This window comes from Rhinatrema bivittatum, chromosome 2, assembly GCF_901001135.1.
Source record: "Rhinatrema bivittatum chromosome 2, aRhiBiv1.1, whole genome shotgun sequence".
NCBI classification, from domain to species: Eukaryota; Metazoa; Chordata; class Amphibia; order Gymnophiona; family Rhinatrematidae; genus Rhinatrema; species Rhinatrema bivittatum.
Window position 1 is genome coordinate 12967264 of NC_042616.1, and position 72089 is coordinate 13039352.

The following is a 72089-nucleotide window of genomic DNA, read 5'->3' on the forward strand; positions in this document are numbered from 1 at the left end:
CCTCCGGATAACCATGGCACCTCAACTTGCGCCTCTCAAAAGCCAGGCTGCAAGACAAAAGCGAGACGCCTCGTCGAAAAATATTGGCCCTTGCCAAAGCAGTTGGGGGAGATGACCTAGGCATAAGGGACTCCCCTCCGCCATGTTGAGTAGATCCGCGAACCACGGCCGACGAGGCCACTCAGGTGCCACCAAAATTACCAGTCCCCGGTGGCCCTCTACCCTCCGGAACACTTTGCCCACCAGGGGCCACGGAGGGAACACATACAGGAGGATCTGCCGCGGCCACGGCAGCACGAGCGCATCGACCCCCTCTGCGCCGCGCTCTCTTCTGCGGCTGAAGAAGCAATGGGCTTTCGCGTTGCGGGCTGTGGCCATGAAGTCCATGTGGGGCATCCCCCAATGTTGAACTATCAGACACATTGTATCTTCCGAGAGCTCCCATTCTCTGGGGTCTAGATGTTGTCGACTCAGGAAGTCCGCCTGTACGTTGTCCACTCCTGCAATGTGTGATGCCGCTAAGCGAAGGAGATGGGTCTCCGCCCACTGCATCAGGCTGTCCGTCTCCAGAGAGACGCGACGACTCCGTGAGCCTCCCTGACGATTTATGTATGCCACAGTGGTTGCGTTGTCTGAAAGTATTCTGACCGCGCGCTGGCGAACCAAGGGAAGGAAGCCCTGGAGTGCTAGGCGAACAGCTCTGGTCTCCAGCCGGTTGATTGGCCATTGCGCTTGAGCTTTCGTCCACACCCCCTGTAGAGATCAGGACTGGCAAACCGCTCCCCAGCCTAATAGACTGGCACGCGTGGTGACTACTACCCAGTCCGGCAGTTCCAGAGAAATCCCCCGGGCCAAGTGGGTGGGGTTCAACCACCAGAGGAGACTTTCTGCGGCGAGGCGAGGTATGGGAAGGAGAACCCGAAAATCTCGCGATACTGGTTTCCAGCAGGAAAGAAGGACCCACTGAAGAGGGCGCATATGAGCAAAAGCCCAGGGAACCAGATTGATAGTAGATGCCATGGATCCCAGGACCTGCAGATAATCCCACTCTATGGGCCACGAGAGTGTAGAAAAACGCTGTTTTTGGTCTCACAAGGCATGGACGCTCTGGACGCAGAAAGACCATGCCCGTCTTCATGTCGAACCACGCTCCCAGGAAGTCCAAGGACTGAGATGGCACGAGGTGGCTCTTGGTAGAGTTGATGATCCATCTCAGGGATTGAAGCAGTTGTACCACCCTGTTGACCGCACGATAGCCCTGATCCAGGGATTTCGCCCGGATGAACCAATCGTCCAGGTAAGGATGGACTAGAATCCCCTCCCTGCGTAAGGCGGCCGCCGCCACCACCACCATAATCTTCGTAAAGATGCGAGGAGCCGTCGCCAATCCGAAGGGAAGGGCCTGGAACTGAAAATGTTGCCCCAAAATCTTGAAGCGGAGGAATCGTTGATGCGGCCTGCAGATTGGGATATGTAGATACGCCTCCGTGAGGTCCAGAGAGGCCAGAAATTCTCCCAGGTGTACCGCCGCCAGCACTGAGCAAAGGGTTTCCATCCTGAAACGTGGTACCTCGAGGTATTTGTTGACCAACTTGAGGTCCAGAATGGGACGGAAGGTGCCTTCCTTCTTGGGAACCACGAAGTAAATAGAGTAGTGACACCTGCCCAACTCGGAGGCGGGAACAGGTACGATGGCCCCCAGCGTGAGAAGATGGTCCAGGGTCTGTCGAACAGCCAGCTGCTTGTGAAGGGGCCGCATGGAGAGAAAATGAACCAGTCTCTGGGGGCGCGTACAAAATCCAATGCGTAACCGTGCTTTAGAATATCCAGGACCCACTGATCCGACTTGATTCGAACCCACTCCTCGTAGAAGAGCGAAAGCCGGCCCCCTATCCTGGGAGACGTCGTGTGGGTCGGCCTGGCATCATTGAGTTGGTTTGGAAGACGCTCCGTGGCCCGGCCCGTCCTTGCCGGGCCTGCAACCTCGAAAAGGCCAGTTCCATGATTGAGAACGGAAATATGGTGTCCGAGGGGTCTGTTGTTTCGTACTACGAAAGCGGCGTTGCGAACGAAAGTGATTCCTCGAGGCACTGAAGGACCTAGTAGAATGTGGATGGTCTTCAGGAAGTCTGTGTACTGCATTCTCACCCAGGGACTTAATGATCTGGTCCAGTTCTTCCCCGAAGAGGAACTTTCCCTTGAAAGGGAGGGATCCCAAACAAGTCTTCGAGGAGGAATCAGCTGACCAGTTGCACAGCCACAAGAGGCGGCGTGCCGAGACCACGGCCACCATAGAACGGGCCAGGACCCGCAAGAGATCATATAAAGCGTCCGTCCCATAGGCGATCACGGCCTCTAAACGGTCTGCCTGGAGTGCCTCCTATGTGGGAAGATCCTGGGAGGTGAGAAGTTGTTGGACCCAGCGGAGTCCTGCCCTTTGCGCCAGAGAACTACAGATGGCTGCTCACACCCCTAGCGCCGATACCTCAAAGACCCTCTTGAGGTAAACCTCTAACTTCCTATCTTGAAAATCCTGCAACGCCGTGCCCCCTGTGACCGGGATAGTGGTATGCTTAGTGACCGCAGAGACCGCGGAATCCACCGCAGGGACCTTAAGCAGCTCCAGAAACTCCTCTAGTAGGGGATACAGTTTTTCCATTGCCCTGCTGACCTTTAGGGTGACCTTGGGGGCATCCCATTCCTTCGAAAGCAACTGAAGCGAAGTAGGGTGAGTAGGGAAAGCCTTGGCCAGCGGACGGAGCCCGGCCAAAAGAGGGTCCCCCTTCTTTGCCTTGGGGTCGGGTCCCAGCGGCTCTGGGGGAGGGTCAATATCTAACTCCTGCAAGATGTATGGAATCAAATCATCCAACTCGTCCCATTGAAAAATATGGAGCACCCGAGGGTCGTCCCCCTCCAGCTGGGCCGCTAACAAAGGATCCTCTCCGGTCGGATCAGGGACCGGTCCCCTCCCTGTGGAGAGGGATAGGCTCTGGGCGAAATGGGGAGATCCCGGGGCGCACCTGTCGTCCCCGTGGGCTGTGTGTCACCTCCCCAGGTAGCCCCCCCCCCAAGGGGGGGTCCGTCCTTGCCAGCTTGGGAGGAGAAGGCCCCTGGCTGAAATCTGGCGGCTGAGCCAGCCGCTGAAGAAAAGCATTGTGCATCAAAAGCACAAACTCCGGTGAAAAAGCTGGAACCCCCAAAGGAGGTCCCCCAGATGGCTCCCCCGAAGGAACTCGAGACGCAGGGTCGAGAATAGGGGCTAAAACAGGAGGCAGCGTCAGGAACGGGGCCACTGACTCGTCCTCAGAGGCTCCTGCCTCAGACATGTCCTGCCGCAAAATGGCCGCCGTTCCCGCACTGAGCGGGAACAGGGCCTGTCGCTGTCCTCCCTCGCGGTCCTGCCCGCAATCTCCAGCGCTGCCCCCCCCCCCTGTCGCGAGCCACCTTCCCCACCGGGGAGGCAGCTCGTGCAAAGCCCCTCCCGCGATAGGCGACCCCCGAGCCGGCCGCACGCCTTGCAGACAGCCGCTCTCGGCATGACGGGTCCGGGGGGAGGGGCGCGAAATACTCGCTCTTCAGCGCCAAGGGAAAGCCGCAGCTAAAAGACCGCCCCAAGAGCCCCACCGACCTGGGAGGCTGAAGAACCGACGGCGAATGGGACCTTCTGGCAGCGGTAGCGGCCCCGGGGAATATTACGTCGTGGGGCGGACACGAATGGAGGGGGGAGGGAGGGGGAGAGGTTAGAACCTCTAACATGCATCCCCGGCGGTCTGGCGCGAAAAAGACAAGCCTGTGAAGAAATAAAAAACAAACACTTACCCGACTCTAGAGAGGGGAGACAGTAAGGAAAGAAACAGGCCTGTCAGCAAGTAGCATGGGGGGGGGGGGGGGGGGGAGTCAACGGAGTGAAGAGCTCCGAACTACAACCAGCCCCCTTTCAAAATTTTACTTTTCTGTTTTTTTTTTGTCAGCTTGATCCCTTAGAAAATAAGGTAAGAGAAAGCAAAAATAGTAGCCTAGGTGAGACAAGAAAACTCCACCAAGCTATTGAAAACAAGGGGAACTGGAATTCCCCTGCTCCTTCTGCTGGAGTCAGAACACTACTGGGCTACGAGACCTGGGATATTGGCGTATGTAGCTCCTCCCCTAGAAGTTTGGTCTGACTCCCTCTGCTGGACGGGGGACATAACCCACCGTCTGGACTGATCCTGGTACGTACAGGGAATGGCCCGTTCTAAAGTCTACTCCCCGCTTGTGTCCAGTTTCTAATTTACCAATTCTTTGTAGTATACTTAAACGTTTTTCATTTGTTTTTTTCTGCAAATATGATGCCCTTGCTATCAGTTTACCCTGAGCCACCGTTTTAAAGCATTCCCAAACTGTAGCTGCTGTTACATCTTCCCTAATGTTTTCCTGTAAACATTGTGTCATTTCCTGTTCCAAAACGTCACAATATTGATTGTTTAGAAGGCTTTCATTAAGTCTCCAATATCACTCCCCAGATTGAACCCCCAAGCCCTTTAGTGTGTTCCAGATGGCTGCATGGTCTGACCAGGTTATGGGCTCTATCCCCATATCCTGTACTTTATTCATCAGGGCTTTGTTAACTAAGAAACAGTCAATCCGGGAATAAGACTGGTGCACCTTAGAATAAAATACCATGCGTCAATTAAGTTCCATTCTTGCAGGAGGAATTTTAATCCCTTTCTGTGAGCTCTCGAATAATCACCAGGTCCCTTACTAGAATCTAGGAACGGATATCTAGTCAAATTAAAATCGCCTCCAATTAGGAGTTTGCCCTCACTCATTGCTTCATAGTATAGGATAGTTGTATCAAGAATGGCCCTTGCCCAGAATTTGGTGCATACACGTTAATCAATGTATATATGGCCGAGCCCAACATAAATTTAAGGATAAGGTATCTACCCTCGGTATCACGCACAACCGAGAGTACGTTCACAGTAACAGATTTAGCAAAAAGGATCGTTACCCCACCATATTTATTATCCTTAGTTGCCGCTGAGAAATATTGATTGGGAAAATGGGTGGAGATCATTAATATTTTATATTTTTTCCTCAAATGTGTTTCCTGGCATAACAGGATATCTACCCGATCCCAGATTGCATCTTCTAGTAGGCATTTTCTCTTACGTTGGGTATTTAGACCTTTAACATTCCAAGAACATATTTTGAGTTCTCCCATATTAGCGGCAAATTACATAGAACGCGATTCTGTCACCCACTGTACAAAGCACAAGTTACACCATACCCCATATATACATAATGACAATCTTTCCGTTATATAGACACTCGTAGCCTCCCCAATAACTGCCCTACGATCCTGCTGTGGTGAGTCCCCACAAGGCTCCTCCCTGTGGGTGGAGTCAACTCTTGCCACAGTCTAAGGGCCCACTTTCTAGTTCAACACACACAGAACGTAACACTCCTAACCCTGCCCACAAAGCTGAATGGGGAAAGGGACCCTGTTACTGCTGCACTCGTTCACTATGCTCTGTGTATGGAAGTTGCAGAGCAAAAAACACTCTGAACCACTTAATGAGTGATGACACTCACCCCACGCACTGAGCCTGATGTCACCTTTGCCACCAGAAAAAAAACAGGTCTATTGTGTAACGCCACTTGCCATCCCTAACATTCACTCAGGGTAACCCTGTGGTCACTTGGAAGATCCCGCCAAGCACTGCCCAGGCCAGCCTACCCCAGCATGGCAATTTCTTATGTTCTTATACTGGTACCTGCCACCTGAATTCCTGCTTGCCTCTTGGCAAATTGCCCACCCACAAGCTATCCCCTGGTGGTTTCTAGGGACACTGAGGCCCCTCACAACAAGGGTCACACAGTTCCTAGAAATACACCCCCAGACCATCATTACAGATTATTGGGATCATTAGTTCAAGACAGGGAGAGCTAACAAACCAATAAGTTTATTAAGAAAAAGTAGGAACAGTGACCAGATAAAAGATTTAAACTGTAAACAGAAATAGGCAAAAAAGGACGATACTGCAAAAGTTAACTGAACACTTTCAATACTTAGCTGGGGAGGTCAGGAAAAAGGCTGTCCACTCTCATTTGTTTGGAACGGGTCCACGGAAGCTGAACAGGGCCTCAGCACAGAGATCTTCCTCTTCACTGCTAGCTGAGTCTGGAGAGTTCCAGAACCCTCAGGGTAAGTTCTCTGTCTCCAGGGCCAATCAGGAAACACAGTATTAATAGTGAGCTTTCTGGCCAATGGCACTGCAGGGTGTGTTTTAGTGTTACATGTACTCAGGGCTGCTGGGATGTGAATGCTGATCAAGCCACCTTCAGTCAAGGCAGCATCCAAAGCCTCTGCCTGAACTACAGTGCAGCGGTCAAACACTACCTGCAAGCCAGCACACAGGGAATGAGCTCTCTGGGGAAAAGTGTCACATGGCAAAAAAATAAACTACAAATCATGCAAAACCCCCATGTTGCCAAAATCGCTACTTAGCTGAATAACATATTCAGCTAAGTAGCACTGCTCCGATCCACCCACTGCCCACCCATAACTTACTCAGCCATTGAACATAACTGGATATTCAGTAGCAGTAAGATAGATGGATAAGTCCTAATTATCCAGTTTTCTGACATCTGAATATCAACCTCCCCTGATTCTTATAGCTTATGTGATGGAAATGGAGAAGTTTTATTGTTCTTGCATCCAGCATTTTAATATCTTTATTAGGCCAGTCTTCTATTCCAAAACTATATGAAAGCATATTAACTGAATTTGACTCCTGTGCAACTTTTCTGGTGGCTTGCAAAGTCTTCCTTTCTACTGAAGTTTTACCAGACACAGTACATTAACTTGATTTTCCTCCAGTATGAATTTTCTGATGCTGCATGAGTGATGTCTTCTGACTAAAGCTTTTACCACATTCAGTACATTTATTTTTTTTTAAACTTTATTAGGTTTTTCAAAGATTTACAAAGCACAACTCTCAAAGAAATAAAAGTACTGTTACACAACAATGAATGATATTGAACAAGCAAAACCTAGAATTTTAACCTCCCCCTTCAAAAAACTCCAGCCCTCCCTATTTCCCCCCCTCCCCCCCTCTACCCACCCACTGTACACGGGATTAATAAGTATAAATGTCTTTATGCCAGTATTCCAAGATCCTTATGTCGTGTTCTCTGAGTAATAAACTTGTCCGCTGGTGAAGAAGGCTCATTGCATCATCTGGCAGTTGTATGTCGTCTTTTCCAAAGCCCATGGATCTCGATAATTTCCAATGCGTGGAGTTAAATATTTTGTAAACGCTGCCCACATGAGCTTAGTCTGCACAGATCTCTTTGGTGACTCTGGCTTAATAATAGCGTGCTCCATAGAGCAAAGGCGAATCATTTTCTGGAACCAATTGTCATAGTTAGGGGGGTAATTATCTGTCCAATTTGCAAGAATGACTTGTTTCCCCACCTTCAGTACATTTAAATGAATTTCCTCCAGTATGGATTCTCTGATGCTGCATGAGAGAGTGCTTTTGACTAAAGCTTTTACCACATTCAGTACATTTAAACGGTTTCTCTCCAGTATGCGTTCTCTGATGCAATGTAAGAGATGTTTTGTCACTGAAGTCTTTACCACATTCAGTACATTTAAATGGTTTCTCTCCAGTATGGATTCTCTGATGCCGCATGAAAGATGGCTTCCAATTAAAGCATTTACCACATTCAGTACATTTAAATGGTTTCTCTCCAGTATGGATTCTCTGATGCCGCATAAAAGATGGCTTCCGAGTAAAGCTTTTACCACATTCAGTACATTTAAACGGTTTCTCTCCAGTATGCATTCTCTGATGCTGTATGAGAGATTGCTTCTGACAAAAGCCTTTACCACATTCAGTACATTTAAATAGTTTTTCTCCAGTATGGATTCTCTGATGCAATATGAGCGATGTCTTCTGACTGAAGCTTTTACCACATTCAGTACATTTAAAGGGTTTTTCTCCAGTATGCATTCTCTGATGCAATGAAAGAGATGTTTGGTCACTGAAGCCTTTACCACATTCAGTACACTTAAATGGTTTTTCTCCAGTATGGATTCTCTGATGCAATTTGAGCGGTGTCTTCTGACTGAAGCTTTTACCACATTCAGTACATTTAAAGGGTTTTTCTCCAGTATGCATTCTCTGATGCAATGAAAGAGATGTTTGGTCACTGAAGCCTTTACCACATTCAGTACACTTAAATGGTTTTTCTCCAGTATGGATTCTCTGATGCTGTATGAGAGATTGCTTCTGACAAAAGCCTTTACCACATTCAGTACATTTAAATGGTTTTTCTCCAGTATGGATTCTCTGATGCTGCATGAGAGATGTCTTCTGACTGAAGCGTTTACCACATTCAGGACATTTAAATGGTTTTTCTCCAGTATGGATTCTCTGATGCCGTGTAAGACATGCCTTGGATCTGAAGCCTTTACCACATTCAGTACATTTAAATGGTTTCTCTCCAGTATGGATTCTCTGGTGCACTTTAAGAGCTGTTTGGTCGCGGAAGCCTTTACCACATTCAGTACATTTAAATGGTTTTTCTCCAGTATGGAATATCTGATGCTGCATGAGATGTGTCTTCCGACTAAAGCTTTTACCACATTCAGGACATTTAAATCGTTTTTCTCCTGTACGGATTCTCTGATGCTGCATGAGAGATTGCTTCTGACAAAAGCCTTTACCACATTCAGTACATTTAAAGGGTTTTTCTCCAGTATGGATTCTCTGATGCTGCATGAGAGATGTCTTGTGACTGAAGCTTTTACCACATTCAGGACATTTAAATGGTTTTTCTCCAGTATGGATTCTCTGATGCTGCATGAGAGATGTCTTCTGACTGAAGCTTTTACCACATTCAGTACATTTCAAGGGTTTTTCTCCAGTATGTGTTCTCTGATGCAAAATGAAAGGCGCCTCCCGAGTGAATCTTTTACCACATTCAGTACATGTAAATGGTTTTTTTCCAGTATGGATTCTCTGATGCAATGTAAGACCTGCCTTGGATCTGAAGCCTTTACCACATTCAGTACATTTAAATGGTTTTTCTCCAGTATGGAATATCTGATGCTGCATGAGATATGTCTTCCGACTAAAGCTTTTACCACATTCACTACATTCAAATGGTTTTTCTCCTGTATGGACTCTCTGATGCTCGATGAGATATGGCTTCAGATAAAAGCTTTTACCACATTCAGTACATTTAAATGGTTTCTCTCCAGTATGGATTCTCTGATGCCGCATGAAAGATGGCTTCCAATTAAAGCTTTTACCACATTCAGTACATTTAAATGGTTTCTCTCCAGTATGGATTCTCTGATGCCGCATGAAAGATGGCTTCCGACTAAAGCTTTTACCACATTCAGTACATTTAAATGGTTTTTCTCCAGTATGGACCATTTGATGCTGCATGAGAAATGTCTTCTGACTGAAGCTGTTACCACATTCACTACATTCAAAAGGTTTTTCTCCTGTATGAATTCTCTGATGCAATATGAGAGATTTCTTCCAACTGAAGCTTTTACCACATTCAATACATTTAAATGTTTTTTCTCCGGTGTGGATTCGCTGGTGGATAATGAGTTTGCACTTCTGGCTGAAGCTTTTACCACACTCAGTGCATATAAATTGACTTTCTACTTTGGGGATTTTCTTCTGTTCTGAGTCAACTGCCTTACCACGGAAGCTTTTTTCAAACTGAATGCAAGACAATGGTCTTTCACCATTAAGTTTTTTTCTGCCTCTTAAAATGACTTCCCCCTCACATAAACTTTTATTGCATTCATTACTTGAAAATGCTCTCTCTCCTGGTTGGAATTTTCGTTTTCTTGTGAAGTTTCCTTTCTGATTGAAGTTTCTGTCACCATCAGTACTAATGAATAATTCTTCTCTCTGTATTGCTTGGTTCATTATTAGGTCTTGCATTTGAATGTTTTCTCCACTTTCAGAACATGAAAATGTTCTCTCTTCAATCTCCATTTTCTGATGATGTAATGAAGAGAACTCAGAACTGTAAGATTCTCCATCTTGAGGGCAATGAGAGGGTCTCTTACCTGTGTGCGTTCTTTGGTGTATTAATAAGGATTCCCTGCAAGAAAAGGTTTTCTTGCATTCGATACAAGTGCAAGTGCTCCCTTCAGTGTGGATTCTCTGGTGTAATTTCAGAGATAACTTCTGTTTGCATGGAAAAGGTCTTGCTCCTGGGTGATTTCTCTGGTGCAACACAAAATGACACTTTCTATTAAAGTTTTTCCCACAGGTGTCCCAGTGAAAGGATTTCTTCCCTTCCTCCTCTTTCTGCTGGAAGTCAGAAGTTATTTGATCACTGTTATTACTTTGGAAGGGATTCTCTCTTCTCAGATGTCTCTGGTGCTCAGGGATGTCTGTGAACTCCCTGTCACTTCTCTCACAAGCAGTGACTCCATCAGGTGAGTCTCCTGCAGAGTCTTGCTCCTTCTTCTCTGATTCCTGCTGTCTTTGGCTAATGTCTCCCCCCTCAGTCCTCTGGGCAAGATTCTCACAGACATTTCCTGATTGTCTTGGTGTAAGTGCTAATACTATAGGGTGTTCTTCTCGATTCTCCTCCCTCTTCTCTTTCTGTATGACCTCATTGTCTGCTGGATATAAAAAGAAGGAATTAATCATGTGTAAGTGACAATGGCATGGAAAGCTACCAATAACCTGAGATGAGACATTCAGAAGGATCAAATAATCAACACATGGTATCTCTGATATTAAAGAATTCTATGACTTAGCAGAAAGCTTTATGTGATGCCTATGAAAACTTATCTAAGCTGTCTTTATAGAAATATTCAGAGAAGTTAAGAAAATCAATGAGTTCTCTCTACCATACTGCGTAGGATGCAGAAAGAAAGCTGATGCAATATAGGAACTTTGGAGATCACACAGGTCCCTCCTTTAGGATTCCTATAGGTCTGGTTCCTCTGGGCTTATCTTTTTATTTATTTAATAACATTTATAATCTGCTTATAGTGGATCTGCCAAACTAAACATTATAATAACAAGTTAAAATAATAATCATGGACCATTAACCTTCAGTGATCTAAAAACAAGGGTTAAAATTTTAAATTTAATCTACTGCTACAGCAGCAACTGAAGTAATTCACACAGCAGTAGAGTTGCATGATCCCAAGGAAAGCTTCTTATAACTAAACGGGCTGTGGATGTTTGGAGCGTCTGCAAGGCTCGCAGGCTAGAGTGAGGCAGACCAATCCCTAACTTGATGCAATCATCAACAGTAGAGGGCAAAATAGATTGTACATCCAGATTGCCTCTCCCAGCGGATTCAGAAACCCAGGAATAAATGGGTTACAGTGGGCTCTGGTAGAACAAGATCTGTAACTCAGATAGCCAATTTCCCCAACTTTGCAGCATCCTGTATATCCACCCCACTACACCCACACAGGAGTCAGACATCCAGAATTCAAAAACCCAGGAAGGTGAAATTACTACTCAGCTGATAATTTTCTCTCCTCTAGGACAAGCAAGCCTGTCCACATAAGTGGGTTATGCACACCTACCAGCAGATGGAGACAGAAACCAACTGACTCGCTGATGTCACCCTCATATAGCCCTGTACTGACGTCAGTGTTCCAGTATTCCGCAAAAGCAGACTGTGGCAACTAATTAACACTAGAACTGTAAGTCCGGAGTTAAAAACACTTCCTCCCCCACTCATTCACTTCTTTTTTTTCTTCCAGCGAGCAAAGCACTGGGCTCAGACGAGAAGGAAATGCAGAAGCCGTAACAGACAAAGAAGGCAAACACTTACAAGGCCCTTAGATGACCCGAAGATCTGCATAGGCCTACGAATTCTACCTCAAATAATGTCCCTGAGAAAGGACAAATAGAAAAATCAGTACAGTTCTGTACAGGCAGCTCAGGGCAGGATTGTGGATTGGCCTGCCTCTCAGAGAGGAAAGGAAATTATCAGGTAAGTAGTAATTTCACCTTCCTCTGAATCCAGGCAGGCCAGTCCCCACAAGAGGGATGTACCAAAACTACTTCCTCGTAAGGGAGGAGGCTGCTCACGTTCTCAACACCGCTCCGGCAAAAGACGCAACTTCTCGAACCCTCACCACCATACAATAATGATTGGAGAAGGGATATAACCAAGGCAACTTCACTGCTAGGCAAATCTCCAACAAAGAAAGAAACTATAACTGTCCAAGGTACCAGTTCCTAAATGTAATCCACTTTGAAGTGCTGAAAAAAGTGCAAAAAGTGGAATATAAATCTAAATAAATAAATACCGTTAGCACTGTCGAACGAGCCCTAATTAGCCTGGGTAATGGCTTATCCACATTCACCTAAGCCGCTGTGATCACATCTTTAATCCAAACTGCCACTGTGGGACGAGAAGCTGTTTCTCATGAAGTACGAAGAGACGATCTGTTCTCCGCAAGGTCTCAGTAACCCTAAGTTAATGCAATAGATGTCTCCGCACATCCAAGGGATGCCACATCCACCGCTCCAACCAACGAGGGCAACAATATGGACAGATTGAAAGAAAAAGTCAGGTACCACCTTGGACATGAAGGAAGGTACAGTCCTAACCTGTACTCTGTCCAGTGTAAGCACCAGAAGCAGGAAGCTACCAAAGAGGAAGAAATGTGGGGCCTGCCAAAAAGGTCAAGCATACAAATGTCCACAGTGGCAGTCAAACAGGCTTAACACCCTTAAAAAATCTAGACCCTTCTGGGTGCAATGAAAAAAGGTCTCCCTTGAACTTGACCCCTATACCAAGCCAAAGCTGCAACTTCTAACTTCAGCGTACTTAGCACCAGCCCGTTAGTCAAACCTTCCTGCTGAAATACCAAAATCAAAGAAATCACCGCTGTGGTGGGAACACACTGCCGGTCCAGAGAACCATTCCCAAAGAACCTCCAGAGACGCACATTCGCCAAGGACACTAAACCTACTCCTCTGGCCGAGGTACGGACCAATTCACAGCCCGCATCTGCTAAAAAGAGGGCAGAGAGATCCATAACCGTTCTGGAATTCACTCCAGAATCATCAACTTCCTGAGAGAGGAGCAGACAAGATCGTGCCACTAGGGCGCAACAGGAAGCAATCTGTAAAGTCAACACCACTGCTTCAAAGGCCTACTTAAGGATAGCCTCAAGCCCCCTATCATGCTCAACCTTCAAGGCCACTCCTCCCTCCACAGAGATAATCATCTGATTAGAGATGGCACAGACAAGCGCATCCATGTTGGGAAAATAAACGCTCTCTCGCCAATGGATCCAGGAGATACAGGGGTTCCAATGTACGACACCCTTTAAAATTTGCCTCTGCGGCGCCCCATTCAAGATCAATCATAGAAACATAGAAATGACGGCAGAAAAGGACCAAATGATCCATCCAGGCTGCCCATCAAGCTTATGGTAGCACCAGCCGCGCCATACAGGTTTCCCCCATAAAAGGGATCATCAGGAGGTGGCAACTGCCGTGGCATACAAGTTACCCCACACTTAGTTTCCCAAACTGCTAAACTCAGGGCCCTCGTTGTTCAATTCTCTGTTATCCCTTGCGTTGAAGCAGAGAGCAATGTTGGAGTTACATCACAAGTATAAGGCTTATCGGTTAAGGGTTATAACAGCCACATCAGCAAGTTACCCCCAGGCTTGGTTTCCCAGCCCGTAAAAGTCAGTCGTGTGCTTGTTGGTTGCTGTCCCCTTTTCCTCTTGCTGTTAAAGCAGAGAGCAATAATGAGTTGCATCAACGGTATGAAGGCTTGTTGGTTAAGGGTAGTAACCACCACACCAGCAAGTTACCCCTGAATGGCATCCATAACAGGGAAAAAACAAGAGGCTTTATGCAAGGAAGACAAAATAGGATTCTTCTTCGGTTCAGACATGGAATCCGCACCAAGAACACTCGGCATCTTTAATGTCTGGGAAATCAGGGCCGGCAGTTCATCTCTATGTAAAAAAGGCAACATGGTTCAATACGGTTCCAGGGTCTGCCTCATCATCAGTGCCATCCAGGTTCCTGTCAGGAACACCCGCAGCAAACTGAGGCGAGCTCCGGCACTTAAACATAGAACTGGAAGAGGGAGGGTGAGGGTCCGACCTGGCAGGATTGGGCGAAGCTGAGGACTGCGCCTGAAGAAAGGATTGCAAACCCTGAAAAAAAACTCTAATAGTACGAGCCACAAACACAAACTGTGCGTACCACCAAACGGAAAACCTTGTGCGTGCAAATGTCGCTTCCAGAACTGGGCGCACAGCACATGTGCAGAGCCAGACGCACTAGAAGCACCAACGTTGCACTAGAGGGCAGTAAAGCAGGCACAAAAGCGGGCAAAAATGCAGCCGCGGCCTTCCATGCGGCATGCAAGAAACAAGCCTTGCTGCGGGGCCTAGCCCACCGGTGCCACCCAACCTGCCAAGTTCTGCTAGCACCACCGGGAGCGGGAACAAACGCCAGAACGGCGCACCAAGCACGGAGACCGGAGGAAGTCCTGCAGCCCCCTCTGTCATCACTACATTTTTTATTATTTGTATTTTTTTTAAACTCACCTGAGCTCAGCCCTCACCGGTGAGTACAGACACCACCGCTTTCGGCCTCCTGCACCCACTGCCTTTAAGCTGTACAATTGTTTAGCCTCTGCCTTACTGTTCCTTCTTCCAAAGGGTTTCAGTTCCCTAATTATCTTTATTTTTAGATCAGACTGCTTGCTGTGGCTAAACCTTCGGGGGAGGCTTCTCTCCTGGATCCCTTTCTGTAATACAAGTCTCAGGAATCTCACAGGAAGATGTTTTCTTTTTAGAATTTTACAGATAATTCATCTTTTGTTAGTATTGAATCATAACAGTAAGCATAAGTTTCATTCTATGTAAATAGGTTATAAGTATTCCAGTATAACTGTAAGAATGGTCGTCTTCCTGGGGAGAAGGGTACAACGCAATGTACCTGCTGAGAGAGTGCAGGCCTTCTCCCAGTGTCCAGGGCTCCAACCACCCCTTATATACAGGTTTTTCTCTCTCTCTGACCTCAAGCCCTCTGCATGCAGTCAGCAGTCATCCTTCTGACTGCCAGGACACACATTTTCCTTCGTTCTACAAACAGCTTAACTTCTCCCATCTGTTTCTCCTTTGGTGCTCTCAGGCACGGTTCCCACAGATAAAACAAAACTTTGGGGTCACGGTGATTCACAGGCACATGCACCCGCTCTCTGCCAGATCCCAGGTTTCCCTGTGCTGCTACAAAGGAACAAGAACAGTACAAGTTTCCACAGTTTTGCAGCCCTTATGCCTCAAAAGGTCATAGGTCATTGCAAAACTGTTACAAGGGTCAGGTCTTGTCTCTACATTTCCCTCTTGAGGAATTCCAGAATTAGGGATTCCTCACTATTAGGGAAAAATGAAAGAGCAATGGGTGCACGGGTAGGCAGGGCTCTTCAGCAGTGATTATAGGTTATTCTTTTTCACTCAACACACAATAAAGCTCTGGAATTTGTTGCCAGAGGATGTGGTGAGTGCAGTTAGTGTAGCTGGGCTCAAAAAGGTTTGGATAAGTTCTTGGAGGAGAAGTCCATTAACGGCTATTAATCAAGTTTACTTAGGGAATAGCCACTGCTATTAATTGCATCAGTAGCATTGGATCTTCTTGGTGTTTGGGTAATTGCCAGGTTCTTGTGGCCTGGTTTGGCCTCTGTTGGAAACAGGATGCTGGGCTTGATGGATCCTTGGTCTGACCCAGCATGGCAGTGTCTTATGTTCTTATTCAGAGGGGATCTGGGAAATCCTCACCACCACTTTTCTTCTCCTGGTGCTTCAGGTTTATCTCCCTTGCTACCTGCTCCATTGATGGCGCCGAGGCTGCAGTGATTGCCCCCATGCTGTGAGTGTCCTTGCCCCTCCTTTGCTGCCTGTAGCCTCTCTTCCTGCTTTGGGTGATGTTCAGATGCGACGTAATGATTCCCGGAGCCCCTAGTAATCTTATAATATATTGAGACAATAAAATAGGTTTCCCAATCTTACTTGTGTCTGTAGAAATTCTCTCGCTTTTACTGGTTGAGGAAAAGGGACCTCAGGTATCAGCACAGGGAGGAGATCTCAGGGATGGGAGGGAGAGGGAAAGAGTATGAGAAGGCCAGGGATGGGGTGAGAATAAGGAGAGAGGATTAAGGACAGGAGATTAGAAAGTTTGAAAAAGAGGGGGAGTATTGGAAATCTAGGATGGGGGAAGAGGGGGAAGGAAGAAGAGGGGAGGATCGGGGAGCAGGGGAGAGGTAGGAAGGAGAGAAAAGGAGGTTCCACTACCTGCAGACAGAATCTGAGATCCCGGGAGGGAGATCCAAATTGCTATTGCTGTAGTGGGGAGTGGGAGAGCGGCCAGAAAAGAGAAGGAGATACTCCATGCCGCAGGAGACGGAGGGCTCTGGGGATACACCGAGCTGCTTCATTCTTACAGCATCAGTGATCAGCTGCCAATTCTTATCAGGGGGTTCACCCCAGCTCTGTCTGCCTCAATCCCGCCCTTCCTGTTCCCTACACAAGAGAGGAGGGAAATCCAGGGCTGTGTGCACATTTACTGTGAGGCGCTGACCCAATGATGTTTAGTAAAACATCCTCTGTGTAAACTAGAAATGCAGATAATGCAGTCCTTACCTAGACCCAGGGAGCTCAGGGTCTCATAATTCTCCTTCATCACCTCCCTGTAAAGCTCCTTCTGTCCTTCATCTAAATACTCCCACTCCTCCTGGGAGAAAGAGACAGCGATGTCCTCAAACGTCACCCGCACCTGAAACACAAACCAGAAACACTCAGGGACACGTGGAGGGGGCTCAGCGGCTTTAACCTCTTAACATTTTATCATAGAAGAGAGGAGACCAGGACCCCTCATCCCCAGGAACTGCCAGACTTGTTCCCCTGGAGTCAGTTTCTTTTCTGGATCTCAGGGTTTGAAAGTCTAATCCCAGAGACAGAGAATATGAAAAGTCTCTGCCTGGATAAATCAGTGAATAATAAACCCCAGGATCTCACAGAGCGTTACCCAGAACCTCAGGAACATCTGATTCTGTCACATCAGGAGGGCTCACTGTGCTCTCATCCTCCTGACTGCTCAGCCCCTAACCTTGGGGCATCTTTGATGCCGTTCCCTCCTTCTGCACATCCAAAACCCTGCTAAAGTGAGTCCGTTCCTCCTCTATAACTCTGCTTAAATCTCTCCCTTCCTCCTCGAGCCTGCACCAAAACCCTCCTCCCCTCTCTTATCTCCTCCTGCTTAGACTTCTGTAACTCGCTCTTTGAATCGTTTTTCTCCCCTGCAATCTCTTCCACATTCAGCTGCATGACTTCTCTTCCTTTAACCTCGCTGTGATCTTCTCAGCTCGCTACATTGGCTCTCTGTCCACTTCCACCTACAGCTCAAGCTTCTCTCCCTCCCCTCACTCTGCAGCTCCTCATTTCTTTCTTTTCTCTCCCTTCCTCGTGATCGCCGTTCATCAGGCAAGTTGCCCTTATCTCTCTTTCTCCACCACTTTTCAATTCTGTGCTTTCCACCCTGCTTTGCCGAGTGCCTGGAAGAGACTTCCTGAGCCCATGTGTATTGCTCCCTCTCTGGCCATATTCAAATCCAGTTTAAAAACTCGCCTTCTTGGGGTTGGATCCAAGATGGCCGCAAAGATAGACTCGCTCGGCCTTGGATCCCTTGGGCGTGTTTACTTTGAGTCTCTTTTCTTGCTGCATTTTACCTGCGATGGGGAGAAAATGCAAACCAAGGACTGAACCTTACCCTGCAGTTCCTCCGACGTTGCCTTTCTCAGGCTCGACGGACGCCCATGTGGGGCGCAGCGACACGAGGTCAGGGCTTCGGCCGCTGGAGAGTGGGGGAGGGGAATTTGAGCTCCCCCCTCTCTCCCTGGCTCAATATCGCCACTCAGCCCCGCCGGGGGAACGCCGCCGGATGTCCCTGCCACGATGAGAGGGGCCCCGGAAGCGAGGGAAAACGCCGCCAGACCAAAGTGCCGGAGGGCGGGGCCCTGCAGGCAGCCCAGAATTATCCCCTGGTCAAACCGGCGTGGGAAGAGCGGCGCTGCTGGAGAATCTCCCGTGCTGAGAATACCTACCGGGGTAAGAGCTGCAGGTTTCCCTCTTGAGACTCGATGGGAAAGCAGAGTGGAGATGAGAATTTCTATTCTGCAGCAGTTCCTCCCAGTAAATACTAAAATTAAAGAGGTGGAAGATAAAAGAAAAGTGATGTCTAATACAGCTGAGAACTGGAAAAACAAGAGTCTGTTATCAAAGCTCAAGTTAATGGCATCCAGCAGGTCCAGGCAGCAAGGACTGGAGAAAGGAAACCTGACCTTGAAAATCGAAAATGGGGTCAGAAATAGAAATGTGAGACTTGTACATTTTCCTCAGATCCCATTGCCTTGATTAGACTGTAAGCTCACTGGGGCAGGGACTGTCTCCTGTGTGTGTCTATACAGTGCTGGGTAAACCTAGTAGTGCTTTAAACATGATAAATAGTAGCAGTAGTGCTAAATCCTAACATAGAGTTAGACATTTCAATGTCCGACTGCACATCGCTTTAAGATGTTTCTTTCAAATTAGGAGACGATCAAAATACAATCAATCAATCAAGTAAAGAGCAGGGCAGGAAGAGTTTGGGGTCCTGGCCAGTAACCTGGCTCCCATTTCCAGTTACTTCCATGGCTCACATGCCGGTTGATTAAGTGATGCATCCCATTTCAATAGAGCTTACAATCTAATCAAGACAAGGAGCCAGGCCAAAAAACACTTGGGGAATTTATTTTATTAACAAAATCGTTAAAATTAATGAGGCTGTAGAGGAGGAAGTGACATCATCAGGCTTGATGGCTGCCTGAGCCACGAGCTCCGCAGCTAATTTTCTACAAAAATCAAAAACAGGAGCGAGAAAGAAATGTAATATTGCCGAAATGCACACGAACCCGGTCTGAACGCTTGGGCGATGGCTGCAAAACGAAAAACGGTAGATTTCCAATGGTTTTCATACCGGAAGATTGGAGACCGAGGGGACGAGACTGCCGGCCAGGACACCGGCGGAGAACCCTCAGAGGACGCCTTTAATATAACCTAGGAGGAGGCGCCTACAAGAGCAGAATTTCGAGACTGGTTCTGCAGCCTCCGCCAAGATCTAAAAAACTGCAAGACCGAAACACAAGAAATGCTGGGCGAGTTCCACGAAGAATTAGCCGCCCTGGGGCAAAGGGTGGATGACACAGACACTCGAATGGATGCACAAGCAGAAACCAGCAAACGGCTTCACGAGGCCTATTCTGAACTACAGGAAGAAAATCTGAGTGTGCGGGCTAAGTTGGCTGATCTGGAAAATAGGGCCAGAAGAGGAAACGTACGTGTCAGAGGATTTCATGAATCGAAGGAAAACGCTGACTGTACAGATACCATCCGCAGGTTCTGTGCATTCTTGCTGGAAGCTTCCCCAGAACGTGAGGGGGGCCCAGCAGGCAACCATAAAACTAGATAGGGCCCGTAGAGCCTTGAGAGCACCAGGTAATGGGCAACCAAGAGACATTATAGGATGCTTCCATGACTATAGCATAAAAGAACAAATAGTGGGAGCTGCACGGAAGGAAATGAGATGGACTTGGGAAACCCAGGAGATATCTGTATACGCGGATCTGTCTCAAGCCACACTCCAAAATAGACAGGAACTGAAAGAGGGGACTGCATTTCTTAGAAAAGAGAACATAAAATAGAGATGGATGCACCCCTTCGGCTTAACATATACCTGGAATGGCGAATCTGCACGCCTCTCAAATATAGCGGATGCCATAAGAACCTTGAAGGAGCGAGGATTCAATGCGACAACTGCGCAAGCAGTGGGTAATAAAAAATACCTACCTAAGGATCAACAGCCCCGATGGCAACAGGCAAATACCAGAAATGGAGAAATTACTTACCTGATAATTTTGTTTTCCTTAATGTAGCAGATGGACTCAGGACCAATGAGATGTATAAAAGCTACTCCTGAACCGGGTGGGAGGCTGCCCGTGACCCACTTAGTAGTGCCCTTGCAAATGCCGTGTCCTCCCGAGCCTGAACATCCAGATGGTAGAATCTGGAGAAGGTATGGATGGAGGACCATGTCGCTGCCCTGCAGATCTCGGCGGGTGACATCATTCTGGTTTCTGCCCAGGATGCTGTCTGGGCCCTGGTAGAATGGGCCTTGACCTGAAGAGGTGGAGGCTTTCCTGCTTCTACGTAGGCCACTTTGATAACTTCCTTGATCCAGCGGGCTATGGTAGCCCGCGAGGCCACTTCCCCTTGTCTCTTCCCGCTGTGAAGTACGAAAAGGTGGTCCGTTTTTTTTTTTTTGTATTTAAAGAGTTTATTGTCAGTCAGTGCAAAACAGTGATACATAACGTTAGCACATAAAAACATGAATAAATATGTAAGTCAAAACAAGAAATGTACCGTGGTAGTAACCATCCACCTCAAGGTGAAACAATACAGTCATAGCCAAAAGTGACCGAACTTTCCATTTATACATTCACCCCAGCCCCGTCAGCCCACCCCCCACCCCCCCATACACTGGTAATACCTATCCATCAGGGAAAAAGTATATGCAAAAATCTCGCCTGGGAGATGAAACTTAGTGAGACCACCAAATAGCAAGGGAACAAGGTAAGGGAGTGAAGGGCTCAAAGGAAAAGATGTAAAGGTATATAGCGGGAAACAGCCCAACATGGACCAGTAAGAAAAGTATGTAGCAAGGATGGAGCAGTCCAGGGCAAGACCAACAATAGTGGTGACACCCGTTTAGGGGCAGACTTTATGGAGCTCTAACCACTTGGTATAGTAGCCCCACATTCTTTCAAACGCCGCCAACCGGTCTCTACACACCGCAGTGAGTCTACTAAGTTGGTAGTATGTGTGAAGTCTATATTGAATTTTAGCTAAGCTGGGGGTATTGGCCTCCTTCCAGTGGAAAGCTATCTCTGTACGTGCAGCAATAAAAACTTGTAACAAAAATTTCTGTGTGTCTTTATTGTGATCGGGTAAGGGAAAGCCGAGCAGTACGTGCTGTGGTTCAGCGCACACCGGTGCTAGGACCATTGCTGAGAGCCAATCCATTACCCCCCGCCATACTAACGCCACCTTAGGGCAATCCCACCAGATATGGTAGTAGGTACCAAGGTGACCACAGCCCCGCCAACATTGGTTAGATAGTGCTGGCTTAAACTTATGAAGACGCTCTGGTGTATAATGCCAGCGGTAAATTAATTTATAACAGTTTTCCTGTAAACTGGCCGACACCGAGCATTTGTGAGCCAGGGAGTAAATAGAATCCCAGTCAGTGTCGTCCAGTTGACAGGGAAGATCCTGTTCCCATAACAAGCGATGGCGTGGGGTATCTGTCAACAGCCCATTGAAAAGGCCATAGATCTTGGAGATGACACCTCTAATGGTAGAAGCGTATTTACAGTAAGTTTCGAACAGAGTACCTGTCAGTTTGAGAGTACCCCCCCGCAATCCACGCTTAACAAAGTGGTATAGTTTGGCGTAGTGCAAAAAATCCCCACCACTCGACGCCCGTTGGGTACGTAATTGGTCTAGAGTGCACAATGTCCCCTGACGCTGCACATGTACCAGTCTTGTAATGCCGGCGGATACCCAGCTTTTCATAGTCACGGAAGTGTCATGAATGGGATAAACCGTATTAGTGTTAAGGTGAGTCATGGTGAAATATCGCTCTGGTCCCACCAACCTAGTTTTCCAGTGAAGCCACACCCTAAGGGTGATGCGAAGAGCAAATGGCGTGTATTGAATATATCCCCTAGTCAAAGGGGGTTGCCAGGGGAGAGCCGATAAGGGAACTGTCCCTACCAATGCCTGTTCAAGCAGCACCCATTGCGGGATGTCAGTAGTGCGATGGAGTGCCACCAAAGCTCGAAGCTGCGCCGCCAAATAATACCACAATAAATGAGGTAACTGAACACCCCCCTGAGATTTAGTCCGGTATAACGTTGCCCTGGCCACCCGTGGAGGCCGCTTGCGCCAGATGTAACTGCACAGCATCTGCTGCCATTTCTTCAATATGGGGGTAGGCAAAAACATTGGTATCGTGGTGAAAAAATATAAAAATCTGGGCAGGATGTTCATCTTAACGATAGTGAGACGACCCAACCAGGAATGCATCTGATGCCGCCAGTTATTTAAATCTTTACGGATAGTTTGCACTAGTGGGTCATAATTTAGCTTATACAGCTGACTAGTTGTGGAGCCTAGTCGGACTCCCAGATATTTAAGGGACGAGGTAGCCCATTTAAAGGGAAATTGGCGCCCCAGGGTCCGTACCTCCGAAGGCAGCAAAGTGAGATTAAGAATCTCCGATTTGTCATAATTAACCTTCATACCGGACACAGAGGTAAAGCGCTGTAATTCAGACATGATTTGCGGCAAGGAGGACCCTGGGTCTGTGATAGTGAACATCACGTCATCTGCGAAGAGGGATATCTTAAAATGATGTTCCCCCTTCCGAACTCCCACCACTCCCTGTGAGGTTCGGATGGTCGTTGTGAAGGGTTCAAGAAAGAGGGCAAATAATAAGGGGGACAAAGGGCATCCCTGTCTGGTTCCTCGCTGAATCTCAAATGGCATGCCATTTGGCATGCCATTGGCCTTGACTCGCGCCAGGGGTCGGTTGTACAATTTTTCCAACCAAGTCAGAAAAGAAGGGCCAAAGGACATGGTGTTTAGTGTCTGAAAGAGGAATGGCCAGTGCACTAAATCAAATGCCTTCTCCGCATCTAAAGAGAGAAGGATAGCTGGCATCCCCTCAGCATGTACCCAATCAATAATATCAATGATCCTCCGGACATTGTCCGCCGCCAACCGCCCCGGGACGAAACCCACCTGGTCATTATGTACCAAGGTTGGCAAAACTCCATTAAGACGAGCGGCCAGGACTCGCGCTAGAATTTTAAGGTCTATGTTAATTAAGGAGATAGGCCGAAACGAGGCACATTTTGTGGGGTCACGCCCCGGCTTTGGTAGCACTGTGATGCCGGCAGTGTTAGCGTCCCGTCCAACAGTAGTCCCCTGCAAAAGAGAGTTGAACGAGTCCGTCAAAGGTCCCGCTAAAAGATGCGCAAATTTGCGATAATAACCTCCCGTAAAGCCGTCTAGGCCCGGGGCCTTACCGGGCTTCAGGTGTTTAATAGCTAGAAGCACTTCTGCAGTCTCGACAGGCTTGTCTAGAAAAGCCCTCTGTGAGTCAGTCAAGGAAGGTAAGTGCATGGAATGCAGGTAGTCGGTAATGGCAGCATCAGTGATCGTACCATCAGAGGAATAAAGATGGGCATAAAAATTGGTAAAAGCCTGCCGTATACCCTCCGACGTTGTAGTGGTAGAACCCCCCGGGGTAACTATCTTGGCAATAGTCGCCTGTGCCCTCTTGGCCCTTAATTTTTGTGCCAAATAGCGCCCTGCTTTATTGCCACCCTTGAAAAATTTCTGCTTTAACAAAAGCATATGGTGGCTAACAACCTCGTCATCCAGGGACCGAAGTTGTCCCTTAATCTGTAGGATTTGGCGATAAACAGAGTTCAAGGAGGTGGTACTATGCTGCTTAGTCAGGACCCCCAACTTAGTGAGTAGACTGAGCCTAATAGCCTCCCGGGTCTTATTGCAATAGGCAGCTTGGGAGAGAAAGAGTCCCCGCATCACCGCCTTAGAGCATTCCCAGACCGTTAAGGGATTCACATCCTCTGTCATATTTTCCTGAAAAAAGAGTTTCATGTGCGACTCCATCTTTGCTACAAAATCCCGGTCTTTAAGTAAGCCCTCATTAAGTCTCCATGGCCTATACCCAGGGGCAACGTCCTGTAGATCAACTTCGAACCATATTGGGGCATGGTCAGACCATGTAATGGGCTCGATCTCTGTTTTCCGTACCCTGTTTTGCATTTGCTTAGAGACAAAAAAGTAGTCTATCCAAGAGTATGTGCCATGTGGGGGGGAGTAAAAAGAGTAGGATCTAGAGTGCGGATACCGCTGCCGCCATATGTCCAACATACCCCATTTAGTAAGGAAACTGCGCCACTTGGACCTAAAACCAAGAGCTGCGCTGGTTCCTGTACTGTTGTCCAGAGAGGGCGTTAAAGTAGCATTAAAGTCCCCTCCCAGCACTAAATCCCCCTCCAAGTGCTGCAACAAAAGTTCATCAAGATGAGTCAAAAAGGCCACCTGATCCGTATGTGGAAAATAAACGTTAAGCAGGGAAATTATACTGTTACCCACCCGGATTTTCAGAAAAATATATCTGCCCTTAGGATCTATCAGTTTGAACAACTCCTCATGAACACATGCCGATGAGATTAGTACGCCCACTCCAACATATTTCCGCACCTTAGAGCTGGCTGCCCAGTGACAAGTAGGGAATTGAGGAAAGGCCAAGAGCCTTTCATGGTGTTTCCTTACATGCGTCTCTTGAATAAATGCTATGCCCGCCCTCTGTCGCTGAAGCTCCTTAATGAGCAGCAAGCGTTTCCTCGGAGTGTTCAGTCCCTTCACATTAAGTGATAAAATCTTAGTAGCCATATCTCAAAGTAGTGGTGAAACAACCCCTTCCCTTACCATGTGGCCTACTAAACACAAGAATCCCCTAAGCAGCTCCCCCGATCCCGAGACATCAAAAACGCATGTGTTTCCCAGAATGTGTCCCAGTGTATTCCCCATCAATCCAACTGTATCCATCCAATCCGCCTTGGGATACATGAAATGGAGGCCGTATACACCCGACTTCCGGCAGTCACCAGCTTACACCACCACCCCCCCCCCCCCCCCCCCCCCCCCCGCTAACCAGCTTAACATGAACAGATAAACTCAAAAACAGCCTATAACCGTAACAAACAGCATAAAACAGCTGAAAAAACCCAGTGCAGAGTACACCGTGTCGTCCACAGTACCCCGCCATGTAGTCAAGAAGTGGCAGGAACCCGCAGTGTCACAGAATTAACCAGACCTGCTCCATAACAGTCAGTCCAAAAGAGAAAGTCTCCAATAGAGATAGATCAACCTTGGTCGTTCGGTGGTGAACGTCGAATATCAGACTGTCTCCGAAGTCGCTTCCCACCTTTGTCCGCCCTCTGCCATCGAGGAGCTGTATCCAGGCTTTCCGGTGGGGACGCCATTTTGGGCACTTGAAATGTCGCAGGGATGTGTGCTTTAGTAAATGCCTCCAGCGCTTCCACTTTATTTTTAATCCTGTAAGTCACCCCCTGAGCCTGAAACAAAAGTCCAAAGGGGAATGTCCAGCGATATCTTATACTCTGTTCCCTGAGAGCCAAGGTCACCTCTCTGAGCTCGTACCTCTTTTGCAGTGTAACAGGGGCTAAATCTTGAAAGATGGTGATGGTCTGATTTTTCCAAGTTATCTCCTTCATGGAGCGGGAGGCCGAGTATACTCTCTCCTTAAGTTGAAAATTATGGAAGCAGAGTACCAAGTCTCGTGGCTGCTTGTCACGGCGCTGCCCCAGAGCCCTGTGTGCACGGTCCAAGGAGATATCCGAGGGGGCAGGCAAGGAGTCAGCAGTATTTCCCTGACACGCGGAGAGAATGTGAAGACAAATTTGTTGGGCCACCACAGTGACATCAGCGAAGTCCTGGGTATCCGGCACTCCCCTAATGCGTAAATTATTGCGCCGGTTCCGATTTTCTAAGTCCTCAATTTTCTCCTGAAGGGCGAGAAGATCAGCTCGATTTTGTAGTCCTTGAGAATGTAAAGTATTCAGGGCCTCCCCGTGAGAATCCACCCTGTTTTCAATTTCATCCGCCCGGTTCCCCAGGGCTGCTAGGCCTTCTTTAACTTCTGCCACCGACTCCATAATCTCCCGTTTGTGCTGCTTCATATCACCTCGCAATTCAATGAACCATTGGCGTGCCTCTTCCCGAGTGAGAGGGGTTCCCTCCGGGGTAGCTAGGGTAGCCGCGTGAGTTTCAGGGGGCGCCATGCTTTCCTCACCATTTCCTGCAGCGTTTTCCCCGTCGGAGCCGCCATCTTGGTCGGGCTCAGGAGCCAGCTTGCCATAGGAATATTGCCGCAAATCGGCGGTTCTCCGTTTCGTGGCCATCGGGTCCAACTTGCCAGGAGAGTCGGGTACTGCCAGGTAATTTTTTAGAAAAAATTTGCAACGTTTGCGCTGGTTTCGGCGGGAAAGGGGCTGCCGGGGGAACGGAGCTCTGCAGCTACGCGACCGCCCTCATCGATCGCTCAACCTTTGTATCAGGTGGTCCGTTTTTCGTACGGGTTCTGACATTTCCAGGTATCTGGACAGGAATCTGCCTATATTGAGGTGGCGTAGACTACGAGCTTCTTCCGAATTCTTCAAGTCATCCAGCGATGGTAGCGAGATGGTTTGGTTAAGATGGAAGTGTGATATCACTTTGGGAAGAAACGAAGGGGCCGTGCGTAGCTGGATGGATCCTGGGGTGAGTATGAGGAACGGCTCACAGCAGGACAGTGCTTGTAGTTCTGAGATACGGCGGGCTGAGCAGACTGCCAGCAGAAAGGCTGTCTTTAAAGTTAACAGATGGAGAGACAGACCTCAGAGGGGTCTGAAGGAGGTTCCTGCCAGGAAATCCAGGACCAGGTTGAAATTCCACAGAGATACCGGCCACTTTAGTGGTGGGCGGATGTGTTTGACTACTTTCAGGAAACGTGCCACGTCCAGGTGAGAAGCTATGCTGTCGCCCCCGCTCTTGGGGCCGTAGCATGCCAAAGCGGCAACCTGTACCTTGATGAAGTTGAGGGACAGTCCCTTCTGTAGCCCGTTCTGTAAGAATTCCAGGACTAGGGGAACTTTAATTGAGCGTGGCTTGATGTCATGGTCTTCGCACCAGGCTTCAAAAACTCTCCAAATCCTTATGTACATTAGAGATGTGGAGAACTTGCGTGCTCGGAGGAGGGTGTCGATTACAGCCCCCGAGTATCCGCTCTTTCTCAGGTGAGCCCTCTCAATGGCCAGACCGTAAGAGAGAACTGATCTGGGTCCTCGTGGAGGATCTGTCCTTGTTGGAGCAGGTCTCTGTGTGGAGGCAATGGTAGGGGGTTCCCTGCCAGCAGTCTTTGCATGTCTGCGTACCATGGTCTTCCTGGCCAGTCCGGAGCCACCAGAAGAACTAATCCCCTGTGTAGCTGTATCTTGTGAATGATTGTGCCCAATAGGGGCCACGGCGGGAAGGCGTATAATAGGGTCCCCTGTGGCCAGGTCTGTACCAGGGGGTCGATCCCCTGGGACTGAGGTTCCCGCCTGTGGCTGAAGTACCTGGGTACTTGGGCATTGGACCGGTTTGCCAGAAGGTCCATGTCTGGTGTCCCCCACCGGTTCACTATCATTTGGAACGCTATGGGTGAGAGCTTCCATTCTTCTGGGTCTAGCCTTTCCCTGCTGAGGTAGTCCACCGTGATGTTGTCTTTCCCGGCAATGTGGACAGCCGGGATCTCCTGGAGGTGTACTTCCACCCACGTCGTTAGGGGGTCTATTTCCAGAGACACCTGTTGGCTTCTGGTTCCCCCCTGCCGGTTGATGTAGGCCACTGTTGTGGCGTTGTCTGACATCACTCTGACCGCTTTGTCTCGGAGTCTGTGAGCGAATCGTAGGCAGGCTAGTCTGACTGCCCGGGCTTCTAGGCGGTTGATGTTCCATCCCGACTCTTCTGCGTTCCACTGCCCTTGGGCAGTTAATTCCTCGCAGTGTGCTCCCCATCCTCGTAGGCTGGCATCTGTGATGAGCAGGGTCCAGGTTGGGGAGGATAGTCTTTTTCCCTGGCTCAGGTGGCTAGCCAGTAGCCACCACCGTAGCTGGGTCCGGACTCTGCCCGGGAATGATAGACGTACTGCATAGTTCTGAGACAGCGGATTCCATCGTGATAGAAGTGAGCGCTGCAGGGGTCTCATGTGAGCTTGCGCCCATGGTACTACTTCCAGTGTGGATGCCATCAGGCCGAGGACTTGTAGGTAATCCCATGCTGTGGGGCAGGATTCGCTCAACAGGGCTTGTAAGCGGTTCCACGGTTTTGATCTCCTTGTGGGGGTCAGGCTGACCTTGTCTTCTTTGGTGTCGAATCGGACTCCTAGGTATTTTAGAGACTGTGAGGGCTGCAGACAACTTTTGTTTGTGTTGACCACCCATCCTAGGCTCTCCAGTAGAGTTTTGACTCTGTTGGTTGCTTGGTGGCTTTCCTCTGGGGATTTCGCCCTGATCAGCCAGTCGTCTAGGTAAGGATGTACGAAGATTCCTTCCTTCCTCAGTGTTGCCGCCACCACCACTATGATCTTGGTGAACGTCCGGGGTGCTGTGGCTAACCCGAAGGGTAGTGCCCGGAACTGGTAGTGACGGTCCAGGATTTTGAAGCATAGATAACGCTGGTGTTCCTGATGAATTGGGATGTGTAGGTAGGCCTCCGAAAGATCCAGATGGTAGAATCTGGAGAAGGTATGGATGGAGGACCATACAACTCTCCCAGTTGTATCGCCCTTATTACGGAGCATAGGGTTTCCATGCGAAAGCAGGGAATCCTCAGGTGGCGGTTGACCGACTTGAGGTCCAGGATGGGCCTGAACGTCCCCTATTTGTTGGGGACGATAAAATAAATGAAATAATGCCCAGTATTTATTTCTTGTGCAGGCACTGGGGTTATGGCCTCGGGGGCCAGTAGTCTGGTCAGTGTAGTTTCCATCGCCGCCATCTTGGCGAGGTCGTGGCAGGGGGACTCCACGAACTTGTCAGGAGGGGTTTGCAGAAAATCCAGGTAGTACCCCTCCCGAATGACTTGACCGAAGTTATCTCGACCCATCTGTGTTAGAATAGGGCTAGTCTGCCCCCTATGGCTTCTTCCCTTGGATGGGTCGGCTGAATCTCATTGTGGGGTGCGGATGGGGCCTGTACCCAAGCTGGTTCCCCTCTTGTTGTGCTTGTTCCGAAATGACTGGTTCCTGCCCGTAGGGCGGGGCACTTGATAGCTGTTTCTGTATGGATTGAAGCGCTGTGAACTTCTGCCCCTGGAGGATCAGGGGAAGGGTCGCTGGTTTCTCTTCATCCTGTCCTCCAGTAGGCGCGGCAATGGGGACTCGCCCCATTTGTTGGCCAGTTTCTCTAGCTCGCTGCCGAACAGGAGGGATCCTTTGAAGGGCATCCTTGTGAGGCGAGTTTTGGAAGATGCATCGGCTGACCAGCTTCGGAGCCAGAGTTGTCTCCTGGCAGCCACCGCAGATGACATTCCTCTGGCCGCTGTGCGCACCAGATCGGAAGCAGTGTCCACAAGGAATGATACTGCTGGTTCCATGACTTCTCCAGGGGTGTCGCTCCTGGTCTGAGATAAGCAGGCACGTGTCGCTACGGTGCAGCAGGCCGCTATTTGTAGGGACATAGTGGCTACGTCAAAGGATTGTTTGAGGATGGATTCCAAACGCCGGTCATGTGCATCTTTGAGCGGTGCTCCTCCCTCCACTGGGATAGTAGTGTGCTTCGAGACCACACAGACCATGGCATCAATTCTTGGGCATGCGAGAAGGTCTTTGGCCGCCGGGTCCAGGGGGTACATGGCTGCCATAGCTTTTCCCCCTTTGAATATGGACTCTGGAGCGCTCCATTCCAGGTCAATTAGCTGCTGGACGGCTTGCAATAGTGGAAATGGCGGTAGGTCTGGCGGAGGCCCTCCAGTAGAGGATTCGGCTTGGCCCCCCCCCCCCCCGAAGCATCTGGGCCTGGGATAGTGAGCTCCTTCAGGCTGTAGGTGACCAGGTCAGGGAACTCGTCCTTTGTGAAGAAGCATCTCATGGTTCGGTGAGGCTCTGTCCCCGGGGAGGGGGGGAGTTCCCCTTTCTAGGGGCTCGGCTTCCTCTTCAGAGTAGTCCGTGTCCCCATAGATGGGGCTCCTGGGTGGTGGAAACCTTTGTCTAGGCCTTCACCGTCGCGCTCTGCTTCCTGCACCCGCTGCCTTTCAGCAGCAAAGTCCACGCCAGGAACCGGCTACCGGACCAAGGCACATCTCTGAGGAATCTCGGAAATCACCTCAGGATTTCTCAACTGGGGGAAGGACCTTTAGGTATCACCACAGGAGAGCGGGGCTCGATCTTTCTTCAATTGGTATGGGGATAGCACCTCCACATCTGCTAGGAGACGGAGAGATACTGGATGGCTGAGGTCACTGCAGGGGTGTATCTAGGATGACATCAGCTTTGAAACCTGACTCCGTCTCCATCTGCTGGCAGGGGAGCACATAACCCATTGGTCCTGGGTCCATCCGGCTATACGCTAGGAAATTTATGTTTTTTTTTTTTGTAAACATCATTTTTATTAGGTTTTTGTAGGAACATCTGAACACTGAACGATAAGAAATGTAATATAGACAGATACAATGCAGCGTAACAAGTATCCAAGAAAAAGGAATGTATAGCACTATAAAACATGTGAAAACATTGTAAGGATATAGACAATGCTATCTCCACCCCGGAGAAACGACATAAGTATCTTATAATGTATTAGTCTCAGATGATCTAATAAATTCCCCCATTCCTTCTGTAGATGTTCCCTTTGCCCACCCTCCTCCCACCCTCCCTGAAACCGCTATCAATCTCACTCTCTCAAATCTACTTGCGTTAAATCAGGAGATAATAAGGTACAGTAACACTTAGTGCATAATATCCCTAATCAGGATAAGGTAACGTCAGATAGAAGAACACATGTTAAATTGTCACCATCAGAAAAGTCCTACAATAGAAATGACATAACTCTTATTTGGCCCATTTGCTAATCCTTCTGTGCTGGTGATCCGTTTACACCGAGTGGTAACATTCCCTCGTAAGCAGACAGAAGACCTTAAACAGAGAACTGCAGTCGAAAGGTATCCTAGACTATACAGACATTATGTCCTAATAACTTTATTCTCTTCTGAATTCTGTGGCAAATCCAAATCGACAATATTTTTGACCAAGTGAGAGGGTTGATGTTGGAGGAACGCTGACCACACCTCCTTCACTTGTCTCTGTTTCAAAACACCCAAAGATTTCGCCGTCATAAGTTCATACGTGGCTGTTTGGAGTAGTTTTCTGTTCCAATGCGCAAAGCAGGGGGCTTCGTTAGATATCCAATTATTCAGAATGACAGTCTTTACAACAATACTTGCTTTACGTAGAAAAAGTTTCTGTGAAACTGTTAACAAGACAGGAGTATTAGTGAAGAAACCAAACAGCCATAGCATGGGGTCTAAAGGGAGGGAACAAACACACAACTTGGAGCAATGCTTCTGAACCGCTACCCACAGTTGGCGAATGTTTTGACATTCCCAAAAACCGTGAAGGTAATGTCCCTCCTCAGTCTCACACTTTATACAAAGGGGGGATGATGTTAACCCTACCTTATAAGCCATGGAGTTCGAGCAATATAACTGCCAGATAAATTTAAAATGTACTTCCCTCAGATTAACATTCTCTGTGAGTTTACTACTCTGTAAGAAATAGTGTTTAATATTGGCAGGAGTTAATAAAATGGACGAATACGGAGCCCATTTAGTTATTATGGTATCGTATGCATTGATATTCAAATGGGACTGCAATAGTGTAGAAAACATGGAGCAGGAATATTTTATTTGGGGTCTAGTACACACCATCATTTCTAGTCTGGTTCGAAGACTCATGGGAATTGAGGGCCATTGTTCCTGCTGAATATAGTGACGTATCTGCAGATACGCATAGAAATCTTCTTTGGGGATACGAAACCTACTCTAAATTTATGTTTTTTATATTGACTTTGTTGTTCATTTTAGTTTATTATCCATAAATGTTTTTACTTTTTTATGTTGTAATATTTATATTGATTTTAATGTTTTGTTTTTAATCATTTATAATTTTAATTGATTTTATTTATATTTATACTGTGAACTGTTATGACTGTTATCAGAATAACGGTATATACAATAAAATAAACAAAATAAATAAATAAAAGCGGGGGAGGGAGAGGTATAGACGTGACCTGACTGAGAACTGAACACTAAAAATGACCAAGGTTTAGAAAATTAGTTTTGGGGGTTCAACTTCTTCTTCCTTGAAATTTGTGGATCAGCAACAAGAGACAGAAGATCTTTATACATTTAATTTTCATTAGAAAAGAAATGTTCTTAATTGGAGGAAGAGATTCCTTAGATATTTGCAGAGCCTCCCCTAAATAATGATTAATCGTCTCCCCTGGTGAAATATTACCTCTTGGGAAAGTTGATAATTCTAAAATATTTCTCTTTTGGCAACATTTTCCATATTCTTTATTTTGCTTCTAACAAACTTTATCCTGAATGGACACAGGAGAATTAATGAGTACATTTCCCACCTTGTTCTCCAGCGCCTGCAGCCGCTTAGCATGAGCAGAGATTTTCTTCTTCCTGGTCACTGAGGAGATTTCCTCTTCAGTCGTTTCCAACTCGCTGCTCATTGTTGCCTCCGGCCGCCCCACAACCAAAGTCCTGGGCTGCAGTGGATCCAGAGCCAGCCCTGCCCCCTCCTCTGATCCCGGGGGCTCTGCCAGAGGCTGCACCGAGGACGGATCTGGCTCCACTGAAGTCCCAGAACCCATAAAGCCATCCATCGGCTCGACAGGAACATCCATAAGAGACGGGCAAGATTTAGACTTTCCCTTTCTATTCGATGTAGTCAGCATCAGAGACAGGTCGGGCTGAGGATGCGAGAAAGAGAGAATTTGGAGAGTTAATTCCCTCCTGTACCAGGCGCTTTGTGAATTAACAGAAAACCCTCTCAGCACCTTTGTATCAAACACTTCACATTTAAATAGCGCTAACTCCCAAAACTCACATAGCAAGAATTCCATCTCTGAAATAACAAAACCGGAAAGGAGGTAACATGCCCTAAAGCAGAGATATAATGAACTTTTTGTAATGGAGAAATTACTTACCTGATAATTTTGTTTTCCTTAGTGTAGACAGATGGACTCAGGACCAATGGGTATTGTGCTCTCCTGATAGCAGATGGGAGACAGAGTCAGATTTCAAAGCTGACGTCAGCCTGCATAAACCCGTGCAGCGTGCTTAGCTCTTCAGTATTCTCCTTGAAAAGCCAGTGTGGATATGTGTCGCTTGATCCTTGATTACACTTGAGTATACTGGATTAACTTTGAACAGGTTCGACTCATTATATATATAAAAACCTTTTGGCACTGGAGTCCGCCGGTGCGCTGAAACAATAAACGCCGACACCTAGGTAACTGCGGGTGTCTTAACAGAAAGGTAGGCTGAGGCTTGTCAGTACAGTCTCGAGATTGATATCCGAGGTTCTCTATTTCAGGAGCAGCCATGGGCGGGGTACTGAGTCCATCTGTCTACACTAAGGAAAACGAAATTATCAGGTAAGTAATTTCTCCATTTCCTAGCGTGTAGCCAGATGGACTCAGGACCAGTGGGATGTACAAAAGCTACTCCCCTACAGGGTGGGAGACTGCCCGTGGCCCACTTAGTGCTGCCCTTTCGAAGGCTGAATCCTCCCTGGCCTGGACATCCAGGCGGTAGAACCTGGAGAAGGTGTGTAGGGAGGACCATGTCGCTGCCCGACAGATCTCGGCTGGTGAAAGAAGCCTGGTTTCAGCCCAGGAGACTGCCTGGGCCCTTGTAGAATGCATCTTGACCTGTAGAGGTAATGGTCTTACTGCCTCTATGTAGGCAGCATTGATTACTTCTTTGATCCAGCGGGCTATGGTCGCCCGCGATGCCACTTCCCTTTGTTTCTTTCCGCTGTGGAGAACGAACAGGTGATCAGTTTTGCGCAAGGATTCCGATCTCTTGAGGTATCGAACTAGGATTCTTCCGTCATTCAGGTGGCGAAGGAGATGTGAGTCTTCCGAATCTCTGTGTTCATCTGGTGATGGTAAGGATATGGTCTGGTTCATAAGGAACTGGGAAACCACTTTCGGAATGAAGGATGGTACCGTACATAAGAACATAAGAAATTGCCATGCTGGGTCAGACCAAGGGTTCATCAAGCCCAGCATCCTGTTTCCAACAGAGGCCAAATCAGGCCACAAGAACCTTGCCATTACCCAAATACTAAGAAGATCCCATGCTACTGATGCAATTAATAGCCGTACGCAGCTGTATGGTACCTGGGGTAGAACAGAGGAACGGTTCTCAACAGGATAATGCTTGAAGTTTGGAGATGCACCGAGCTGAGCATATTGCGATCAAGAATGCAGCCTTTAAGCTCAAGAGGCGTAGAGACAGGCTGCTTGTTGGGCTGAAGGACTCCCCTGCTAGGAAGCATAGTACTAGGTTGAGGTTCCATAGAGGCACCGGCCACTTTAAAGGTGGCCGAAGTTGTTTAACTCCTTTCAGGAAGCGAGACACATCAGGATGAGTTGATAGTCTGATGCCATCCGCTTCGGGCCTAAAACAGGCCAGTGCTGCGACTTGAACCCTGAGGCAGTTGAGAGTCAACCCCTTCTGCATGCCGTCCTGTAGGAATTCTAGGATCGTGGGAATCTTGGCTGTCCTCGGAAGGAGGGCGCGGTCTTCACACCAGGCTTCGAATACTCTCCAGATCCGTATGTAAGACAGAGATGTGGAGAACTTGCGTGCTCGGAGTAGGGTGTCAATCACGGTTTTTGAGTAGCTGCACTTCTTTAGGTTAGTCCTCTCAAGGGCCATACGGTAAGAGACAATCGAGACGGGTTTTCGTGGGAGATCGGTCCCTGCTGAAGAAGGTCCCTGTATGGCGGTAGACGCAGAGGATTCCCTGCCAATAGTCTTTGCATGTCCACGTACCATGGTCTTCTTGGCCAATCCGGGGCGACTAGTAGGACCAGTCCCCTGTGGTGCTCTATCTTGTGAATGACCCTGCCCAGTAGCGGCCAGGGTGGGAAGGCATACAGGAGGTCTTCCTCTGGCGAGCTCTGGACGACAGCGTTGATTCTTTGAGTCTGTGGTTCTCGTCTGCGGCTGAAGAATCTGGGGACCTGGGCATTGTGATGAGTTGCTAGGAGACCTCATCGATTCACTATCAGCTGGAAGGCTGTGTTCACCAGCGACCATTCCCCCGGGTCTAGGCTCTCTCTGCTGAGGTAATCCGCTGAGATGTTGTCTTTTCCAGCGATGTGGGAGGCCAAGATCCCTTGCAAGTTTGTTTCTGCCCACTTCATGAGAGGGTCTATTTCCAGAGACACCTGCTGGCTCCTGGTTCCTCCCTGGCAGTTGTTGTAGGCCACGGTTGTGGCATTGTCCGACGTGACTCTGACAGACTCGCCTCGGAGTCTGTGGCTGAATCGCAGGCAGGCTAGTCTGACCGCTCGAGCTTCCAGGTGATTTATGTTCCATTCCGCCTCTTCTTTGTTCCATTGTCCCTGGGCTGTTAGTTCCTGACAGTGGGCTCCCCACCATCGCAGACTCGTGTCCGTGGTGAGCAAGATCCACTTTGGTGCAGATAGGTTTAAGCCTCTGCTTAGGTGTTCTTATTGTAGCCACCATTGAAGCTGATGCCGAATCACTGTCGGTAGCTGGAGGCGAATTGAGTAGTTCTGGGACACTGGATTCCATCGTGACAGTAGGGAGCGTTGTAGTGGTCGCATACGGGCCCTTGCCCACGGAACAACTTCCAGAGTTGAGGTCATGAGGCCGAGGAGTTGAAGGTAGTCCCATACCTTGGGGCGAATCGAGTTCATCAGGTTTCGCAATTGACCCATCAGTTTCCTTCTCCTTGGAGGGAGAAGGTAGACCTTGTCCAGCTTGGTATCGAACCGGACTTCTAGGTATTCCAGTGGCTGGGAGGGCTGTAGGCAGCTCTTGGCTGTGTTCACGACCCACCCGAGCTCTTGTAGTAAGGTCTTGACTCTGGTGGTCACGTGGCGACTCTCCTCCGGAGACTTTGCTCTGATCAGCCAATCGTCCAAGTAAGGATATACCAGAACTCCTTCTTTTCTTACTGCAGCCGCTACTACCACCATAGTTTTGGTGAAGGCTCTGGAAGCGGTGGCTAGTCCGAAGGGTAGCATTCGAAACTGGTAATGATTGCCCAGTATTGCGAAGCACAGGAAGAGCTGGTGGTCCTGATAGACCAGGATGTGAAGGTAGGCTTCGGATAGGTCCAGGGCGGTTAAGAATTCTCCTGGTTGCACTGCCATTATAACGGAGCGTAGTGTTTCCATGCGGAAGTGTGGTACCTTCAGGTAAAGGTTGACGGCCTTGACGCCCAGGATGGGTCGGAATGTTCCTTCTTTCTTGGGAACAATAAAAAATTGGAATAGTGACCAGTATTTTGTTGAGACGTAGGCAGGGCCGGCGGAAGCACTAGGCGAACTAGGCCGTCGCCTAGGGCGCCAGCTTCCCGGGGGTGGCACTGCCCTGGTAAAATTAAGAGAGCCGCGCTCAGCCGCTGCCCCGGTAAAATTAAAAGAGCTGCATTAAGCCGCCGCCGCCCCCCGATAAAAATAAAAGAGCCGCTGCTGGCAGCCCGCCCCAAAAGACCCATCTGACCTCCCCCAGCGGTTCTCAACCAGTGTGTCGCGTGCTCCCGGTCTCTCCCTCTGCTCTTTCTTCCCTGCTGCCGTTGCCGTCGGGCTATCAGCACATTCAAGCCCAGTGGGAACGGCAGCAGTGCTAAAAAGCTGTGGCACTTGTGGCTGTCCTTTTCTTCTTCCCGCGCGCTTGACCCCCCCCCCCCCCCCGTGACCCGGAACAGGAAGTGATATGCCGTGCGTGGGAAGAAGAAAGAGCAGTGCCGCGCGATAAAGTAGCAGCCACCGCTGCAGCATCGGCCCCCGAGCAATTGAAGCAGCCGGTAATCGGGAAAGGAGTCAGCAGCATGAGCCTCCTGCGGCCGATGGGATTCTTCCTTCTTGGCCTGCGGGGGCTGGAGAAGGAGGAGACTGCTGCAGCTACTATTTGTGCTAGGGGGGGAGAGAGGAAGTGAGTGAGAGAGAGAGAAGCAGCCAGCCAGTGTGTAAGTGAGAGCCTCAGCGTGTGTGTAAGTGAGAGAATGTATTTGATCGAGAGCATGTGTGTGTGATTGAGAGAAACTGGTCAGAGAGCTGATGTATGTGTTTATGTGAGAGACAATGAAAGTGACTGCTCAAGGAGATGACTGATGTGTGAGAGTGTGAGACAGTCAGGGATGTGACTGGTGTGTGTGTCTGTGTGAAAGAGAGAAAAAGCATGGAAGTGAGAACTCTGGGTATGTGAGAAAGCATGGGAGTAAGAAGCCTGGTGGTGTGGGGGTGTATGTGAAAGAAAGCATGGGAGTGAGAAGCCTGATTATGTGAGAGAGAGCATGGGAGTGGGAAGCCTGTGTGTGTGTGCATGTATGAGAGAGAGACTGGTTAGTAAGGTGACGGTGTGTATGAGAGAAAGAGACTGGTGTGTGTGAATATGAGAGAAAGAATGTGATTCAGGGAATGAGAAGCCTGTGCAGTGGAGAGCGAGCATGGAAATGAGAGAGAGACTGGTGTGTGTGTGTGTGTAACAGAGAGAAAGTGATTATGGGAATGAGAAGTCTGTGCATGTGAAGAGAGTGAGCATGGGAGTGAGAAAGCTGGGAGTGTGTGAGATACAGCATGGGAGTGAGAAGCCTGTATATCTGAAAGAGAACTTGGGAGTGGGAAGCCTGTGTGTGTGTATGTGAGAGAGAGAGATCAGGTGACTGGTGTGTGTGTTTGTGTATGTGTGTGAGAGAAAGAAAGTGATTATGGGAATGAGAAGCCTGTGCATGTGGAGAGAACAAGCATGGGAGTGAGAGACTGGTGAGTGTGTGTGAGAAAGAGAAAGTGATTATGAGAGTGAGAAGCCCATATATGTAAGTGGAACATGGGAGTGGGAAGCCTGTGTGTGTGTGTGTGTATGGCATGAGAGAAACTGTTCAGGAAGGTGACTGGTGTGTTTGTCAAAGACTGTTTGGGAGATGATTGGTGTGTGAGAGACAGAAACTGGTCATGGGGGCATGACTGATATGGTGTGTGTGTGAGAGACATGGGCCTTAAGGAAGAGGACCATGAGTATAGAGCTTAGCCACTACTGCTGCTTCTGGTGTGTGCCACGGCCTGCATGGAAGAGGAGTAGGAGAGCTGCTGGAGGGGGTAAGTAAAGATGGCTTTTTAAGTTTATTTTTCTTGATTGACTGCCATTTTAATTATTTAATATTATGTGATGTGTCTGCTTTTTTTGTTTGAGCAACAAGTATAGCTTTGGTTTATGTTTATTTTATTTATTTATTTATAAAAGAGTTTCTGTACCGTCGATAAGATAAATCATCTCAATGGTTTACATGGCATAAAAATGTCAAATAAGTGTTCTGTTATAAATACAGACTTCGTTATTTTCATTAATGCACAATGTAAGTTAATTGTGTGTGGAGGGGGGGGGGGGGGGGCGGCATAGCTGACGTTTCGCCTAGGGCGCCTAATACCCTTGCACCGGCCCTGGACGTAGGCACCGGAGTTATTGCCTTCAGGCTGAGTAGTCTTGCTAGCGTGGTTTCCACTGCCAGTCTCTTGGAGGGGGAGTGGCACGGTGATCTAATAAATTTGTCTGGGAGGATGCTTTGGAATTCCAGGGCGTACCCCTCTCGAATGATCGTCAGGATCCATTTGTCCGATGTTACTTGACCCATCTTTGGTAGAAGAAGGTAAGTCTGCCCCTATGTCTTCTTCCTGTGGATGGGCCTGCCCCTGAGCTTGCTCCTCTCTTAATGTGTTTGTTCCAAAAGGACAGAAACCTTCCTGAAGTACAAGGTGCTTGGGACTGTGTGTTCCTGTAAGGGTTAAAACGCGGCAATCCTCTACCCTTGGTTTTTCGAGGGGAGGAGCGCTGATATGTTCTTTAGTTCCTGTCTTCAGGTAATCGGGGTACTGGAGATTCGCCCCATTTGTTTGCTAACTTCTCCAGTTCGCTTCCGAGTAGGAGAGATCCTTTAAAAGGCATTGTTGTGAGATTCGCCTTGGAAGTCGTGCCAGCCGACCAGTTTCGGAGCCATGGCGATATTAAGTCGGAGGTCCCAAAAGTTAAAAATAGTCAAAAAATTTAAAATGGGCCCTCGGCTCGCGGGTTGAAAACCGGACGCTCAATTTTGCCGGCGACCGGTTTCCTAACCCATGGCTCTCACCGGGTTTAACAGCCGACGCTCAATTTTCCTGGCATTGTTTCTCAAACCCGCTGACAGCCATGGGTTAGGAAACCAGACGCCGGCAAAATTGAGCGTCCGGTTTTCAACCCGCGGGCCCATTTTAAATTTTTTATTTTTGACTATTTTTAACTTTTATTTATTTATTTATTTATTTTTAATTTTTATATACCGAAGTTCTTGTAGGGACTACAAATCACTCCGGTTTACATAAAACGAAGAACTGCTCAACAGAGAGCTGAGCTTTACATGGAACCGTATAACATATGGAACAGTGTAACTGGTTGACAATTTAACATAGAGTTAAATAAAGAAATAATAGTTTAACTGGTAATAAATAGTAATAAGTAAAGAAATATAATATATTATATAAGCAGTATAACTATTTAACGTAGCAATAAATATAAATATAAGCAATGCCAAATATAAATATGAAATAAAGTAAATTTTTGAGCTCAAAGATAATTGACCAGTTGTAGATATTTTAAAATTAGTACTGGATACAGTGACCATAATTAGGGTAATTAGGATACTTAGTAATTAGGGAGTCTGTCTGTCACTTAAGCGTCTGGGAAAGCTTGTTGGAAGAGAAAAGTCTTCAGTCTTTTTTTGAATTCTTGATGACTGGGTTCTAGTCTGAGATCTGGGGGAAGCGCGTTCCATAGGTGTGGGCCTGCTGAAGATAGCGCTCGTTTGCTCAATGATGATTTTATTTGTGGAGCAAGCAGTGTTCCTCTGTATGCGCTTCTGATTGGTCTGGAGGAGGTGTGTAATTGTAGTTGCGAGCTTAATGTGATGGGAGCTAGTTTGTTTGTCGCTTTATGGATGATAGTGAGTACCTTATAGAGTATCCTTTGTTTAATGGGGAGCCAATGTAAGTTCCGGAGGATTGGGGTGATATGATCTTTTTTGTTAGTGCTAGTTAGAATTCTAGCCGCTGAATTCTGAACCATCTGTAATGGTTTGATGGTGTTGGCGGGTATACCTAGTAGCAGGGAATTGCAATAGTCTAGCTTAGAAAGAATGATGGATTGTAGTACTAGCCTGAAGTCGGAGAAGTGAAGGAGGGGTTTAAGTTTTTTGAGGACTTGCAGTTTGTAAAAGCAGTCCTTTGTGGTATTGTTTACGAACTTTTTTAGGTTTAGATGATTATCAAGCCATTTTTGGGTTGATAATCATCTTTTGGGGCCTGCGACTTAATATCGCCATGATATTAAGTCGGAGGGTGCACAGAAAAACAGTTTTTACTGCTTTTCTGTGTACTTTTCCGGTGCCGGCAGAAATTAGCGCCCACCTTTGGGTAGGCGCTAATTTCTTGGCTGCACATTTTACTTTCTGTATCGCATGGGAATGATTAATAGGGCCTTCAGCATGCATTTGCATGTTGTGGGCGCTATTAGTCTCGGGGGGGGGGGGGGGGGGGGTTGGACGCACGTTTTCAACGCACTATTACCCCTTATTGAATAAGAGGTAAAGCTAGCGCGTCAAAAACGCGCGTCCAAATGCAGGTTAACAGTGCGCTCCGCCGGTGGAGCGCACTGTACTGTATTGGCCTGTTTACGGGGTGGTGCTTAGCACCCCCCACCCCCCAATTCAAGCTTTGACCCCTAAATCCTAACATTTCAATGCTCAAGTTTCTGAAAGTCAAATGATTGTGAAACCTAAGGGCAGCAATCAGAGCCGCTCATAAGAATGGCTGCATACACAGAGTGCGACTTAAAGACCTGGATTGCCACCTTTGAAGGGGTCTGAACGCTTCAACCTGACAAAGGACTTCATGTACCAGAATTCCCTGCTTCATGACGGGTTTACTTACAGTCTGCAATACAGCTGTAATTAGGACATTGAGAAACTTTCTGTCAGCACATTGCACATTTTCATTTTTTTGGCTTCGCTGTTCTTATTCTCTGATAAGCTTTCACTGCTGTAACCTAGATTAGAACAATGGATGTATTATGTGATGGGCTGTACTACTGCAGACTCGCGAATTCCTTTCCAGAACTGCAAGTCCCAGCAGCCTCTCCTGCAGAACATGGGAGAAGTTTCACGAAAGTTCCAGGGTGTCTAGGGAGGGGGTCAGTAGCCCCTTCAGCCGGAATATGCTTGCTCAGCAATGCTTAGAACGCATGTGTAAAAGATAAGAACTGTAAAGTGCATAAGAGTCTGCTCCTGGAGGGGAGGGGCATGCAGTTGTACTGAGCCTTTGTCTTAGCTGCATCTTGCTGGCAATAAAAGTCTATCTTTACGGATCAGTTGTCTGGACCTCCTTACTGACTAAAAAGAGACGGTTACATTTGGCGAGCCTCAGCCAGGAGGTACCGGGGACGCTATTTTAGCCCCCCAGTTGGTCCAGGGGATTTTGTGGCGGAGTGATCCCCCAGACTTGCCTGGTGAGTGGCCACCACTGAGTTCAGTGATCAGGTATCTGAGGGGGTCATTCCACGGAGATCCTCTGAGACCTTTGGGCTGGTGATCTGGGAAGAAGGCTTTCGTGACGATCGGAAGAACCCTGCAGGCGAGTATTATGGGAATGATGGGAAAAGTGAAGAATAGCTAAAAGAGTAGCAAATAACCGGTCCATCCGTGAGGGGACCGAGGGGGCTTTGATCACACCCCAAGCGGTGGTTTGGTAGGAATTGCATTCCGAAAGCCACGCGCATAAAAAGAGGAAAAAGAAGTAACGCATACGATAGTGGGAATAGGTTTCTTGTTGTGTGAAAGTGACCCTTTTGTGTCTGACGGATACGGACCCCTTACCTATCCGTCTTCCCTTCCCTCCTTTGTCTGTGACTCTATCCTAATGGGAGGGGGCGGTTCTACTCCATTAAAAGTCATGACGGAACACTATAGGGAAGTGTTCGATAGACATAAATGTACAAAGCCCGGAATGATTCAACAATGCACCCATAGGTGGCCCAGTTTGTGTGTAAACTGGCCTCCGGTAGGGACTTTCGATTTCCAAACGGCCACAAGGGTCCAGAATATAGTTATACGAGAAGGGAATCCGGGTTGCCCTGAGGATATACCGTACATAACTGCTTGGATTGCAGTTATTGAAAATCCTCCGTCGTGGGCAAAGAAGTTAGTGGAGGGAGCCGCCCTCGTAATGGTGGCTCAGGCGCACAAAATGGGGAACTGGAAGTCCCCATTATTAATTAAGGATTGTAATGTATGTAACTGCTATCTGTGAATTGCAAGCACATGTACCAGGGATTTTTTTTATTGTTTTAATTGTTTTAAACCCTAATAAGAAGAGAGTTTTGGGTTACAAATGCTGCACAAGACTACTATACAACAAATTAATGTACAGTGTTAAGTTAAAATACTGATTTGATTGCTGAAGAATGCATTTACTGGTGTTGAAGTTTAGAACTTGATGGCAGTTAAGGTTAGCGGCAGAGATAATTACAGGAGAGAGGAGGGAATCGAGCCAGAGAGAGAAGAGAAAGAAAAAAAAAAAAAAAAAAAAAGGACATTGGGCTAGCCTGGGTAATGAAGACAAAGAGAGAGAAAAATTGTTTCGTTTGTTTTAACAGAACATTATTGAAAGTTAGTTGATGGTGTGCGTATGTGAATAAAGATAGAATTGTGGCTGTTTCACAGAAGTTGAAGTTTTTGTAGCTCAGAGTTTCTGCTGATTAAATTTATTCTCCAAGGTCCTTGCTAAAACTGTCTGTAATCTGACAAAGGATTGCTACTTGCAAAGAAATACCAGAACCAAGGGTCCCTTACAAATCATTTAGTGCCTTATGATGCGGGCTATTTTTCAGACATTTTATAGCAGCAAATTCATTGCGCCTTCACTCGATACATCCACAGGTTAGTCAATTATTCTCTAATACCATGTTAATTATTGTTCTTACTTGTCTCCTATATATTATCTGTTATTTAAAAGTTACATTGGAACGCATGATAAAGTATGAACTCTCTTTTGCTGACGCAGTTTATTTTGAAGCTGTCTCTGGGAAATTTAGAGAAATGATTAAGAATGGGTTCTTTGTTAAAGTTTTTCTTGTTGCTTCTTTGGCTAGCAGTAGTTAAATATGCAGAGCTACTCCCTGTTTTAAGGAACTGGCAAGATAAGACAGCCAAGCATGTGCAGCGCTGACTGTGGGAATTACAGGATGCCGTTTGTAAAAAAAAAAAAAAAAAAAAAAAACCGGAGAAAACAAAGACTTAATATTAAAAATTTTGATTCAGTGGCAGGCGCAAGTTAAGGATTATTGGAAGTTGTGGGCAAGAGAAGGGGCCACTATGCAAGATTAGGAACAAGAGCAAATATGAGTCGACCCAAATGATAAAGTGGTGGCCCCCCCCCCACACATATATATATATATTGCAATTATGTTCTTTTACCACTGGTGGGGGCTGGGCTCTGGCTATTACCATATGTTCTTAGTGGTTGCAATGTAATTGGTACAAGGCTTCCAAGGGTTTGATCATCACTCCTGCACACCTAAAGCCTGCAGATCCAGGTTGACTTTATTGAATTAACCCAATGCCAAACTTACAAGTAAGAAGGAAGCAATGTTTTGCAGCTTCTCAGCCTCGTCAGAACTGATTTGCCTCCAGGCGCAGGTCACCTATTCAATTTCCAGATGGATAGTGATCTTTTCATCGTATTTTGAGATGTATGGGAACAGGGATCAGGAAGAGAAGAAAAGGGCCCGTCCCTGCAACCAGGAACTTAATAATAGAGACCCGACATCCGAAAGAAGCTGCAGAAGGCCGAAGGCTTTGAGGGCATGAGCCTCAGCCAGTTAAAAGCTATAGCAGACCAAGTATGTGGAAATAGAGAAGTGGAAGAGAAAAGAGAGAAGCAAGTAGAGACATGAAGGAGAAAGTGACTGTTAGCCGCCGCTCTCGAGGACACGCGGACGGGAAGGAGCCAAGACAATGGCAGACCGCGAAGAGGAGGGGGAACAAGACCCCCCCCCTTTGGGAAAGAATCAGTGTGCGTACTGCAAAAATGAAGGCCATTGGAAGAGAGACTGTGAAGAATGGCAAAAGAAATACGGGAGCCCTGCAGTGAAGACTAACGACAAAAATGGACCTGCACCGACACAAAGGGGCCGAGGAGGAAGGAGATCGGACAACCCCCACTGGCAGATGGCGGGGGAGGCGACAAGGAGCATACAGCCTGAAGAGACCGGGAGGGAAGAATCCCCACTGACCCTCTGGTGGAGATCCACGAGGTAACACAACAAAAATCAGGGGCCTGTTGGACTCAGAGGCCAACGATCTGTCATGACTGCACCAATCGGCCCCCCCGACGAAAGAGACTGTTTCTATAGTGGGTGCCTCAGGTCAGGTACTCACTGCCCCTCTGCAGAAAGAATGAAGTATACAAGTAGGCGGGACCATGGTATCCCTTATCGGATGGAACCTGCTGTGTAAGCCTCAGACCACATTGAGATTTCAACCAACAGGGGAAGTTAAAGCCTCCTTCGGGGACCATCCAGTGATACTCATCTGTCCCCTCCAAGAAGAATGGAGATAGTCGAACGAACCATCGAACATCGATATGAAAACAACACCCCCCTCAACGAAAAACGAAGACAACTGATGGATAGTGTACCCCAAGTATGGTCCGAACAGAACCTGGGTGGAATAGCTATCGACGCTACCCCCATATGGATAGAGATGAAACAGAATGCACAGGTGATAAATCAATCTCAATACCCCATTCCGTATATGGCCAGACAAGGAATTCAGATACACCTGCAAAGACTGTATGATTTGGGCATTCTCCGGCGAATCCGATCTGCTTGGAATACTCCTTTGTTGCCCGTAAAGAAACCTGGATCTGATGATTATCGACCAGTACAAGACCTAAGGAAAGTGAATAGTCAAGTAGAAGATCTAGTAGCCCTAGTACCAAATCCATATTCAATCCTTGCCCAAGTCTCTCCTGCATCAAAGTGGTACAGTGTCATTGATCTGAAAGATGCCTTCTTCTCCGTTCCGGTAGCGGAGGAATGTCAAAAGATTGTTGCTTTCACATGGGAAAATGCACATACTGGAATAAAGCAGCAGTACACATGGACTTGGTTGCCTTAAGGGTTTAGGCACTCACCTACGCTGTTCGGTGAGCAACTGGCAAAAGACTTAAAGATGTATCAAGTAAAGTATGGGCCAGTCATACAATACGTGGATGACCTTCTGTTGTTTCGAGAGACGTACCTCGAATGTGCGGTATCCACTCTTCAGCTGCTAAAGACGTTGTACTCAAAAGGGTATCGTGCAAGTAAAAAGAAAGCGCAAATCTGTGAATTGGAAGTAGAGTATTTAGGCTTCCAAATACGTGGAGGAACCCGTTGTCTGGGAGTTTCTCGCACCAGTTCTATAAGAGATCAACCTGTACCCACTTGCAAGAAAGAGCTCCGGGCGTTCCTTGGAGCTGCAGGATACTGTAGACTGTGGATTGCTAACTATGCAGTTATGGCCCAACCCCTGTACGACAAGTTGCGGGGTAAGGAATCAGAGTCTCAAACTTTCCAATGGGAAGGACACGAGCTAGCAAGCTTACGTCAATTAAAAGAAGCCTTAATTGAACCACCTGCTTTAGGATTACCAGATGTAATGAAACCATTCCATCTATTCGTCGATGAAAAGAAAGGAATGGCCATTGGGGTATTGACTCAAACTCTAGGCTCATGGGAGCGACCTGTTGCATATCTCTCAAAAGGAATGGAAAATGTTGCAAAAGGATGGCCTGGTTGCCTTCAAAGCATTGCGGCTGCATGCTTACTAATTCCAGAAGCAGTCAAATTAACTTTTGGTCAAACTCTGAACGTAACAACTCCCCACACCATTCAAGGACTGCTAGAGACCCATGGACCAAAATGAATGACTAATTCACGTCTCGTCAAGTATTAAGCCTTACTGTGTGAAACACCTGAAATTCAAATACAAGACAGCAAAAACTTGAACCCGGCCACTCTTATGCCGGCACCTGAACCAGTTGCCCATGATTGTGAAGAAGTCATGACTACAATACATTCCAGTAGACCAGACCTGAGGGATCAATCCTGGCAAGGAGCTTGGACTTTATTCACTGATGGGAGCAGCCAAATCATTCATGAGATACGTTCTGCTGGATATGCTGTTGTATCCGAAGATGAAATCGTTGAGGCTCAACCTCTTCCCCCAGGAACGTCTGCACAAAAAGCTGAACTAATTGCCCTTACTCGAGCTCTGCAGTTGGCAGAAGGACAAACTGTAAATATCTATACAGACTCTAAATATGCCTTCCTTACAATTCAAGTGCATGGAGCATTATAGAGGGAAAAAAATTGAACAATGCATCAGAAGTACGTGAATTACTAGACGCAGTTTGGCTACCTCGCAAGGTGGCTGTAATGCATTGCAAAGCACACACCAGGAAATCAAACCCTATTGTCAAGGAAATCAGAGAGCAGATGAAGCAGCAAAAAGGGGCAACTCGGGAACCCTTCCAAGCAGTATTAATTGCATCGAATCATCAGGCTTCAGGCAGTCCTGGAGCTCATCACCAATGACTGCTTTCGCTCTTAAACTCTGGGCAAAACAAAATACCAAAATTATGACTGCAGTGTACCAGAATAGATTGGTTTTAGATTACCTTCTGGCCCAGGAAGGAGGGTTTGTGGAACATTTAACCTCTCCAAATGTTGTTTACAGGTAGATGACCAAAACAAGGTTATCCAAGACATCACTGATCGCATGGTCAAGATGGCACACATCCCTGTCCAGCAGTGGAATAGTGTTTGGGACTGGACCAATGGATTCCATGGTTGGTTTTCCATGATCGGTGGATTTAAGAGCTTGTTTGTTATCCTAGCCAGTTTAATTCTGTTTTGTCTTTTAGGACCCTGAATTATTCCTTTCTTGCTTAAATCGCCTTCGTCGGATGATGGAGGACATTGCTGAACGCAATACAGCCACGCAGCTCATGTCACTGTACATGTATTCCTCTGAGCCTATAGAACCTGTTTAACCATCCTCATGTTTTATCCTGGGCCATCTTCCCATACATGACAAGTTCGGGCTACAAAGGGGGGTGGAGCCAATAGGGCCCATCCGTCTCAAACCCGTGAAGAAACCAACGGACTGTTTGGGAAATTAGGGCCCCCTGAGAACTCAAATTGCTAATTTTTCTTGTTTCTGTTTCTTTCAGCTCCACAGTTGCGTTGTGATGGTGTGATACTTTTCATAAAGAATGATAAGTATCAAAGGGGGGAATGAAGGGGTCTGAACGCTTCAACCTGACAAAGGACTTCATGTACCAGAATTCCCTGCTTCATGACGGGTTTACTTACAGTCTGCAATACAGCTGTAATTAGGACATTGAGAAACTTTCTGTCAGCACATTGCACATTTTCATTTTTTTGGCTTCGCTGTTCTTATTCTCTGATAAGCTTTCACTGCTGTAACCTAGATTAGAACAATGGATGTATTATGTGATGGGCTGTACTACTGCAGACTCGCGAATTCCTTTCCAGAACTGCAAGTCCCAGCAGCCTCTCCTGCAGAACATGGGAGAAGTTTCACGAAAGTTCCAGGGTGTCTAGGGAGGGGGTCAGTAGCCCCTTCAGCCGGAATATGCTTGCTCAGCAATGCTTAGAACGCATGTGTAAAAGATAAGAACTGTAAAGTGCATAAGAGTCTGCTCCTGAAGGGGAGGGGCATGCAGTTGTACTAAGCCTTTGTCTTAGCTGCATCTTGCTGGCAATAAAAGTCTATCTTTACGGATCAGTTGTCTGGACCTCCTTACTGACTAAAAAGAGACGGTTACACCTTGATTTCCTTTCCACGCTCCCGGTGCACAGCGCCCCCGCCCGCCTGGACCCCTTTACATTCAGTCCCGCTGCTTGAAGAAAACGTCACAGGGACACCAGAAAAAAACGGGTTGGAAAGACACCGCTTACCTTCCGGGGCCGAGCTTTATTGCAGTCGCTAAAGAATCATCACTCTGCGACTGCTGGTGGAGCTCTGCTGCCGATGAGTCATCATTCTGCGACTGCAGGTGGATTCTGCTGCCGTAAAGTCATCATTCTACGACTGCTGGTGGATCTCTGCTGCCCATGAATCATCATTCTGAGACTGTTGGTGGAGCTCTGCTGCCGATGAGTCATCAATCTGCGACTGCTGGTGGATTCTGCTGCCGATGAGTCATCATTCTGCGACTGCTGGTGGAGCTCTGCTGCCGTTGAGTCATCACTCTGTGATTGCTGGTGGACCGCTCCTTCCGATGTCATCATTCTGCGACTGCTGGTGGAACTGCTGCGGCCGATGAGTCATCATTCTGCGACTGTACGTGGACCTGCTGGAGGGATTGTACAGCAAAGGAAAAAGCCGCAACAACATTGTGGGTTGCTGGCAGTTAGGTGGCCAGGCCAGACCTAACGCAACCGGCACGAATGGTTTTTCCCCCCTGCAGAATGGGAAAAGAAATAGCCCAGCTGAGTGTAAAATAGCCCGTTCTGGCAACAATGTGTGCACTACTGTGGGGCCATAATGTTTGCAGGTGAGCTAGGAGGAATCTCCCCCTCCTGTAGGTGTGTCGGAGGAATATTTATTCCAAAGAAAATATACATAAAGAAATTAGAAATTCTCTCATGAAAAGAAATGCAATATATACTGCAGAAAAAGTACACCTGGAGAAATCATGAACGGCAAAGAAGAAAAATATAATCTTCAAAAATGCATTAACCTAACCTAGTAACTCAGTAAAATGATCGCATCACCACATTGTGCTTTTTAAATAAAATACAGCTATTTTTTACTATTACCTAGATGAGGGCCTCTTTTGAGATGCCTTCCAACTTCAGACACCTGTGTCCTTGGAGGCTTAAAAAAAGTATAAGAAACTTTACTTCTTATTTATGTTCTTGGGGAGTTAGAAAATGAGAGCCCCCACCTGGCTACTCTTGTCGGGGGGGGGGACGACGACTTAATTTTCCTCAATTGGGATGCCTTCCAACTTTCTTATCTTTGTGCTCGGGGGGCTTCAAAAGCTGAGCCCCTACCGGCCTGGCTGTTCTGTCTATTTAAACCCCCTGTTAAGGAATAGTACAGGGAGTGGAGCGAGAAAAACCTTGACTGACCATCAGAGAGACTTTAAAGGGCTAAATGCTTCATGATATTGGTAAGCTTTTAAGTAATAATTATTTCTGCATAAGGGAAACCTAGCTAGTATAATTAACCCAGCTAGTATTAGCTAAGCATGTACTAGAAAGAATTTATTTTACAAGAAAAATGGCTTTAGTAGATATTTATCTAATTGCTATAGTTGCAGTAACTATTGCTATCATACTTAAAAGATTATAACTTTCACCTGAATAATGTTCATTTCTTTTAATAACTCTATTGGAGAATCCTCATCTCTAAAAAATAAACTCCTTCCCTAAGGGCTGACAGAATCACTTGTAGGAATGAAAACTATCAGAGCTGTAATCACCGATCTAATGATGAAATCACAGTTTACCACATTTCATGTGTGATATATGACCATAAAAACAGAAAATCTGAATCAAATGTAGGGAGACAAGAATAAGGTGCACTCGGTTGGGGTCAGATAGCAGCATGAGAGGATCTGGGTGGGGCAGACCCGGGGATGTTCATGGATTCCCTATTTGAATGAAAACAAAGGGGTAGATTTTAAAACCTTGGCGCGCGTAAATCCCAGGGTTTACGCGTGTGGCCGGAACTTACGCGCGCCAGGCCAAGTTTCAAAAGATCCCGGCCACGAGAGTAAACCCCGGGACGCGTGTAAGTGCCGGGGCTATAAAAGGGGGTGGTCCGGAGCAAAAGGTAAAATGTAAAAAAATTGGGGTAGCTAGGATAGGGAGAGGGAGAGGAGGAACTGGGAGGGAACTGGGGGAGGCCCTGATGCGTCAGCGCGCGTATTTGCAAAATTATACCCCCCTTGTGCGCGCTGACCCATAACTTTATAACATGCGAGCGCCAGCGAGCGCATGTTATAAAATCGTACGTCCATGTGTGCGGGCCGGGTAGCGCTCTGACATGGATGCGCGCGCGCGTACGTTTTGAAAATCTACCCCCAAATGTTTTCTAGCTCTGTTGATGTAATACTACTTAAAGACCACTAGATGGCACTTTATGTGTGTGAGCATTGTATTGATCTGGTAAGGTGATGTTGGGGAAATAGTGTGGATGTTGCCTTAAAGACTTGGGCTGCCGTGATTGGGTCATCCAGGGTTGGCGGGATCTGTAAAAGGTTTCAGTTTTGCTCTTTCTGCCCTGCCCATTCCAGAAGTGGGTTGAGGGATTGGAGCCTCCAGAAATGTGATCTTCTGGAGTTGCCAGACTGAGGGCTCCTCCTCCTGCCCCGAGGAGCTTACCAGAGGGGTGACGTGGTGAGAGGCCAGGAGCTCAGGGGTGGAGTCACCATCTGCATGATGGTATATTGAACCCACCAAACAAATTTGGAAGGAGTGACCCTTAAGCTATAGGGAAATCCCGTTCCATCATTGTATGTACCCTTCAGGGATTGCGCCATCAAATCATTTTGATACTTTTTCTGGGGGGCAGAGATTGTATTTGTCTAGAGGCTGTTCAAAGGCAATAGCAGACAAAGTCTAGGGAGTTGCAGGGTCAGTTGCCAGCTTGATTCCTGGCTAGTTCTTGTCCATAAGAGCTCCAAGCTTCAAAAGCTAAGTAGAGGATATTATTACTGCCTGAAATCTGGATGTTTGCTCAGCCTGCTGCACTGAAGGGCAGGTAGTGTGGACCAGTGGTTCTCAACCTTTAGTCTATCAGGACCCACCTGAGAGATGAGGCTCACATGCGTGACACACGGAGCACATGACCATCATGGGACTAAATACAGGCACATGCTCTGCATCCACAGGAGTCCCCCGCTTCCTAACAATGGGTGCAGAGCAGATCTGACATTTCCCTGTACAACTCACCATCCAAAAAAGAGATTCTCATTCTGGTGTCATCCCAATAACAGCATCACAAACTCCCTCGTGCATTGTAAAATAATATAAACAAATCCCTCGCTGTACACATCTATCAAACCTCAGCAGCACTAACTCCAAGAAATGAAACAGCACTAGCCCTACCCATGGAAAGGCAGCAGCTCACCCCCAGTGCAATATCATATTGAGAAAATACACTAAGGCTGACACAAACCTCATCTCAGTCACAAACACGCAGAGCACAGACAGACCTGCCTTCACCTAATACAGAATAAAAGAGCACTGAAAGCAGGCGTAACTTTGCGTGCGTGCGTCGGCCGGCTGCCCTGCTCCGTGGTCCGGTCCCGGGGGCTGTTCCGGAGGCCGCAGCCACGCCCCCGGAATGCCCCTGGGCTGAAACTACGCCCACGTCACCGCCCCCGAAACGCCGCGTCATCCCGCCACGCCCCCGACAGGAAGCCCCGGGACTTACGCGCGTCCCGGGGCTTTAGGCGCGCCGGCGCGCGAGGGCCTTTTAAAATCCGCCCCTTAGAGCGTAACCACAAACATAACACATCCCCCCTACAAATGTAACCCATACACACACCCCACATTCATACCTCACACACCCTTCAGTCCCTAATGAGTCCCCCCCCCACCCTCGGGAGTCAAAGTAATAGAGAGCCTTCGGCCTCATAGAGAAAGTGCACCGTAGTGTCCACAGTGCTACCAGGGAAGGCGAGGAGTGCAGTGTCGCTATTAAGAGTCAGCGCCAGGCTGTTTGATATCCAGTTGCTGTTAAACCGGTTTGTATATCCTGGGGTAGTAGAAGGAAGCAGGCAGACCAATAGTCACAATAAGATTTATCATACGGGCGTGAGTGTGCGAGAACGGCAAGGCTCTCCATTTGCATAGCCGAGGCAAGTCGAAAGTACCAGGCGTGAAGTGCAGGGCATGTAGCCAGTTCGATCCATGGAGCTAGTATCGTGCGGCAGGCTAGAAGGATGGCGTTGCGTCCAAACCTATCCATTGCCCCATCTACCGCAACTACGCTTCCCCGTAGCCCGGCCAAAAGAAGACGGCCGGACCTTCGGAGATTAATCCATAAGCATTGGGCTATGATTTTGAAGATGCCATCCCAAAATACTTGCAAGGTCGAGCAATTGAAGTCTGTGAGCCAGAGTGCCCAAGTCCCATCCGCATTTAATACAATGAACAGATGGCAAGCGGCCCATTCAGTATCGTCGCACATCAACACAGATAAGATGGTGTAAGATGCGAAATTGTAGCTCGCGGAGGGTAACATCAGGTATTGCTTTATACAGTGATTTAAAACAAGTGAGGAGAGTTGAAACCGAGAGTTCCTCCCCCCAAGCTTCAGTCCAATATCGCGCCACTGAGCGGACATGATTAGGTTCCCTAATATTCCTTGCCCATTGCACTCCATCCTTTGGATTGAGTTCTGTCTGAGAGCAACATAAAAAATCCGTTGGGCAAAGGTCATAAGAACATAAGAAAATGCCATACTGGGTCAGACCAAGGGTCCATCAAGCCCAGCATCCTGTTTCCAACAGTGGCCAATCCAGGCCAATCCAGGCCTGGATTGGCCATACTGGGTCAGACCAAGGGTCCATCAAGCCCAGCATCCTGTTTCCAACAGTGGCCAATCCAAGCCAATCCAGGCCATAAGAATCTGGCAAGTACCCTGGCAAGTACCCAGGTCGATTCTAGACGAAACCTCTCCGGAGTCCACTGAAAGGAATGAAGGTAGTGGCGAGCCTGGAGACAGGCAAAGAAATGCCGGAGGGGGATGGCATAGTCCCGATGCAGAGAGGCAAAATCCACCACTGTGGGCGAGTCACGTTGGTAAGAGTGAAAAAGGAATGTCCGTCCTCTTTGCAGCCACTCATCAAATATGGCTGGGTAATCCCTTCCCGGTACAAAGTTCCTGTTGCCCTGGAGTTTATAGAGTAATTTGGGAATGATTGCCATCTTAAGGAAGGCACAACGTCCAAAAATCGAAAGTGGAAGAGGGCCCCAGGCCTTCAACTGGGCCCCCAGACCAAGCAATGTGGTTTTAATATTGAGGGCATAGAGCTCTGACAAGTCCCGTGGGATCCATACCCCCAGGTATTTCATCTTGCCAGGCACCCAAGTGAAGGGGAACTTCCCGGGCCAGCTATGCGGCAAGTCGGGGTCAAGCGAGAGGGCTTCTGATTTGGAAAAATTTATGGTGAGTCCCGCAATCTTCGTACACACCTGAGAAACACCTGAGAAACGAGGAACCAAATACAACAGCTCCATACGTCTACCAACTTTCAACATGGACAAAGAAAACGAACCAGCACTGGTATATCCAATTTCCATCTGCATGAACAAAGGTAAATATGAGAACAATTACTTAAGAACCAATACAAGGGAAAGAACAAAAAATACAACAAAACCCTCATGCAATAATTTGGTACAGATAAAAAAGGACCCTTTCTCTATCTCCAAATCCCCTGCAATAAACAAACTAATCATGCTAACATTCATCCTAGTAAATGCACATTCAGTTGCAAAAAAATTCCCAATCATCACGGATTTACTGTATGACAATAAGCCAAACTTTGTTGCAATAACAGAACGTTGGTTAAAAAAAACCAGATGTAGTTCTAAAAAACCAAATAGCACACAAAAACTACGAAGTATTTTCAGTCCCAAGAATAAACAAACGTGGAGGAGGTCTCTTATTAATTATTGAAAAAACCTTTAAATGTAAACCTATCCAAATAACACCCCCCCAAAATCATGAAATTTCCATTTTTGATACCAACAATATACAGATATGCCTTATCCACTGCCCACCGAGCCTCCTAGAATTAAATATATCACCACTAATTGAGTTCCTTACCACACACTTAAACATCTCTAGACCAACCATAGTGTTAGGAGATTTTAATCTTCACATGGATGCCCACCCTTTATCCAACGCATGCCAAGCAGTATTAGACGCTATGACAGCATTAGGCTTCTCACTAATAACAAACAAACCAACACACAAAGCGGGACATTCACTGGATCTCACCTTCATCAACCACAATTATCTAGAACACTGCAAATCTGAATACACACAAATCCCATGGTCAGACCATTTCCTTATTCATTCCAACATAAAATTCCTTAAACCCCAAATCAAACAAAATCATAAACCCTTAGGGGTAGATTTTAAAAGAAGCGCGATCAGCCTACTTTTGCTTGCGCATCAGACTCAAGCAAAAGTACGCTGGATTTTAGTAGATACGCGCGGAGCCGCGCGTATCCACTAAAATCCTGGATCGGCGCGCGCAAGGCTATCGATTTTGTATAGCCTGCGCGCGCCGAGCCGTACTGCCTCCCCCCGTTCCCTCCAAGGCCGCTCCGAAATCGGAGCGGCCTCGGAGGGAACTTTCCTTTGCACTCCCCTCACCTTACCCTCCCTTCCCCTACCTAACCCACCCACCCGGCCCTGTCTACACCCCCCTTCTTACCTTTGTCGGGGGATTTACGCCTCCCGGAGGGGGACGTAAATCCCCGCGCGCCAGCGGGCCTGCTGCGCGCCGGGCCGCGACCTGGGGGCGGGTACGGAGGGCGCGGCCACGCCCCCGGACCGCCCCGGGCCGTAGCCACGCCCCCGTACCCGCCCCCAAAACGCTGCCGACACGCCCCCGAAACGCCGCGATGACCGGGCACGCCCCCGACACGCCCCCGACACGCCCCCCTCCGAAAACCCCTGGACGTACGCGAGTCCCGGGGTCTGCGCGCGCCAGTAGGCCTATGTAAAATAGGCTTACCGGCGCGCAGGGCCCTGCTCGCGTAAATCCGGGCGGATTTACGCGAGCAGGGCTCTGAAAATCCGCCCCTTAGAGTTCAAATACAGACCACCTTTTAATACTGAAAAACTAAATGACAAACTAGAAGATAAACTAACAGACACTGATTTCAACAACAGCAGTTCTGCCACAGAAACATGGTTAGAAACAACCAAAAAAATAGCTGATGAAATAAACCCCATCAAATCGATACAGAAAAATGAAGCAGGACAAAATAATCCCTGGCATAATGCAAAAGTAAAAGATACAAAAAGGACTCTAAGAGCATTGGAAAGAAAATGGAGAAAACATAAAACATCCGAGAACCTAACTAAATACAGAAAGCATTTAGCTTTCTACAAACAGCTAATACTCATTACTCAATGTTAAGAGAGAATATTTCAGCAATAAAATAGAAAAATTTGCAAATAATCCAGGAACACTATTCTCAATACTTTCAAACCTAACTAGTGACAAACAGGAATCAACACAAAACCTACCAGAAACAAAATGTAATGAAATTGCCAAATTTTTCAGTGACAAAATCACTAAATTAAGAGACAAACTTCCAAATACTGCCATCCAAGAAATTAAAATGCAAAAAAGGGATGTAAACCCATGGACATCTTTCACTGGGATATCTGAAATGGAAGTGGAACAGATGCTAAAAAAATGTAAACCCCGCCCCACACAAAATTGACACAATACCTACAATTGAACTGAAGAAATCAGCTAACATAGTCGCCCATACGCTGACTAAAATCATAAACCTATCCCTAGAAGAAGGGACAATGCCGGATATACTGAAAGGAGCAATAATAAAACCAATAATTAAGAAAAAAAACAGTGATCACCTTATCCTAAACAACTACAGACCAGTATCAAATCTTCCTTTAATAGCTAAACTAATCGAAAAAACAGTACAGAAACAGCTAGCTGAACACCTGGATAACAATAACATACTGTACCCATCTCAACACGGTTTTCGAAAACACTACAGCACTGAGACTCTTCTCCTCTCTAACAGATAAACATCCTGAGAGGCTTTGATAGTGGTAAACACTATATTCTACTAATGCTTGACCTATCAGCAGCCTTTGACACAGTAAACCATAAAATACTACTAAATAGACTGGAAGAAATCGGATTACACGGCCAAACATTAAAATGGTTCAGTTCATATCTAAAAAACAGGTTTTTCCAAGTTCAGATCAACAACACAGTATCAGAAAAAATTAATCTCAAAACAGGAGTTCCACAGGGATCAGCACTATCTGCGACCCTCTTTAACATCTACATGCTGCCATTATGCCACCTACTTGCAGGACTAGGAATCATCCACTACATTTACGCCGACGACATCCAACTAATTCTACCCATAGACGACACTTTAGAGGAAACACTAAACCTAGCCAACATGTATCTAAGCATTATAAAACAACTACTGACACAAATGGAACTTGTAATTAATATTGATAAAACAGAATTTCTACACTTAGAACGAAAAAACTCTGAAATCAGTCAAACCTCAATAATTCTCAAAGACAACCAGAAAATTGAACTAACTGGGAAAGTACGTAACCTGGGAATAATTATAGACCCCGAAATCAATCTGAAACAACACATTTCACTAAAAGTAAAGGAAGGTTATGCAAAACTCATGGTACTCAGAAAACTTAAACCACTACTAACTCAAAATGACTTCCGAACAATACTACAGGCACTAATTTTCTCCAGCACAGACTACTGCAATGCCCTTATGCTTGGACTACCAAATACGACATTAAGACCACTGCAAATACTACAGAACACAGCAGCTAGAATACTAACTGGAAAAAGAAGGCAGGACCATATAACTGAAACCCTAGCAGAGTTACATTGGCTACCAATTGAACACAGAATTAAATACAAAACCCTATGTATCATCCACAAACTAATTTATGATGAGAAATCAGATTGGCTAAACACAGAATTACGGATACACACGCCACACAGGAATCTCCAATCAGCAAATAAAGCTCTCCTAACCATCCCATCAGTTAAGACAGCAAGACTAACCCAAGTGAGAGAGAGAGCCCTATCACTAGCAGGACCCATAATCTGGAACACAATCCCTCCAGAGATCAGACTACAAAGTGATCTAAAGACATTCAAGAAAAGTTTAAAAACATGGCTTTTTAAACAAGCATTTTACAAAGAGACAAAAGAATAGAGAGAAATTATTCAGGAAAAACAGAAAGGCACAGACACACAGTAAGTAGAACTTTACAATAGATTAGTCTATGAACTCTACACCACAACAAACATAACTATAATACTATGTGTGATAAAACTACCCGTGTAAGTACCTTTAGTACAACTGGTCATGAACTACTTCGCGAAATGTCTATGTCTATGTCTAATGATATATTGTAACCGAACCTTTAACGGCACCTGTTAGAATGTACTATAGTACGCTTTTACCCTCATTAAATATGTGCCTACATGTAAACCGTTGCGATGGTATCTAACTTAGCAACGGTATAGAAAAGTTTTTAAATAAAAAATAAAATATTCGGGACACTCTGCCGTGGCTGGGCCACAATCAACAGTATATCATCTGCAAATAGCGCTATTTTAATTTGATGCCTCCCAATACGAAGGCCCCAAAACTCCTTGTCCTGGCGAAGGTGAATAGCTAGGGGCTCCAGGGCTAACACAAATAAAAGGGGGGACAGAGGACATCCCTGGTGGACCCCACAGTGTAGGGGAAAGGGTTCAGTCAACACGCCATTAATCAGAATCTTGGAACTGGGGCCCGCATACAAGGCCTGAGCCAAGTCAGAAAATTCCCCTCAAAGCCATCATTTTATAAACCCCAGAAAAGATACTCCCAGGAGAGAGAGTCGAAAGTCCTTTCGGCATCTAGACTCAAAATAAGGGCCTCGACGCGAGGATGGTAGCTCAAGGCCGCAATCAGTTGCCAAACGTTTTTAACCCCCTGACGTCCCCGGATAAATCCGGTTTGATCAGAGTGTATAAGGGTAGGGAGAATCACGCTCAGCCGGGCTGCCAACACTGCTGCGAATATCTTTACATCATTGTTTCTCAAGGAGATGGGGCGGTAAGAACCCACCTCCTGGGGATCTTTCCCAGGCTTGAGGAGCAGGATTATGGTGGGACTGGTTTTCTGCTGCGCTAACCAATGTCCCAAGAGTAGGCCATTAAGGTATTGCCCTAGGACAAGGAGCACTGGGAACTTTAAGATCTTATAAAAATTCAGGACCCAGGCCGTCAGGTCCCGCCGCCTTTCCGGGCTTCAAGCCGTGAATGACCGCATGGAGTTCCCTATCTCGAATAGGGGCCATTCAACCACAGCTGGTGATCACGTGTCAGCCTGGGCCAAGAAAAAGCTTTAAGGAGCTGAGAGGATGCTTCTAAACTGCTAGGTTTTGCCGCGTATAAGCCCCGGTAGTATCTAAAGATCTCTCAGCAATATCCGACATCGTAGGTTTAGGGACCCCCCTCCCATCCTTTATACAGGTAATAAGCGACTTAGGCCCTCTCGCCTTGATCAGCCGCGCCAGCAGCTTACTGGGCCGGTTTCCATGTTGATGGAGTTGAAATTTATAGTAACAGAGAGACTTCGAGGCCTCTGGGGCAGCAGAGTATTTAGCCTTTCTTTAATGCCATAAACTATCTGTTTAGTGGCGGCCGACAAGGCTTGCATGTGCCGTAATTGGGCTCGTTTAGGGTCAGCAGTGAGGGCCAAAATCTCCTGGTTACGCTTTTTGTTTTGGGTCGCAACGTAAGCAATAATAGCGCCCCTCCTAACTGCCTTCCCTGCGTCCCAAAGCTCAGCAGGGGAGACGTCCGCTTGTGAGTTATTGGGTATCTATTCCTCCCGCTGCTCTTCTAAGTATTGATGAAAACCCCTATCCAGCATGAGACCCGGGGGCACGCGCCATGAAAAGGGGGGTTTCACGGGAGGCCCAATCCCTATGCTTACCGGAAAGCGCTATCGCGCCGATAGAGGCTATGGTCACTTGGGGGCAGAAGGACTCGGAAATCAGGAAATAATCTAACCGAGAGCAGGTATTGTGAGGCTGTGAAAACAAAGTGTAAATCCCTCTCCCCCGGATGAAGGGCCCTCCAAATATCCATCAAGCCCGGTTCTTGACACAGAAAGTTTGCTCCCTGGCAGTGACCTTGACGGTCTATTACTTTGGGGGGGTTGCAGTCCTCCTGCTTATTTGGTACAAAATTAAAGTCGCCCTCAAGCAGCAGGTCGTGGTGAGTAAGCCCGGCCACGATCCCCACCAGTTTAGCAAAAAAGTCCTGAGAGTATACATTCGGCGCATGTATGTTACACAGAGCTCTCCCTGCCTTCATCATCCTGCCCCACTCTGTCCTCCTGAAAGGGTCATTGTTTGGGAAGGAAAATAGCTACACCCCGTTTCCCTGAGGACTAAGAGGAAGAAAAGCAGAGCCCCACCCACTCCCTGCGCAGCTTGGCATGTTCTGTGCTCGGCAGGTGAGTCCCCTGAAGGGACACCCCCTGGGAGCCAAGTCTCTTAAAGGCCGTTAGCAACTTTTGCCTTTTAATAGGAGAGTGGACGCCATCCACATTCAAAGAAGTACATTTTTTTTTTCCATTTGTATTTTATTGGAAGTAAATTGTAAACAAGTAATTATTATCATCATCAACTTCAACAACAGTGGCTTATTTTCATAGCAATGCAATTCTAATACATTATCATCCGCTGCCTCTCAACCACTATCACTCCCTTAGGTTTAACCGGAAATCCCCCACCCCTTCCCCCTCCATATGCCCTTGCTCCAGGGTCAAACAAACAATATTTAATACCTTATAGCACAAATAAAACTAAGAAAACTATAGAATCGAATGGACCTAAGACCTTCACGAACATCTTCACTATATCAACATGGCAAGTAGACCGCTTGTCTCAGTTAAAGTCACCGTGATTGAACTGTCTCTTGCCAAGCTTCATAGGCTGCCCACACCTTGTAAAACTTTGGGAGGTATTTATGTTTACATGCAGTTATTTTACTCAAGGTATATATACCAGACACCTTGCGTTGTACCTCCGACAATTTCGGAAGGTCAGATGATTTCCAGTATTTTGCAGGTATGCAGCATGCCGCAACGAAGATATAGTAAACCAGTCGATCAACTTGTAAAGGTTCAGTCCCAGTAGCACTATTCAGTAGGACTTGACCTGCTGTATACTCTCCAGTATTATGATGGATGGCAGCCAACCAGCTAAACACTTGTTGCCAAAATTGTTGAATGTAGGGGCATGACACCACATATGGAAATAGCCTCCGTCTTGTTGACATCCTTTCCAGCATTTCCCAGAGAGATTGGGATATATTTTGTGCAATGCGAGAGGGCTTCGATGCCAGCGATATAGAAGTTTATAACAGTTTTCAATTAAGTTTGCTGCAATCAGTCCTTTGCCAGTTTGCTTATATACTTCAGTCCAAGCATCATAGTCCAAGATTACGCCAAGATCTGCCTCCCAGGCTTTAATAAAATGAGCTTTGACTTTAGTGGTCGTGTTCAAAAAACCATACATTTTTGAAATCGTTTTTGTGATCTTGTTGGCCCCTCTTTCAAAGAAAGTCACTCCGGCTTTCAAGCTGTTAAGCAACATAGGAGTGTTCAGAAAATGGCTAATCTGCAGGTATCTAAATCTTTCAGAGGAGGGCAGCCCATATTTGTCACAAATCCGCAAAAGCCATAACCCCTTGCACAGTCCACACTTGATCAATAATTACAATACCACTCTTTTTCCACTTAGAGTACGCTGAGTGCGGTCTACCCGGGGTAAATGTTGTATTATGAAATAGGTAGGTTTGAGTAGAGTAGATCCTATTACCCATGATAGCCTGCCACCATTGTTCCCAGATCTTTAACGTATTGGATAGAGGGGCAGAAACGGGCTGCAATGGCGGCCAAGTTGTTTTTGGTTGCCAGGTTAACGCTTGTAGTGGAACCCTGCCAGTCAAAGCTTGTTCCATTAGTATCCACCGTTTAATAACCGTTGTCCTGTGCCAGTCTATAATAGCTCGCAGATGAGCAGCCACATGATACCATTGCAAATGGGGTACCCCCAGCCCTCCACTCTCTTTGGGAAGGTATAATATTTTCCTAGCTACCCGGGGAAATTTACCCCCCCCCAAATAAACTTCATAAAGCGACGTTGCCATTTGTCCAAGTCTGCCTTGGGGACGTATGTTGGCAATGTTTGAAACAAATAGAGGAGGAGACGGGGCAGCACATTCATCTTGATCACAGCAATTTTCCCCACCCACGAAATATGATATCTGTCCCACTCCTCCAGTTCTTTATATATCTTGGTCAGCAAAGGGGTATAGTTCAAATTATATAGGTCGCCAAGATCCCCCAGATAAACCCCTAAATATTTGATTTTCTCTTTCGCCCATTTGAAACGATGGGCCGCTTGTAGTGGTGCCACCTGACCCTTAGGGATTGAGATATTGAAAATCTCTGACTTGTCCCAGTTGATTTTAAATCCAGACGCTACTCTAAAACTAGATCTCTCTCTCTCTATCTCCGTCAAAGACTCTGCTGGTTGGATACTTTCCTTGACTGACTACTTACTCAGGGGAATGGATCAAGGTCACAGCTACCTTCTTGCTCTACTGGACATTTCAGCACCTTTTGACACCATAAATCACACCCACCTCCTTGCCCGCCTAACCGACATTGGCCTTTGCAGGCACAGTCCTTAAGTGGTTCTCATCCTACCTCGACAATAGGAAATTCACCGTGAAAATAGGCAATGCTGAGTCCTCCCACTACGCCCCTCGCCCAAGGAGTCCCCCAAGGCTCCTCCCTCTCTTCTACCCTCTTTAACATTTACCTCACCCCCTTGTGCAAACTCTTATCAGAACTTGGCCTCAAATTCTTTCTCTACGCTGATGATGTGCAAATCATCATACCCATTCAAGGCTCCCTATCTGACACCCTTGAATCCTGGGGAAACCATCTCGCTGCCATCAACTCCTTACTTACCAACCTCCACCTTGCTCTAAACACTGCCAAAACTGAACTCCTCCTCATATCCCATCACCCCCCCTACTAATCCCGCACTCTCATTTGACACTGCTATCAAGATTCCTCCTGCACAGCCCTGCGCAAGGAACCTGGGGGTCCTAATCGACCAACAACTGAACTTCAAAAAACATATCAGTGCCATACTCAAAGAGGGTTTCTTCAAACTTAAAGTCTTAAAAAACCTGAAACCTCTCCTTCACGCTAGTGACTTCCGCACTGTCGTCCAGGCTACACTGGCATCCAAGATGGATTACTGTAACTCCATCTTTCTTGGTCTACCCTACTCCTCCTTAAAGCCCCTCCAAATGCTACAGAACACTGTAGCCAGAACCCTCTCCAGCGCTCACAAATATGACCATATTTCCCCTTTAAATCCCTGACCATTATACATAAAGCCTTATATTCCCATCACTCCAACTGGCTGGCAGATCCCCTCCAATTTGCCTGCTCGAATCGACTGACAAGGACCACTAACAAAGGGTCCCTCCATGTGCCATCCCTAAAGAAAGCACACCTTACAGCTACAAGGGATCTGACGCTCTCCATTGCTGGACCTATGCACTGGAACTCACTCCCAACCCACCTCAGACTTGAACCTTGCATCACCAAATTCAGAGCCCAGCTCAAAACCTGGCTATTCAAACAAGCCTTTCCCCAACACCCTTGATGAATATTGAATTGTGATGGATCATGACCTGAATTTGACTATGACCTTGTTCTTATGACATTATAGTTCACTTGTTGTTTGTTCCTATGCTTCTCTGCTCTCCTTATGGTTTTTTGTACCCCTTACCCTTCCCCTGTTACTTGTAATTTCCGTTGCTTTTGTTCCATGTAAACCGAGGTGATGTTTCAACTAACATCGGTATAGAAGACTTTTAAATAAATAAATAAATAAATAAATAAATATTTATTGTGAATAGAATATCATCTGCGAAAAGGGCAAGTTTTGTTGTAAAATCCCGTACCGTGAGACCCTTGATATGAGGATTGTGCCGGATGCGGATTGCTAAGCGCTCCAGAAATAGGGCAAATAATAACGGTTACAATGGGCAACCCTGCCTGGTGCCTCTCTGAACCTGGAAAGTATCGGAATAGCCACCATTAATGTTTAAGCATGCCCTTGGGGAACCGTAAAGTTTTGTTATCCAATTTACATAAAGGGGACCAAATTGCATCTTTTCCAGTAATTTAAAAAGATATGGCCAGTGCACAAGATCGAATGCCTTTTCAGCGTCGATTGTGAGAAGCACTGGCTGGTTGCGCCCACCACATAAAATCAACCGCTTTCCGAACATTATCCGAAGCCATCCAACCCTGGAATGAAACCAGCTTGATCCGGAAATACAAGCTCGCCAACCACCCCCTTCAATCTATCAGCCAATATCTTAGCTAATATCTTGAGATCTATATTTATTAATGATATTGGCCTATAAGAGCCACAGATTGTGGGGGTCTCTTCCTGGTTTGGCTAAAATAGTTATGCCCGCTTTATTTGCCAACGTCAAAATTGTGCCCCCAGCCCTCAGGGAGTTGAACATGGAGGTAAGTGGGCCACTTATAACTTTCGAAAATGTTTGATAAAACTTAAGCAGTGTAACCATCTAATCCCGGGATTTTCCAGGCTTCAAATGGCGGATAGCTGCTTGTACTTCCAATTGGGATATTTCTTTATCTAGACTAGTTCGTCCCTCAGCATGCAATATGGGAATATGCTCGTTTGTCAGATATTGTTCTATATCCGCGTCAGCAATTTGAGCATCAGCACTATAAAGTTCAGCATAGAATTGTAGAAACCGTTTCCTGATATCTGTAGTGTTGGTCAAAGTATTGCCTTTATCATTTTAATTTTAACAATAGTGTTTTGTATCCTGAGGGCTTTCAATTTTTGGGCAAGCAATTTCCCTGCTTTGTTCCCTCCTTCGAAATATTGCTGTTTAACCAGAGACAGTTGGTGCACAATAGTGTCAGCATCTAGATTTGCCAGTTTTTCTCTCAGGATCTGTAAGGAACGCCAATACATTCGAGCAAGTGTGGCCTTATGTAATTTTTCTGTATCCTGGATCTGAGTTAATAACCCATTTCTTGCCCTAGCTTTTTGTTTCTTAACATGGGAAGCGCGTGCAATTAGATGGCCTCTGACTACAGCTTTTAGACCCTCCCATACTGTCCCCTGGGAAACTTCCCCATTATTGTTGAGAGATATGTATTCCTCAATCGTAGTTTCTAACTGAGAGACAAACTTAGGATCCTCCAAAAGTGAGTCATTCAGCTTCCAGTATTGTTGTCCGCGATCTAGAAAATAAAAAGATAGCTGTGCCCAGATGGGGGCATGATCAGACCAAGTAATAGAGTCGATATCTACGCGGGTGATGCTATTAATAAGTCCTTTATCCACTAATAATAAATCTATTCTGGAGTAGGTATCATGCGGGCGTGAGTAAAAACTGTAATTTCTAGATTTAGGAAATCGCGTCCTCCAAGCGTCTAACAAGTTTAAAGAGGTCATCATCCTTTTTAGAATCGCCCGATCTTTACGTGATACATTAGACATCCCCCTGGAATTATCCAGAGTTGGATTAAGCGTCAAGTTAAAATCTCCTCCCATCATTATTAGCCTTTCCGCTGCATTTTGCACTATATGGGATAGCGATTGGAAAAACTGCCCCTGATGCTGATTAGGTGCATACACTGTCACTAAGCTGAATACATGTTCTCCAAGGGAGATGACCACTATTAAATATCGTCCCTCTGGGTCTCTTACACATTTAATCTCATTAAATATGAAATCATCCCTGAAAAGAATACCCACTCCAGAGTATTTAGAATGCTTATGTGCTGCTGCCCAGTACTGACGCGGATACCTAGGGGATCGCATTAGATGAAGGTATCTATTCGAGAGATGTGATTCCTGAATCATTACAACAGCAGCCTGCAATCGTTGTAATTCCATGAAAAGCTTTTTGCGTTTGCAATGATTCTGCAACCCCTTAACATTTAGAGAGATCACATTAAAATCAGCCATGATTTCTAGTCCCCATAATTAGCAGAATTTATCATAACATATTCCCCAAATTTATAGTTGAGCTGATCAGGTGACAGTACAACGCTATGGGAAATTTCAGTTGTAGGTCCCTGAGAAGCAATACAAGATAAAATCCCCATCCCATATACACAGGAAACAACCATGAAACTTTCATACACTAATAAGGTATACCAAGTAAATCGGAGCAAGAGCATCCCTCCCCTCCCCATCCCGTCCCCTGTCCCAATAGGTTCCCTTGACAGCCGTCTCCGAGGAGAGGACTGAAAGTGGACATGAGAGAAAAGTCAGCAGGATATCATATGTCCCACGAGTCAAACAACATCCCCAACTACTATAGAGTAATTTGGACCCCAGAACGGATCCATCATTCTGAGATGAAAAAATAGCAGTACTTGAGTACTCCCGTGCTCGGCAACTCATCTTCAAGTATAAGCAGAGGGCGTATTTGGGCTAGGAGAATTTCTCTTCAATCAACGACCTCCCTTCTCAACTCTCTGCCATCTTGGTACTTCTGGTTTCCTCACTGGAGGTGCTGGTGTAGACACCTTCACGTCCTGCTCTGAATAGCCTGCTGCCCGAAGTGCCTGGGCTGCGTCAGACCCATTTTTAATTCTATGGGTGATGCCCTCCTTCGTAACCTGTAAGCCACAAGGGTAGAGCCATCGGTATTTCAGATTTTCCCTCCAGAGCAGCGCTGTCACAGCTTTGAGCTCTTGCCTGCGTCTCAGCGTCACTGCTGCCAGGTCAGCATATATAGAAACAGTATGGCCCTTCCACTGGATATTGGCGGGCTGGCGCACCAATTGCAGAATTTTCTCCTTTGCTTGGAAGTGATGAAAGCAAACAATGATATCTCTAGACTGATTTTGCAGCCGTGGCCCCAGCGCTCTATGAGCCCTATCCAGTTTAAAGTTGTTACTTTCCCCAGAGTCCAAGCCTTCCTCCGGGCCCGCCAGTCCTTTACAGATCTCTTGTATGATCTCAAAATAATTCTGTGTTTCCTCTGACTCCGGGATACCCCAGAAGAGAAGATTGTTTCTACGGGCTCTGTTTTCAATATCTTCGAGCTTTAGAGATAATTCTTAATAATTTTGCTGCAGCCCCGAAAAATCAGTGCTCAGCGTTTTATCTCCTCACCTTGCGCTTCCATCTGAGTTTGAGTATCATCTTGCCTGGCGTCCCAGTTCCGCCACTGTCTTCTTTAATTTCCCCGATAGCTGCCATAATGTCTCTTTTATGATTTTTAATAACCAGCCTTAACTCACAGAACCACTCTCGAAATTCGGCCCGAGTCGGGACGCTGGTATCGCCTGTTGTAGCAAGGTCTTGATCTATAGCCGAGGTAGAGTTATGTCCGGGCCCAGACATCGCGTCCTGCCATCTTGGCTATTTCAGCCTCAGAGTTCTCGTCTGATTTCTGGTATGAGAACTGTTTGAAATCGAGCGTCTTCTTTTAGATGTCATCCGCTCGGCTTCTGCTCTCGAAATATGTATTAAATTTATTTCTGCCTCAGGCGGAAAGCCCGATGTTTTGGGATGCTCGTTTGCTCATGGGAGAGACAGCGATTCAGGCTGCCATCCACCCTGCTGACGTCACTTCCTCTCCCAAAGAAGTACATTTTATAGTAGCCATTGGTATCAACCAGGCCGAGAGCCCCCCTCCCCAGGGTAAAATGCAGGTAGAATCTGGAACGTGAAGTCCTGCGGCTCCCCTAGTCTAAGCCACCAGGATCAAAAAGAGTAGTAGACACAGTCTGGCATGAAAATCTCGGCATACGCATGGTTGCAACACTTTACATGATATACTCCCCCCCCCTTCTCCACCCATCCCCCTGCAAACCATACACACATCTCTGCAAAATAGCCATTCATACCCATGAACTCCAAGAGGCACAGGCCACTAGCGCTGCCCCTTGGAGAGTAGCGGCAGCCCCCTCTGCCCCCCCCCCCCCCCCCCAGCAGATCAAAAACACAGAAAAGTTGAACAGTAACAACGAAATTTAACCAATTAATCTTGATAGACAACTGGAAAACAAGGGATGAACTGAGAACCCTTCTGCGGATAATAGAGGCCCGTTCCAAAAAAACGAGAAGCCGGGGACAGAGTTCAGGCCTTTCGTGGTTCCATCGACCTCCTTCTCTCTGCGCAAATGGAGAGACTTAGGAACTTTCCCTCAACACAGAAGGAGATTCAAAAGTCAGTAAAGGGAACCCAGGCAGCACGTGGCATGTAACAGGAGTAATAGTGACCAGGAGCCTATGAACTGCGGCAGGGCTGAAGTACGTCTTGTCTGTAGTATTCACCATTCTCAGTATCTCCAGACCGGAGAAGTCAGATGCTCACGCAGGGCCTTCTGGTGGCAGAGTGGTTAGGAAGTGAGACCCTCCTCCTTGGTAGTCAGGAACAGCGTCTTGATTTGCGTGCTGTATGCGTAGCCACGCCAGATAGAGCAGTGTGAAAGTAATTCCACATTTATGTAGCTCTGTACCGCCAGCACTTAACGCTGTACAGTTACCACAGCCAAGAAATCATTGAAAAGAAGTATTCTACTGCCCAAGAACTCCAGGACAGGATGTTTCCTCTATTCTCTCATGATATGAACTTTATGACCAATCAGAATGCGGTCCATCACAGGACGCGAGCGTCCTCCCACCTCGCGCGTCTGTCCCATCCTGTGGACCCACGAGCTGTGCCAGACCCAATTTATTTGTAAGCCAGTCCTCCAAGAATACATAAATTTCAGGATCTGACCACGATTCCGGCAAGCCCACGATTCGAAGATTATTGCAGTGATTTCTATTTTCTTGATCCTCTATCCGCTCTAGTAGAGTAGCTTGTTGATTAAGCAAAAGCTGTACCTGCTGTTCTGAGGCCACGAGGCGCTCATCTTGTTCCCCCACGCGTTGCTCCACGCCGTCAGCCTCTTTGCCTGGCCCTCTACTGAGGCCTTTCACCTCCATCCATGGCCGTTTGTATTTTTATTAGTCTGTTGTCGAGGAGCCGCGGAGACTCCGACAAGATCTGGAGCAGTACGTCTTCAGAGATAGACGCTAGCTGTTTCGGGCTGTTGGCCCCGGCCGCCATTTTGGGTACGTGGCTTGCCGCTTCGTAGCAGTGCCGGCATGGAGGATGGCACAAACCGCATTCCCCCGATGCCGATTTTGCCCGGAGACACGGCGTTAACGCTCCAGGCGAGAAGGACCCTGCTGTTTTGCCACCAGGGATACGGGAGAATCATTACACGGCGATGGAAGGATTTGGGGGAAGAGGGTCGCAAGCTCTGTTCCTTAGGCTTCCGCCGCGGATACCGTCATCCCCGGAAGTCAGAGTAAAGCCTCTTAATCCATGTTAAGAAAATACCCCATCCCCATTTTTTCTAAAACCAAAAATAAATATTCCCAATGGACTAAGTCAAAGCTTTTTCTGCATCTAATGTGAGTAAGATCATAGGAAGCTGAGTTGCCTTAGCATGTCCTAGGATATCTATTACCCTTCTCACATTATCTGCCGCTAAGTGACCAGGCACAAAGCGGTCTGATCTGGGTGGATCAGTAGGGTAGTTACCCTTCCCAAACGAGTCACTAAGATTTTTGCTAAGATTTTTTTTTTTTTGTTTAAACGATTTTTATTGGGTTTTCAGTAATATACAACAACATGGAGACGGGTGTAGTCAGATCCCGCTCCGCAGGAAACAGCCCCAATTAACATACAGCAGATCTACCCCCCCCCATCCCTTCCCTCCCCCCCCCCCACCCTTTGCCGTACAAACAGACAAATACATTGGGTAAGGGATACAAGATCTACAGAAAATGGGCCGGATGAACCCGACACCAGTCAATCATTCAATATCAAACTCCGAGCGCGGTGGGGGAGCCTCTGAATATATGAGTTCCAAACACTGGAAAGATACGTCGTCGGCGTGGAGAACCTCGTGCCGCCATGCTCTCCATGGTCATCAGGGCGTGGAAATGGTTCCTCCAAGCCCCAAAAGATGGGGCATCCGGGGACCTCCAAACCTGTAAGATTGTCCTCTTCCCTACTAAACTGGCCTTTTGCAGCAGCAGGCGGGAGCCAGGATCTCGTACCCGAATTGGAGAAATGCAGCCAAATAAAACCCACATAGGGGAAAAAGGCAAGCCCACGTCCAAGAGAATTGCCAGATAATCAACAATCCGGCGCCAAAAACGAAGTACCGAGGGGCATGTCCAAAAAGCATGAGACAAGGAGCCCTCCACTGTCGGACAACGAGGACACATCGGGGACTGTGCAATGGTCAATTGAAAAGCTCGTTGTGGTGAAACATAGGCCCGTGTTAAAAATCGGAACTGCATTTCTCGATAGTACATGTTGGAAGAGATCCTGGTTAGCCGCCGAAAACAAATACGCAATATAAAACCAGTTAGACAAAAAGCTCCATCCCCGTTCCATCTGGCTACCAATGGAAGGCAGACATCTACCTGAGTTTTGTGTCTTAACGCCCTGTAATAACTGGAGAGGGATGGGGCACGGGACCGCTCAAAATGAAACAGATTATCAAGTGTATTATATAGGCCCAGCTCCTGTGACTCAACTGATAAAGTCCGGACATAATGTCGGACCTGCATATATGGAAATGTGTGTGGGGGCCCCAATTTGTAAAGAGTTTGAACTTCTGAAAACTTCATGAACTCCCCCTCTCTGGTCCACAAATGGCCCAAGCGGGTTATGCCCCTGTTGGCCCACATCCGAAACATAGCCGACTGAGAGCCAGGAGAAAACTCCGCGTTACCTTGGAGTGGAGAAAGTAGGCACAGACCACAGGAAGCTGTAGAAGGTGCATCAAGCGACGCCATGTTCGCCGCAATGGCCTCGTAAGCGCTGAGGTGTTCGTGACCGAGGGGAGGTGACTGGCCCCCGCCTGCAGCACATAGGAAGGAGCCAACGGGTGTAGCAGCGCCCGTTCCACCAGCAGGGAGCATAATCGGAGGTGTCCAATAACCAATTGCGGAGTATCCTCAGATTGCAAGCCAGATTGTATTGAGCCAGGTCAGGAACCCCCATGCCACCCCTTGCCCAGGTATTCTGTAACCACTTAAACGGCAGCCTAGATTTCCCCCCGCGCCAGAAAAAGCGGCGCATTGCACTCTCCACCGTGCAAATCCCGCCTCCTCAAAAATAAGGGCACATTTTGTAGGAGTGGGTTAAAGCCATTTCGGGAGCAGGGTCATCTTAAATATGGCAACTCGTCCTGCAGTGTGAAAGGGGTGGGGGTAACGCCCTCAAGTGTCCAAGACTTCTCGCGTATGACAAATGAGTTTGGGAACATGGCGTGATATATAGATTCCGGGTTGGCGGGGAGATCAACCCCCAAGTAGCGTAAGCTGTCTCCCGCCCATTGTAAAGGGAAGGGGCCCGACCATGTGTCTCTCAGGGTGGGGGGATAAGCCAAGACCGAGGATTTGGATTCATTCAGAGAAGGCCCGAGAACTTCCCGAAGGTGGCTAGTAATTTAAAAGTGGTGGGAGCCGATGAGTGGGGTCTGGTAATAAAAACCAAGAGGTCGTCCGCAAAGGCTACGTATTTAAATATGGTATCACCCATACGGAATACCCCGAATGGACGGGGTCTCATTGATAGCATGGCAGCAGTGGTTCTAACTGCAAGAGGAACAGCAGGGCGAGATTAAGGGGCAGCCCCCTGTCTGGTACTCTCGCTACTGAGGAAGACATCAGACTGTGTGAACCATTAGCAACTATGCGAGCTTTGGGCGCACTGTAGAGAAGTTGTACAGGCCTGTAGAAAAAAGCCCCTTCAAACCCCAAACTTGCAATACATAGAAAAGATAGGGCCACTCCACCCTATCAAACGCCTTTTCTGCCGTCAAAACTGATGGTTAGATAAGGGTGGGGACATCCATTGACTCATAGTCATGGCCGCTAGAATTTTTCGAATATGGAAAACCGCATAACGATTGCGAACAAAGCCACCTGATTGCTCCCCTACCAGGCTGGGCAAAACACTCTGCCAATCTGTCTGCCAGAATCTTAGCTAGCAGGTTTATGATCGTAGTTGAGCAGTGAGATTGGGCGGTAAGACTCCGGAAGAAGGGAGTCCTTGCCGGGTTTGGGTATCAAAACTATATGCGCAGATTAGCATGTTCAGGAAAAAAACCCTGAGCAATGAGTGGGTAAATGTCAAAGTTAACGGCGCGGCAGACAGTCAATGAGCAATTTAAAAATTCCGCAGTGAACCCAATCGGGTCCCGGGGCCTTGAAATTAGGGGAACCATGAATCGCTAGGCGCACCTCCCCCTCCGTTAATAGGAGCATTCAGCTTATCCCGCTGGTCCTGGGTCAGGCGATGGTAGGGGCAAGCCTCACAAACCCGCGGCAGGTGGTCTCATCCCCCCCATCAGAGTATAGAGCGAGGAATAAAAATCCCCGAAGCGTTGGAGAATCGTTTGGTGGTGTCCCGGATCACTTCAGTGGGGGAGGGTACGTAGAGCCGGGATAAACCGGCTCGGTCCTGGAGGACCCTAATGAGATTGGACATCATTTTCCCGGCTTTATTGCTATATTGAAAGAGTTAAATTTATAATAGAAATAACCTCTTTTTCGCCCCTCTGATGGAGCAGGGAATTGAGAGCGTGCCTGGTGAGGACAGATAGGATGCCCCGGGCATCGTCCGTGCTATGACGAAGCAGAGCCACCTGGCCTGCCGGACCTGTTCAGTCAAGGTCAAAATCCGTCTATCCAGGGCCCACGACGGTGAGAAACATAGATATAATCTCGCCTCTCAACACTGCCTTGGCAGTGTCCCAAAACAATATGGGGTTAGTTACATGTGCTTTGATTTAAGGTGGCATAGTCTTTCCATTTGCCCATCAGGAAGTCTGCAATTTTCTCATCTTGGGCCAAATAGTATGGGTAACGCCATTGCTTGGGGCCAAGAGAGGGCGGCTGAAACTCCAGGTCCACCCACACCGGAGCGTGGTCAGAGACCACAATGCTCTCGATACCAGCCCCCTGGACCCGTGAAAAAGTGTGGGAGCTGAGTAGAAAGTAATCAAT

At 47.2% G+C, this 72089-nt stretch overlaps 1 protein-coding gene across 2 annotated transcripts; it reads right to left on the reverse strand.

Annotated features, from left to right (window-relative positions):
• Positions 1–6154: 6154 nt before the first annotated feature.
• LOC115083558 (zinc finger protein 585A-like) lies at positions 6155–48196 on the reverse strand. Of its 2 annotated transcripts, XM_029587452.1 has the most exons (5): positions 48083–48196; positions 32395–32736; positions 16670–16802; positions 7475–10648; positions 6155–6931 (listed from the first exon to the last, which is right to left on the reverse strand). In XM_029587452.1, exons 2-5 carry the CDS (start codon positions 32719–32721, stop codon positions 6843–6845), a joined length of 3723 nt encoding a protein of 1240 aa, XP_029443312.1. In that variant the 5' UTR covers positions 32722–32736; positions 48083–48196; the 3' UTR covers positions 6155–6842. The 2 variants fall into 2 exon arrangements, with proteins under 2 accessions (XP_029443312.1, XP_029443311.1); XM_029587451.1 differs by lacking the exon at positions 6155–6931 and having other exon boundaries at positions 7284–10648.
• Positions 48197–72089: the final 23893 nt, after the last annotated feature.

Coding starts and splice junctions, on each gene's coding strand:
- LOC115083558 (XM_029587452.1), bottom strand. CDS start 32,721: ATGCTGACTACATCGAATAGAAAGGGAAAGTCTAAATCTTGCCCGTCT. Junction 16,803..32,394: donor TGCAGGCGCTGGAGAACAAG/GTGGGAAATGTA, acceptor TTTGTGTTTCAG/GTGCGGGTGACGTTTGAGGA. Junction 6,932..7,474: donor CCATACTGGAGGAAATTCAT/TTAAATGTACTG, acceptor GTTTAAAAAAAA/ATAAATGTACTGAATGTGGT.